At 46.2% G+C, this 60,948-nt stretch overlaps 2 protein-coding genes across 4 annotated transcripts; one reads left to right on the top strand and one right to left on the bottom strand.

Moving 5' to 3' along the window:
• Positions 1 to 2,114: 2,114 nt before the first annotated feature.
• On the bottom strand, positions 2,115 to 45,160 carry FRMD1 (FERM domain containing 1). 3 transcript variants are annotated; one of them, XM_080390525.1, is made up of 14 exons: positions 45,046 to 45,160; positions 34,427 to 34,591; positions 28,757 to 28,847; positions 19,540 to 19,619; positions 17,366 to 17,442; positions 15,540 to 15,726; positions 12,856 to 13,011; positions 10,520 to 10,585; positions 10,241 to 10,309; positions 9,876 to 10,050; positions 7,784 to 8,119; positions 7,518 to 7,646; positions 6,722 to 6,801; positions 2,115 to 5,518 (listed from the first exon to the last, which is right to left on the bottom strand). In XM_080390525.1, exons 2-14 carry the CDS (start codon positions 34,520 to 34,522, stop codon positions 5,231 to 5,233), a joined length of 1,830 nt encoding a protein of 609 aa, XP_080246651.1. In that variant the 5' UTR covers positions 34,523 to 34,591; positions 45,046 to 45,160; the 3' UTR covers positions 2,115 to 5,230. The 3 variants fall into 3 exon arrangements, with proteins under 3 accessions (XP_080246651.1, XP_080246653.1, XP_080246652.1); XM_080390527.1 differs by lacking the exon at positions 7,518 to 7,646; XM_080390526.1 differs by lacking the exon at positions 45,046 to 45,160 and having other exon boundaries at positions 34,427 to 43,290.
• On the top strand, positions 43,430 to 46,362 carry LOC308065053 (uncharacterized protein). The gene is made up of 2 exons (XM_080390528.1): positions 43,430 to 45,462; positions 46,254 to 46,362. Exons 1-2 carry the CDS (start codon positions 43,906 to 43,908, stop codon positions 46,272 to 46,274), a joined length of 1,578 nt encoding a protein of 525 aa, XP_080246654.1. The 5' UTR covers positions 43,430 to 43,905; the 3' UTR covers positions 46,275 to 46,362.
• Positions 46,363 to 60,948: the final 14,586 nt, after the last annotated feature.

The raw sequence follows: 60,948 nt of genomic DNA, 5'->3' as shown, positions 1-60,948 counted from the left end.
TCTTCCATAAACCGGCTTGTCGGAGAGTTTTTTCGACCGACACCAACATTTTCCCCCCAGAGCACCGAGCCGCCCCCGGAGGCTGAGCAGCAGCGGCTCTGTGCCCAGCGGGGCCGGGCGTACCCTCCGCGTCCCGCCGCCCCGGGCCCGGCCGCCCCCGCCTCAGGCACCTTCTGCTGCGGGCTCAGCAGCGCCCGGCGTCCGCGGGCCCCGCTCCCGCAGCTGCGGCGGTCTGGCCCCGCGGGCCTGCCGGGCCCCCCCCGTTCCAGGCCGCATGCCCAGGCCCCGCGGCCGGCCCGAGCGGCCACCCCCGCCCCCGGGGACGCGCCCCCCACCGCGCCTCGGCGTGAGGCCGCTCGGCCCCGCCGGCACCCGCGGCTGGAGCGGGCAGCGCCCGCCCCTCCGCCCGGAGCCCCGGCGCTCCTCGGGCGCCGCCCCGCGGCCCGGCCCGGCACTGCCGCCACACGGCCCGGCCCCCCCACCCGCTGCGGGGACGGGGCCGCGCATCCCCAGTCTGGCCTACGTGGCCCCGTCGTGAATGTAGCGGAGGCGAGCGGCGCCTGCCGGGGCGGCGGGCGGGCAGGCTCCCTCCGGCCGTGCCCAGCTCTGGCACCGTGCGGTGCCTCAGCTCAGCCCGCTGCCGCCGGGCACTCGGGAGCGGCCCCGAGGGGACGCGTCCGCTGCCCTCCTGCCGCCCCAGCGGGGGGCCGCAGGGGAGACACGCGGCAGAGGCCTGCTCGGGGGCTCCCGGGCCGGGGCACAGGACACGGGTCGGGATGAGGAAGGTCCAAGACAAGCGTGGCCAGACCGACCCGGAGCCGGTACCCAGCGGGGGAAGCTGCTGGCAGGCGAGGAGCTGCAGCCGGGAGCGCGCCCGCCGCCGTGGGACTCCCCACCCGCTCCAGGCTCCCGAAACACAGCGGCCTCCAGCGCCTCCAGCCTGGCCGCCCAGAACGCCGGGGGGGAGCTGCTCTCACTTCAGCACACGTACCGCGGGGCTGACCCCTCGGTTTAGCACAGCTCAGGCCTTACCCTGCCTCAGCGCCGGGCCAGTGCTGTGACATTTCCCCTGTCCCACGCCGCGCCACTCCACTGAACCCACGCAGGATCTGCTGGTACCATGAGAAGTCCCATCTTCAGAGACAGACTCATGCTATATATTCTGGTCAGCAGCAGTCCACCCTAGCAGGCAAGGAGGTGCTATTACTTGACAAGCAGAAAAAGAGAAGCCTCAAAGGCCTTCAGATTTAGGGGACTTAATATTTGCCTATGTAATTCTACCTCACAGAAAGCACCGCCTCCTTCCAGTATCCCCAAACCAAAGCTGGATGAGTCTCTGAAGTCCTTCAAAATATATATATACTGGAAACACAGCAGGTGCTGGACAGAAAGATGAAGTACAAGAAGAGAAGTCATAAGAATAGGGGCAACACTATCAAAGTACACTAAAAAATTACTCTTTTTTTTAATGCTAGCTTTAGTGACCCGTAACATATCCAGAGAAAAGAAACACACACCCAAACACTTACAAGGGAACCCACCGGCAAACTTCTTCAAGAAGAGATGTGCAGTTACACCATGGCACTCCTCCACGCATCTGTGTCCCACGAAAAGCAAAACTTCCCTTTATCCATGCCAGACCCCAGGCCAGCAGGCTAGGTGGCTTACGGCAGAACAATCGCCAGTGGCACTTCGCCTCACATGGGCTGGTGTGCCTGTCCTTGGATGCAGCCCCTGGGAGGATGCTGACAAGATCTCTCTGCATCCTCAGAAGTTCACATGCTCAGTTTTCTTGACTGAACGCCATGAGCAGCTTAACTCATCTCTTCAGGTAGATTCAGCTCCCGTTAGTGTTCCCACTGACTCTAACCTGAGCGACTGGGTCCTCAATACCTGACAGAGGCCCCTTTGGCATCGTGCTACTGAGAGCAGCCAGGAGGAAAAGGAGTTGTTCCAGTGACTACAGTGCCTCTGGGTTTGCCATCACAACCCGGGCTCACACGGATTACAGTCTGGCAGCAAATTCATTTCTACAGCCTACCTATCTCAAATGGAAGATGTCACTGACATGCACCTCTTGGAGGAAATAAACCACAATTATAATGATATACGACTACCTTTTTCTATCCATACTTTATTGCAAGTGTACATATAATTATTTATATTTTATTTTAAACATGAAATTCCTTTCATGGAAAGGAGAAACTTTTACCATTAAAATAGTGATTACACCATGAGTATTTTACAAATATGTACAAATATTGGCAGCTAGTTTCTAACATCAACTGTTAAATGCTTACATAACCCTCTACCAAACTAATTAAACCCAAAAATAATAAGACCTTCTAAAGCCAAAGACAAACAAAAAAATAAGTCTATTGCTAGCAGGAACAGGCTTTTTTTCCCCCCATATGAATACAAAAACTTGCATGATAGATATTCACAGTGCTTGTAAGATATTAATTCATTCTTAGTCTATACACGAAAGTGTCCGGTCTCCCCTTCATATGCATATGTAACATAGTACTGGAGGGAGCTGCGCAGACCACTGAGAAAAGACACTCAGACTTGAAGAGTTTGCCTTCCCTGCCAGCCATGAATATATACAAGAAACCCCCAAGTACATACAAGGCAGCCGATGCTCACACAAGAGCCAATTACACTGTTTTCAGGCATTGGTGTATTTTGTAACCAGCAACAGGAAGATTACAGCATTTCACCAAGTCTATCGAATGTTCAGTAACTGCAAAAAGAAAACTCCAAACCGCTTGGTGTCAGTGTCAATAAATACTTCATCCAGTAAGGTGGATTAGGCCAAAGCAGGTACGAATGTGATTGTCTGAGACAAGTGCGCATAGATGTCAGCATTTGGTGCAAACATGTTTATGACACTTACTGCAACTATACGCACTGAATTTTGAGGTTTTTTTCCCCTACTAAAAACCATTGCCAGAACCACAAGTAACCGTACATCTGCATGGGTGGGAAAGCAACAGTTTAGCAGGGCTGTTGCTCCAGACCCCTCCCCTCCCCCCCTTTTCCATGGACAGACATACAGACATGCAATACAAGCCATCTCTCCAGCTCCGTGATGGCTGCAAGAACAAGGCTGCTCCCTGCAGCACAGCAACTGGTCCCCTGGATCCTGGCCATGCCTCTCTCCCACAGCTTACAGCCAAACGGGCCCCAGGTAACGGGGAGCAACCTGATAGTGGGATGCTTGACTGGACTGTTCACGAGCAGCCAGATGTCCTTTATTCATTTAGATCTATTTAGGAGAGTTTATTTTAGATGCAGTAAACATACCTCAAGTACTCTGTAAAGGCATTTGGGCTTTGCTTGGAAGACATGGAAAGAGGCTATGGTGAATACACAGCTCCTCGTCTTTCATCACAAAAACAAAGAACAGCGTGATCGAAGAGGGCACAGTCAATTAAGCTGTGGCTGCAGTGAGCTTGTGCCCATTATTCATTCCTCAAACATCATAGCCAGGGTTTGGTGCTGGATTCATCTCAGAGGATGTACAGCTGCTGATGCTACTTCAGTAAATGCAGATGCACCTGCATGCTCTGCCTACACCACATTCACTTGCATAGAAATAACAAGATGACAGACTTCATAGATGTGCTATTTTAACAATTTACAGGAAGCCAGTTTACCAGACAACTACTAAGCCCACAAAGCCCACCATCAAAGCAGCAGCTCAAACCATTCTCATCGTGGCCTGGCTTGCTTCCTTTCCTGAACTCAGCTATCTTCAGCTTTTGAGTGATCAGCACTGCACAACACGCACGTCCTCAACCAGCAGAATAGCATCAACCTGCTTCTAGAGTTTTCCAACAAGTTATTACTGTCTACCTGCAAGGTTGTCAAAAGCTGGGCGCAAGGTTACACATGCCTTTAAGTACAAGCTTCCCAAATGCTGGGAATTGATGAGGGGAGGAGGTAGTGGGGGAAGACAGGGAAGGAAATCAAACAAACATACATTTATTTGCATGTAACAAGGTAGCAGGATGTTTTCCAAACCAAATGCTTGAATCAAACAGCATAGTTATTATTTTCCTAGTGAGAGCCAGCACAGCAAGGTCCACCACTCAGAATCACCAAATGAGTGAGTACCCCTTGGCACACAAACATCCTACACTTCCACCACTATGAGCCCTGCAGCACTACACACTCCCATTTGCATGACCTATCCATGACTAAGCAGGACACAGTCACTCCGTGTGTCCTTCCAAAGCAACTTTCTCCAGTCCATACTTGCACCCTAAGCAGAGGAAAAATTTCTAAGGAACAGATATATTAAAAAAAAAAACACAACAACAACATAAAAGTACAATTCAGTAAAGGGTGATCATGCCTGGACAAATACTCCAGTCACACTCCTGTCTTCAAGAGCCAGTCGATTTACACTCTCAACTTGTCTGTTGTACTCTCAGAGGCAGCTTACTAATTTGTTTTATCCCTTTCCCCATCTCCCCAAGGACATAAGCATTTATTTACCAATCCGCATCATGGCAGTAGTAGACAGCTGAGAGACAGTTCCATTTGTTGCATTAAAGGGGGAGAAAAAAAAATAATGCATATTGTATTTGACTAGATGCTTAAAAAACAAATGACAAAAAAAAAAAAAAGAGAAGTAAACTCCTGGCAGAGCAGGTCTTGCTCCCCATAAAGCAAATAGGCAACTTGTGTTCATTATAACAGGAACAGGCTAGACACTTCCACATACAGCCTTCCAAATGTGCTCAGAGTATATCCTGGCCTGACAGCTGTTGGCAGTGTTGCAGCAGCACAAATTCAGGACAACCAAGCTACCCGTACACTAGCATTAACAGAAAGGGACCACAAGAGAAAGGCAGAAAGATAACTGACACAGACTTTCAGTTTCTTTCTGATAAATCCATTTAGACACAGTGTTTGCTTTACTAGCTCAGCATCAGTTTTGGTCCACTGTTTTTGGTTTTTATGTCGGTTGTGTCACTGCTAATGGTGCAGGCCACTTCCATTTTCTGCTCAGACAGACGCTTCAAATGCCAATGTTAAGTGCTACACTCCACTTGATTTGCCCTGTAGTCAGGTCTGCAGAAGTGATGCCACTTACTGATTATGGAGCTGAATAACAAAGCTGCTCACAATCTCCTGCAAAACCAGAGTGACATCACATGTGTTAATGAGGTATATATTTCCATGATGAGCTCTTTCCTGGTATGGAAGAGCTCCAATCTCATTACACCACAAACTCCTCTGGGAGCTGGTCCTCTCCCAGAAGATCCAGGGAGAGGCAGTTCATGGATCGCTTCCCATAAAGGGCTGACTTGGTTTTGCAGTCTGCTGTGGAATAAACGCAGCCATAGATAGACAGCTTGTCCTCCAGGCTGCAGCCAAATGTGTAGCTGTGGGACGTGTCTGAAGACAATGTGGCACTTGGTGGCGGGTGCCGGTGCTTGTAAAGGCGGATGTCATCCAAACTCTGGCTGTGCTGGTCCGTGCAGCTCCTGCTTTTGGGTGATCTGACCTGACGGTTCAGTAAGACACACAGGAATAAAAACAATGAGCTCAGACACAGCCTAAGGATGCTGGCTATGCATGCTACAAGTTTTCCAAAATTGTTCTTCCATTCTTTCAAAACAGCCCCACCAGTCTTCTGTATCATATTGGCTTAATGAAGAAGCCGTGACTCATTAAGAAACTACAAGTGAACTGAACTGCCATGTTGAGCCAGATTCTAATCTGTATGCACTGTGTCCTCAGTGTCCAGTACAATGGACAAAACACTTGACAGGTATTGACACCTGAATGACCCTGACACTTCTTGGCAGATCCATGGAGTCATCCTCAAATGGACAAAGTACACATAAAAAAAATACACCAACTACTTTAACACAGTGAAAGAGTTCAAAAGAGAAGAAAAAAAGAAAGTCCTAAGGAGTGATCGAAGTCCTTGTTCAGCAAAGTTCAGGGAATTAAGGGAAAAAACAATGAACAAGCTTTTAAAATTCTTTTAGCAGGTAAAATTAATTTGGATTCAGAGACAGAAGAAATGGTGGAGGGCTGGTTTTTAGTTTTGTTGTTGTTTTTTTAAAAAAAAACAAACCACAGAACTTTTCTACACCAGTGGGTACAGCTATACTTTGAGAAGTAGTATTGTTTGGCCTTAAAAAGACATCTTAACTTTTTCCATGAACAACTTAAAACATGACATTTTACCATATATAGTTGCCTTTTCTCAGGGGTTTGATGAAAACACTGACAACAAAGACTTCAGCACACACATAGTATAATCACACAAATGATAGGAATTAGGGCTCAAACATCTGGTTTTGCTCTGATGTGAGCTCCTTCTGGCTCCATGGAGTAGGAAGATGATCAAGTCTGCAACCCACATCGAAACTGCACGGATGGTCTTGGCTGTATATTGCACTGAAAATTTGGAAGTTATTTATTTTCCATTTCTAGTCTGGAAGCCCAAGACAGACAATAGCTGGCTTGCAAGATTTCCATGCTGATCACTCTAAACCTCTCTATAATATTCTGGACCCAAACACTGCTCTCAGCCTATTCCTGATAGGAGTCGCTGGTCAACAGCTGGTTTTGGTTACACCATTTAAAGAATCAGTCAAATCCAGACCAATGAAGTTCACCTGATTAACAGCTGTCTGCATTACACTGGTTATCTGTTTTCAATGCCCACACAGAGGCCCTCCTGCCAAGCACTTACCTGGTGAAGGGATTCCACACTTTGGCCTCTCATTTTTATTAGTGTGACTTGCACCACAGACAGCGATTCCTGATTTATCGCTGCAAAGGAGAAGGAAGAAGTGAAAAACATAGCAGGTTTGAGGTTTTGTGGGCTGTGGAAAACACAAGTTGTTCTTGCAGGCCACATTCAAGCAGTGCTATCCTATAAATATAAATATACATCAGTACGCACCCTCAACACCCGGAGAGTTTTGCTCACAAGTACTCCTTCTTGCCCTTAAGGATCTATGTTTAAAAACTCTCAAAAACCCAGCTTCTCACCTACCTGTCCCACATTCTCCTATCTTGCTTTGCTATAAAGGCCGTATGTCTTATGGCCAGGCAGCTCCCCCACGATCCCCATTGTCTAGCATTCCCTGTACTGCGAGCCACAAAACTTTACCTTTTCAATCCCTGCAACTAGCTCGTTACTCTGTGGTTGAACTGTTCAGCTGTTTTGTGGTATACAAGATTTTAAAGCAAATTACTTCACCATAAGAAGGTTTACCTCAGTTATCTTTTTGTCATTAACTGATAATAAACTTGGCAAATTTGGAGAAGGGAGACCTTGAGGAGCACAGAGGAGAGCAGCACTGTACAATATAGGGTGCTGGCCTTCAACCTCTAGATGAGCTGACTTAAATCCTGTGGCAGCAGGGCAGTAAGTAGCACTGGCAGTAGACTGGAAGACAACAGAGCTTTCTTAGATCCCTCAGCTTATGCCTGTGGCTAGAGCCTAAAGAAAAGCACTGAGCAGTAGCAGAAAGCCATCTCACCTTGGCAGCTAGCAGCATCTAGAGGAAGAGATTCAATAGATTCTCCCACAGTGGCCTCCTCTAACTGGTCTCCCTCTAAAGGCTCATCTACAGGCACCTCCTCTGGCTCATCTACTGCCAGCTCAAGCTCTAGGAGGAAGAGAGTGGCAGGAGAAGGGTTAGTATTACACTTCTCCAAGCTGCTTCACATTCTCTTACTCCCCATTCTCCTGCAGGAGAAGACACGAGTGGTCTTAGAAGTTGCCCCACATCTCCAAATTCTTTACCATCATCCTGAGAGTCATCTTCAGCTCGCCCTTTGCTGCCACTGTCAATGCCAGAGCTACCGTAGCTGATGGTTGAGCTGCAGGATTTCTCTTTCCGATGCACCCGGTCAATGCTGAAGGGCTCATCCACGGACATTTCCACCGACACCCGGTGCCTGGAGTCAGCCTCAATGCCCGACGTGTGAGAGCTGCCATGGCTCCCTGTGGACTGGCGTGAGAGGCGATTATCCCTCCGGCTGCCCCCACTGCTCCCGCTGCCACGCGAGTTCTTATCGCACGGGTCCAGGTCCATGTCCAGCGTATCACTGATATAGGACTCCCGGTAGCGCTTCTTCTCTGAGGAAGATAGAAGAGAGAAACCAGTGAGAACTGTAACCCAGACCAAAGGAAGGGTAGCAAAAATAATCAGTAAGCTCTGGGACTGGCACAACCCATCAATTAAGAAACAGCTGCTGCAGCTACTAAAAAAAAAAAATACAGGGACAGTTTTATATTTTGTTTGCTCAACAGATACTGGGATGCTCCACTGGTTGTAAAAGAATTAGTCAGTCATACTTGCAGTAAACCCAGCATTCCTTGAATTAGAACAGGCAGGTAGAGGCAGTTATGATACAGAAAACAGTAGCTTCCAGAATGTGCCAAAAACCAAAAAAGGGGGGGGGGGGGGAAGGTGTATTATTTAGCTAACCTAAGTGTTCAGCCTTTAAAAAGCAGAGTACATTGACTGTTTCTTGAAATAGTCATCAATGTGTGGAGACAGCCAAGAACAGGATCCCCATGGTTGGCATTTATTAATGATGTATTAATTATTTCTTCCATGGCTTGAATCTATTACCTAAAGAGAGATGTACTGAGGGTGGTCAAGAAATCCATGAGACACTAGCAGACACAAAACAACCGAAGGCCTTTTGCCCACGCGCACTTGATTAGTGAGGCTTTCATCAGGTGAGCGGCACCTGCCACTGGTCACACTCACACAGCTCAAGGCCACTACAATAAACCCGCTGAAGGCAAAGACACAAATAACCAAGCTAGATGAGACTAAGGGCTGCTTTGCCCTGTACACCGACTCCACGCAACCAGCAGTCACCACTTCAGAGACTGATATAAGCTCCTTAAGAGTTAGATGAGATAGGCAATAACCAGAAACAAGTTTTTCCCAACTTCTGCCTGGGAGGAGTCAGCCTATGCCCTCAGACAAGAGGACCAGCTACTGCTGGCTGACTTCCACCAACATTGAAGGTAACGATACAAGGCTTACAAACCTCAGACAGAAAAAGTGTGGACGGAGAACACAGGGAACAACAGTCAGGAAAAAGATAGGTGGGAAAAGCATTCAGGAGAAGGCTAGATGGAAAGGGACACAATCCTCTGGAAGACCACCAATGCATTAAAAACAGTCACTGGGGAGAAGTAGGCTGAGAAGTTGTAGGAGACACAGCTTGCAGAGTTGGAAAACGGAAAGGGGCAAGTTGAGAGGTGATGAAATGACTAAAGTTTGTCTGGAAGCATACCAGGGACTGTCAGAGTTCAAATCACTGTTCCTAGAGGGGGGACCCCACTATAAAAGACAGATTCTGGGAGTCCTGATAGCTCTCAGCCTGTTTCTGGCACCTGCAACTCCTAGCTCTTAATTGTTGTACACTGTAGACGAAATTGTGTGCAATGTTTAGCAAAGGGTACTGAAAAATTAAGACACAGGCTCACAACCCATACTGCTGCCTGAACACAAGATGATCTTATCCCAAAGGAAAGCTTTTTATTCAGAATTGTTTCCACTTAGAAGCGTGTGTCAAACATGGAGAACTGGGAGCACAGAGAGGGAGGATCTCCTCTTAAAGGCAGATATTCCCCCTCTACTGCTCACGCACACACACTTTCTGATCACAGTCTAGCAATGTGGGAGGCATAAACACTTCCTAGTAATGGACTTGAAATACATCTAGCACCTCTATTTCTCTCACCTTATCAGCTTCCTGATAAGGCAGAAACACCATCAATTCAATGGAGAGCAGCCACTGCGGAACAGCAGCAGAGCCTACCATGCTGTACTCTTCCCCTTACTGAAGTCACCTGTTCTTCCATCACATACCTTCAGCCTCCTCCAGTTTTCGGATTTGCTTCAACACCGGCTGAATATTCAGAAAGAGCCGGTGGCTGTTACTGAGGAGCTGCAGCAAGTGCCGTGACCTGAAGGGGCAACCCGTATAGTAAACCAGTTTCCGTGCAGAGGGTAAACCGTCTGGCTGGATCTCAAATTTTTTCCCCTGCATAAAGAGGAGAGATGCCAGTAAAATGAGCAAGAGCATGCTTTAAGCAACACAGCTACCAGAGATAGCTGCAGTCTTATGCGTGTGAGTGACAGGACTTGACACGGCAGCACAGGCAGGCCAACAGCTTTGCCAGGCCCCAGGATGACAGCCCGCTGCCAGATGGCCTCCGTTCCGTCATACTCACCAGAAATGCCAGCTTCCCAATGTGCGACCAGGGAAAGTCGTAGAGGAGCTGGCGAACGTGATTCACCTCCTGTAACACATCAAACTCAAGAGTGACACAGGGACTGGCAGGTACAGGGTGGAGTCATCGATGTGCAAAGAATTTGCAAACAACCAAGAATTTGAGATATGCAGAGCCTGGCGCTTGCAGGGGAGGCAGAGGAGCCGAAGTGCAGGGGGAGGACAGGGGAGCTGGGCTGAGTTAATGCTACACCAGAAAGCTTTCACGGCAGTCTGTTACCTGATAGATGTGCATTCCTCTCAGGGTCAGGCCCAGGATAACAGTCGGGCGATCCTCCTTCTTATCCTAAAAGAACAGAAGAGCCTGGAGTCAAAGGTTAATCTACAAAGACCACGCTCTTGTTCTGGCACCTACTGCAGGAGAGGTAGCAGGACTCCCCATCACGCAGATGCCATCAGCTCATTCGGTTTTTATTGTGTTTGTAAAGTGCACCTTGCCTTGCTGACCCCTGAAATATCTACACCTAAAATCCCCTCGTACTGGGTATCTCAAACAGTTCACCAGCAAATGCCCCAGCTGCCCTGGACAGGGAATCCTGTAGCTTTAGTGGTCTGAGGGCATGGACAGTTACTGCTCTCATACTGCCACACACTGTCTCTAGTGCCTCCATGAACATGCCCCACTCTTGCTCTCCAGGTTACAGTGACCCCAAACCAGAAGGGATGCTTGTCCCCTTCTCCTTGTCCTGCGGTTTTCATCCAGGGACCTGGTGGACCTTAGGTGCCCCTTGGCCAGGAGGGAGCTAATCAATACCCAGAGGTACAGGGACCTTCCTTCTAACCTTTTGATCTCAGTGTTGGGAGCAGGTGGTTTAAAATCTTTATGGCTGGGTTGAAATACTGCCTTGTTTTTCCTCATGCTGTATCTTGGTATGACATACTCTTGTCTCTAATGAGATTCTTTTGCTTGAAGACCAAAAAATACAAACTAAAACTCTAGTTCTTTCAGTCTCTCCTGGCACGGCAGAGTTAAGGAAGGGAATACATACTTCTCTTGCTAGGAGGAGCAGGAGGAAGAAAATTCGGTGGTAAAAATTTATGGGCTCACAAAGCTCAAACTTTACATCAAAACTTTCTCTCCTTATCTGGCTTGTCAAGATGCAAGTCTTATGCCATCGCATTACCTCACCCTTTATCCCGGTACCATCCATGTCTCTAGTTTAAAGTCAGTAAGAAATGCTTTCTGCCTCCTAAGGGCAAAGAGCTTCGTAAATCAGTATTGGTCCGGAGGAGAAATACAGAGCTCAGTACTTTGTTTTCTTTTGGAGTTCCCAACCTCAGTAGCAGCCATGAGGAGGGTGTAAGACAAAAGTGACTGCTTTTGAAATCTCAGGGCAGCCAGCGTACCAACACCTTCACCTGGCATCTGTGTGCTTGACTGAGACCCAGGTATCACCTAGGAGGAGGACATCTCATCACAAGGCGAGGTAACTGTGTCACATAGCAGGAAGAACAGCACGTTGTGGATCAAACGACACACGAAGGAGTCAGCAATGCATAAAATACAAGTTCAAGTCAGACAGGAATTTGGATATTAAAAGCAACCAATTTCACAGCCTTGGTACTTTCAGATATAAATTGTATCACGTCCTGTCAGCTGGACTTCTTATGGCATTCAAGTGTAATCAGCCCTCTTATGACTGCGTCGTTAACAGCACCAGAATCAAAACGGAGAGGACAGAGGAGAGGTAGGCGCAGCACCGATGGTTTGCAAGGAACTGAAACTAAACCTGGACTACAGACCAAACTGGAACTTCTTTCCTCCAGAAAATGCATGTTTCTCCAGCAACTAGAGCTGGTAGATCTGGTCAAAGGGCACAGACACCTCCCAGACACAATTCCCACTGAGCACAACCAACCCACAAATTTAATTACAAGTCTGAAAGCGGAGTAACACCATTTTGAAAAAAGGTCTAAGCCATTCCCAATTACACAAGCAGGTTTCACTCGTCCAAGTGGAAAATAAAACTGCTCTTTAGTTCTGTTTCTAGACCTAAACTCTCTTAGCATGTGAAAATGAAGCACATTCTGTTTAAGCGGGCTTGGGTAAGTAGTTTAAAACTCAGGGACAAGCAACAATCCAGGAATCCAAAAACTGACATACAGCTGAAAAAATACCAGTCACCGACAGGGTTGGAGTGGTATGAGAAAGCCGAAATGATTCAGTGTCACCTTCAGCTATCACATGGCATTTGTGTGAAAGCTGGCTGACCTCTTGTCACCATTTCAATGGACTGCAACAACAAAAAACAAGACTCCTCAGTGATTTCCCTGGTGCAAGTCTGCTGACAGGCAGGGACAAAAATTAAGTTTTGCCATTCCTGCGGCCAGTTTCTTGGCTGAGGTACAAAACTAGATTCCAGTATATATTATACCTGTACACTGGCAACAGATTTGTTTGTGGGGGACAGGCCTCATTGGCTGAACATTTTAGACTTGTTTGGCCTCTCTGAATCAGAGCCAACCATCCCTTAAATACACAGAAAGCAAAAAATGCAATGGTGCACCCAATTAACGATGGGAGAGAAATTCAAAATAAGTGGCTCTTTGTTTAACCTTCTGCAGCCTGTAGAAGTGGACGGGCACATCTTCCAGCAGGCAGGACTCCTTAATGAACTTCAGCACTGCTTCTTTAGCGCTCAGCCCTTGCTGTTCTTGGTGCATCTCTGGGGCATGTTTCAAGATATAGTCGCTCCCTCTCTTTGCAATTATCTAAACCACAAGAAAAACAAACAGGTCAGCAACTCTTCAGCAATCCCCACAGGAGGCAGCTGTGATCAACAGCAAAGCAGAAACTGGAGGCGGTGCAGGTTCATACGGTCCCTCGAGATGTTAGCCCTCGTTCACCTCCACCTCCCTAGAGGATAAACATTTAAAGCAACCCAGATGATACTGATATCTCTAAACAGATCCTAGATGGCAAATCATAACAGACCAAGACTACAAAGGTCGCGTCAGCTCTTTTCACTTTTAAGCACTGGAATTAGTTTTCCTAACTCTTGGCATCCATAAACGCTTACGGGCAGATAGCAAGTAGTGTTCCTCACGCCAACACAATCAACAGAAACATCTCCAAACACTGCAGAAATGCTAGGTGGTCCTTTCAAGACCAGAAACTACACATTAGGCTTATTTAGCATTTCCATCCTCAAAGGGGTAGATAACACTATCTCAAGGTATTTCTTTTTTTTATCTGTTGGGAGTGCTGGCAGGCACGTGGCTTTGCTAAGCAGTAGAAAAATCCTCGCTGGGCCTTTTGCTTTTGCCCTGTGAGTGCCTAGTTCCCGTGCTTGCCAATGTGCCCTCTCCATACAAGCTTACAGGGCAGCCCGGCTGCCTCCCATGCCAAACTGGGCCCTTCTAGGCTGCAAGTGGCATTGATGGTTAAGAGGGGTGCTGGTTGAATTCACTTCACAAAATCCACCACCACTGGGGGCATTTAGAACTGGATCCCACCACATACCTGAGAACATCCTGCCAGGAACAACGTGCCCAGGCTCAGAACAACCAGAACCCATCACCACTTAGTTCCCACTTCCACTTTATATTAAGTGCCTTGTTCACTGTTCAGTAACACCTCTGCCCTCCTCTGTGTGCCTTGCCAGATTAGTTGCCCTCCCACGAGGAAGGCTGGGCTTGGTGGAGGACAACACCGATGCCATCAGTTGTGCAAAGTCAGCAGAAAGAGGCATGCCAGCTCCACAGTTCAAAGCCGGGTTTATCACCCCAGGGCAGCACCACCTCTCTTCACTAGCACAAGGCTTGGGGCAGCGCTTGGCCAGATGATCTGAAGCACGTGTTGGAGGAAGAGATTGTGTTGGAGGAGGAGATCACTCAGTATCTCCCTGCGGGAGCCTGGGGCCAGGGAGAGAAGCGTCCCCACGCCTGCCAGATTTTGCTCTTTGCAATGATGTAATAAATCACCCACATACTTGCTTGGGGTTGCGGCTCAGCACAGGTGAGCCAGGCTTTGCCTTGGCCTTTGCAATGTTTGCCAGATGAGCAATTGTAACCGATAAGACTTTTAACTGCCCCAGAAAGAGCAGCGTGAGACCCACCTTTTCCAGCCCTTCGTTAGCCACCTCCTGCCAGGTGCCCCGTAACAAGGAATAGCATGGGATGAAGGCCTGTTGCCTGGGAGAAAGGTGCATTTCTGCACAGCAAGGCAGGCAGGCTGGGACTCATACATAAAGGAGACTACCAGCCTTGCCTCCCCAGTGCAACCCTTGTCACTGCTCTGAACCTTCTCCCCAAAGCAAAGGACAGAGCCACCTTTCAGGGGAGACAACTCACCCAGAGAAAAGTGACCAACTACCAGAGGCATCTGGGTTTTTTGACAGCTACCCCAAGACATGATCTGGGCTAAAATCCAATGTCAGAGGAAAAGGGGGCTCCAAAATTAAATCAGTTTGCAGAGGAGGGTCCGTCCAGGTCCCTCCAGCAGACATCAGACATTACAGTGATGTGTCTGTAGCAAAGCTATCTTCCCTTTCTGTTTTTATGGACTCTAGTGTGTTTATCAACAGTTTTCTTGCCATTTTACCACAAGAGGAGTACTCTCTGCAGGTGACAGAGTCTTAGCTGATCTGCCTTCATTTGACAACTAAACCAACTCTTGGCTTTCTAAGCTGTTTGTAAGACTTGAAGGGCACAAGCCCATGTGCACATGCTTATAAACAAACATGCAAATCCATTTCCAGGCCCTTCCCTCTTCTCTTACTGCAGTTAACCCACAGATTAATGACAAAGAAAGCACCAGAGGCACCGCACAGCAGTACTACCCCTTAGGGTTTGGGTCTATCCATCCCAGAGGTAGGCATTAAAGAAATGGGAACAAAGGGCAATGGACTTGGCTTCGCAGCCCTGAGGTTTTCTGTAGAGCTTAGGTTGTGCAGATCTGGCTGATACACCACTGCAAATACACAATCCTTTAAGCCACAGAAGAATTACACAGCCACAGTCAGAGTTATTCATCTGATACCAACACATTCCCTCACCAAGGAAGGGTACACACCACCCGCCTCACTGATGAGTGAGCCCAGGAGGAACAAGCACCTGCATCCAGTGGAAAGAGAGGAGATATCTCCTGAGGGAAATTCAGGGTGATGCTTTACCACTGCCTGATCACTGAATCATTGCAGTGGGAGTTGGGGAAATTGCGTGCCTGCAGTTAGGTACCACCTTGACATAGCTCCTGCTGTGCATGCAATCTGTTGACAGAAAGATCCCCCAAGACTTACCCATTGCGGGAAGTAAGCCTGAGGTTCAAAATATTTGCCAGCATGGACCTTCTCCCTGTAGTTGCCCAAGTCTGCCTGTAAGCTGTAGGCAGCCAGCAAGAAGTAGATTTCTTCTTTGTGGTTGCACCGAGACATAAGTACTTGCTCTTTGAGATGGCAGTAATAGAGCTGCCGTGCCACCTTATCGCTGCAAGACACAAAGGCAAATTTACTTGAAGAAGAAAGTTCAGGCTGAGATAAAGCCCCTCAAACACATCCTCCTTCTAAGAGGAGGGATTAAACTTTGACATCCCTGACATGTGCAAATGCCACCCTGATACAGTTGTGTGTGTGTAGGGAGCATCAAGCCAAGATCAAGGTCTCCTCCCATTAAGTGTTGTACAAACATGGGAAATGGTAGCTTCTGTCCTGAGGAGCGTAAGATCTAAGAAGTTAAGGCAGAAAGCAGATGAAAGAAAAATCATGTCACACCTGTTTTGGAGACTGACTACATCAAGCACTTCTGTTTTTCTGGAAAGCCCGTAGCAGTCGGGAGAGTCAACTCCCTTGAATCCCAGTCCTGTTTCTTGCACACCTGTCCTCCTTTCCCCTCTAAACCTGGCACTGCTTTTCCAATTTCACTTTGCCTTAGGCTCAAGGTACTTTTCAACAGCTTATTCCCTTCAAGGTAGATTAAAAGACACAGGAGCCTTGGGCTTGTTTTTGTCTTCTTCCTCAAGCTGCTAAAACAGAGGTAGTCTGATAAGGCATAACTATCACACAGCGTTGATAACCCGCATACCGCCCCGCTGTAAGAGCTCATGGGAAGCAGGCTGCTGACAGGTACATATAGATGAGGTGCTGGACACTACAGTCTGCTCATAAAAATGTGTGCGTATAGTTTGAAGGGGCCATGTAATTACCTCTGCACGGCTCCACAAACCTCTCAAATTACTAGGGCAAGAGAAAGTTGCTTGTGACACTAAAGGATATGTACATTGGGGGTGGTAGAATGCTATGCAATCTCCCTTTGTACCTACAAGCAAATCTAAATAAAACACACTTAACAGCCAAACAGACTCCAGAAGAAAGACTCTGTATCCAAAATTAAAGAATATGAAGAGAGAAAAACAAAAAAACCCACCAAGCTTTGTTTGAGATGAGAACAAATGCCAAAAATTTGGTAAAGATTTTAATCCACCCAAATGATCCCAGCTCTTGGCTTGCCCAGGGGTCACAGCCACGCCAGAACTGCTGATGCAAATTAACTCTGTCAGTTGTTCATTTTTAACTACCTCATCCTTTGTTCTGTACCATGGGTAAAACTGGTGGTGTTTTAAGTACAGCTCATATTCCATGTGAATGGACTACAAATGCAAAACTCAAAGAGACTTATGAAGTAATGTCTTTTGTCCATTTACAAAAGCCCATTTCCAGGGGCAGATGACAGCAAGCACTGCTCAGATCAGAAAACAGATCCAAAGTTATTAGTATGTGCTCTGGTGTATAAACAGTGCTTTTTTGTATAGCCATCTGATGTTTTTCACACAACCAAAAAACGCAAGCAAAAGAGAGTTAATTTTGACATTTTTGTCATTCAGCCTGCTCTCTAAACACAGATGGAAAAGCAGTCACAATTTTCCTGGGGATAAGGAGTACGATTCAGGGGGAAAACATTCATAGTCGAGTGAGGAAGTCTGTGAAGGTCTTAAACAAAATCAAGTGGATTTTTTTTAAGCTTATTTCTGTGAGATCAAAGATGAGCTTAATGAAACATTATCTTTCTTGCCTTTTGAGAACACAGTGAATAATTCAAAACACAGCAACTACCACAGAAAGGATCTTACCTTATTACTCTTCCATTTTCTACGTAGTATTGTACTCTAAAGAACGCAACAAAAGGAGGGCTGAATTTCTCTGTTCCCTAGAGCAGAGGTGGAAGACAAGTTCAATGAAGTTCAGCATCCAAAATCCTGGTTACCCTGTCTAGTAATGTACTCTTCTCCCAAGCTCACTCCCCATACTGCTTTTAATTTTCTCCTTTTAGCTCTTGGCAAGTTTTAGGAGGGGACGGGGGTGTAAGGAATCTGACTTCTCAGTCTCACAACAACGAGGCACCACGAAACATTTAAGACAGGCTGAATGGCAAAACATCCTAGGGAGGGCAGAAGATTTTAGATGGTGAGTATAAGCATCCCAGTGTAGCCTGGGGATGCCCAGCCTGGCCCAGTTACCTAGCTCAGCACCTGGCAGCACCGCAGACGCATTAGTGCTGAACGCAGCAAGTTTAACACAGCCTCCCTCAAAGCAGCAGGCACGGCGGCAGGGCAGCGTGCCACACTGGCACGGCTGTGGTGCTGCCAGGGCACACCTGGGAGTAACCAGCTCCCTCTGCACCGCACCACATCACTCAGCAGGGACACACGAGCTGCCGCGTTCAGCATTTACTGCCCAAGGCTGAGGTGCACCAGCCTGATATTAACTCCTTGCCTTTTGCTTGGCAGGGCTAATGTTTAGTTATTCACACCTTCCTGCAGCCACAGACCAAACGGAGACATTTATGTCTGCTTCACACCGAAGCTGTCTGTTAGAAGCAAGCCAGCATGAGTTCTGTTGTTGTTTCAACTACAGCCTACCTTTCAGACTTACAGACTTGTTTAAACAGGAGGAAAAAAAAAAAAAAAGAAGAAAGGAAAAAAGGAACATGTTATCTTACTAGCTTATTCTCTCATCTTCCCTACTTTGCCACTTGCTTCTCTAATGTTCATACAGGTAACTTTGCTCACAAAGGCAGTTCCAAGGCTTTGCTGGTCAGACCCATCTCACTGGGACAATGCTGTGCACATCTGATGCAGACAGCAACTTCTTGATCACCATGCAAATATTTACACTTTATTTCTGCAGCTTACTCACAGTCCTATTTTATCAGCTGGACTGGGCTTTCCACCTGAAACCACTTCATAAGAATTAAATCCCTGTCTGCTAAGCCAGTCCAATATCCCAACTCCTCTCAGATTTCAGTACTGCCAATAGCAACTCTTCCAGCCTTTTATGATTCACCTCACACCAGAGGTTTGACACTTACCCTGACTGAAGAAGTCTTACAAGAATCCAGCCTCAAAGCAGCCACAAAGCATACCCCATCCTGCTGTGACCAGAAAGAAACACTTGCCTCGGGAAACCCTTACTGGCTGGACAGACAGCCGCCCCGCACGACTGGCAGCTGTCTTTGAAGTAACCCTCACTTGTCTGGGAGAAGCAGTATGGGATAAGAGATCCTCAAACTTCACTAGTCATCTGCAAACTTCTCTAAGCAGTAGAAATGGAAAGCGTGCCTACTCTGCAAAAGAAAACCCTTAAGGAAGGTGGAAAAAGTCATAATGAGCTAATCAAGATACTTGGATGTAATTGCATACTATACTTTGTTCTAGACTGCAGCTCCTCTAATAATGACACGCACAAACAGGCACTATCATGTCTGAATGACCAGCACTAAACAATTACATAGGCTTGTCTTTATTTCACACAGCTTTTCCTTTTCTCTCCCTTGACAGAGCTGGCTAGCCTTAAAGAACTAAGGATCTTCTAGAACAAAACATCCTTCCTCTTGCCCCACTGTCCTTTCGCACTGAAGAGTCACAGCTCCAGCCCTCTCCCAGGGAAGGTTCAAGTCACAAAAGGTCGTTTTAGGCTGTTCTGCTCAAGGACAACAATGACCTCTCCAGACTGTTCATGGGTTTGGCTAAGTTCAAAAGGAAGACTGACCAACTGACCTTTCCCACTCCTGTAGTGGTTAAACAGCAACCATGTGGCTACAACTGCTCAGGTAAAGTTGTGCAAGGGGCTGGTTTTGCTCTTTTAATTAATTGTGCAGCCATGCACAAGTCACTGCATCTCGCTACTGAACAGCATTCTGCAGACCATCTTCACGAAATGCTTTACAGATCTAGTTTAAGAGCTTTATTTCACTGTGTAGTCCACTACTAAAGTAGCAGCCTCTGGAATTAAACAGTTGTCTTACTTTGGTGGTCTCTTTTTTCCATTCCTTTGAAAAGTATTTGCTAAGCTTCTGTTCCAGGTCTATAAAAACATATTCATTATCTGAAAAACAAGAGGAAAAAGCATTTAATGTTAAAGATTTAGAAATTCTTATTAATTAAATACTTAGATGACTATACAAATTGTTTCCAAACAACACACTTTAACACAAAGCTGACCAGGGATAGACAGAGCAGGGAAAAGAGAGGGCACCGAACCTCTTAAGTATGTGTGCTGCTCCAGACAGTATGGAAGGAAGGTCAGCTATGCCTTGATTCAAGGTATGCTGAACTAAAGCTTCCCAAACACCTTAGCCAGAAATGCAGAATTCTTGCTTTATAAGAAGCCACTAACAGAAGGCAAACATCATCTTACCAAGTTAATTGCACTGTCAGTTTAGTGGATTCAGTTTTTTATTACTATTAAACAAGCAAGCCCTACCTAAACTTCCATTCTGCTGTCACGTAGCACCATTGTCCAGCATGGCATAAGCAAGTGGACAGTCAGGTATCTGACAGGTTTCATCCTCCACATATGAATGGGATCCTCCGAAATGGTGCGAAGGAGGACAAGCAAACCCAAATGCTCTCCCCATAAGGTCTGGCGTCTCCTGCTCACACCCAGATTCTTTCATAGAGCAAAAAGATGAATGAAAAGAAGGGAAACCTGGCCTGCCTCAAAGGACCAGGACTTTCCACCCAGGTGAGGATGAACAAGAGACAGCCTGAACAGCACATCATCTTGAAAGAGCTTTGTGCTGCTTTCAAAGCCATTGTTTTGTAACACTGCTTACCAATTATCAAATCCAAATTTAAGAAGTGAAATATTTTTTTCTGAGCCTTCTCAAGTCTCTTAAAAAAAAAATATCTGATGGGTGTTTCAGACTTCGGCAGCAATGCCAGCTGAGCACATTCACCTGACCAGTCCCTCTACTCTTTGTTCTTGCCGAGGAAAGTGTTTTCACAGGTGACGTAACTGCCAAGTTGAAGAGGTTGTTCCTTAGAAATCAAAGGAGCAGGGGAAAAAAGGGGGGGGGGGGGGGCACACACGACATGACCAACAAAACCCAACACCTTCACAAAACAACCTTCTGCTGCTGAAGACCAGTCCAGACTTCTAAGCTTTGACTTTTACTTTCTGATGTTTGAGGAAAAAAAAAAAAAAGAGAGAAAGGAAAGGGAGAATAGAGGTAAAAATTTCCTAATGGAGGTTTACAACCAAACGAGAGCCTGCACTTGTCTCTATACAACAGGTGAAGGACTGGCTGGGGCCAGTGGTAGACCAGGTATCCAAGGGGGGTCTGAGCTACCTCGCAGCCATCCTCCCAGAATATTCCAGTTCCTTGCAGGGGCAGATACAGCAAATACTTCCTTTACAAGCTTTTAAAAAACAAGCAAGCAAAACACCACCCCCATCACCACCTCCTTCAGCTCCCACCTCAAGCGAAAGAAACCATACCTCAGGCGAGCCAGAATTGGTCCACACACCACGCCAACAGGAAGCCTTGTGTAAAATACCAGTAACACTGAAGACAGTAAAGAGGATCTTTCCTGCACCGTACTGATTGCAGCTGTACTTTTAATGTAATTACAATACTGTGTACCACATTGCTTGAAGTGTCACATACATATACAGCACAGTATTTAACAGCACTGCTGAAAAGTGCAGAAATCCTGAAAATTTTAGTGGTGGAAACTTAAGTGCTGTAGTACACAAGGTGATATAGCAGTTGTTTTGCTATTTTGAGGAGGAGAGGAATATGTTTTAGCATCACAGAGACTGCATCTTGTACCTGCACCTTCACTTATGCCTGTAAGACAGGGTGGCTGGCAGGCTGTGCTGACCCCCTAGTCCTTGCTTCTCTAAGTCCACTAAGATCAGATAACGCTGCCTTGAAAAGGTTGATAGAAATCCTAGTCGGTGAGAGATGGGTTTGGTCCATCTCTTGGACTTTGTCAGCTGCCAAGCTGATAAGCATCTCTAAAGCTCTTCTTAAAAAGTAAGTAAAAGCTTATTTAGGGATCAATTGCCCAGCAAGCGACAGGAGTGGGTAACAGAAGCACAGCACCCAGCCTGGGCTTCGGCAGCCCCAGGGCAGGGCACTCACTCCAGCAGGGGTTCCTGCAGTGGGACTGGGGTGCTCCTGCTGGCACGGCAGTGCCACCATGGCCTGTACGGGTTCTGCCAGCACCACTGTGCTTAGCTGCCACTTGTAAAGACAGCAGGGAACCCGCATGGCTGTAACAAGCTGTGGGGTCAGTTTTCCCTTCTTGTCCAGGAATGATCCCATGCTTAGAAGCGTTTACGGGAACACATGAATTATTCCTCAGCCACGAGGAAAAGATGGCAACAGCAAGCACATACCTTGAGCCATCACATCACACATGGATACTGGGACAGAAAGAGAAAAAGGATGACAGAGCAGTTCCACTGTAGTAAAGCCATTTGTTACCCACACTCCACAGCCCCTATTTATCTGCTGTGTTAATTACCTTAGAGAGATGACTCTGGGAGAGCCCAGATGCCAAGCCTGAGGACTGCAGGTCATTATCATGCCTACTGAGAGGTACACATAAACCTCAAGAATAAATAAGGCTGAAGGAGGAGGACACCCTGATGCATCAACTCTCCCTGGGGGTCCCACTCTTCCCCAGCCCAACATCCTCCCTCCCCTGCAAGAATGCAGCACTGCATTCCTGCCTTAATGAAGTTAATATTGCTGGAATGTCAACCTGAGTGCAAACCTCCATCTACAAAAACAAAGAGGTATTTCCCTCCCCAGCCCTATGTGGGCTGTGTTTTGGGATTTTATTTTCCTTAAACTGGATTAGTGGTGAAACTTGGCAATTTTTTGCCAGATGCTAAAAGCCTCTGGTTTGAAACCAAGCACCTCTAACAGATATGAGAGCACCAAATCACAGCACCGCAGAGCAGTGCTGTAAAGGACAGTATAGAAACGCACAGATGGGCACCTCTCCAGGGAAGAAGTGTCTGATCTGTGGATCCAAACAGGGCTGGATACTCAGCAGGTACAAACTGTCATTGGTTCACTGGCCTCAGCTGAAGGACAACTGAAAGGTACTAAGCTTGCTTAGAAGCATGTATGCACCCATCCACCTGCAGCTACTGACACTGCATTTGTTAATCTCACCTCAGCACTGTCAGTGAGCTTAAAAATATATCATATATATCATATCAGCTTCTCTTAAAAGGTTCCCTCATATGTATGTGGGATCCATCCATCCAGATACCATACCTGGCATGACACCACTGCACTGCATTCCCAAGAAACATACCTGGCCGGCCAGCCAGCCAGCTTGCAATAACACAATTTACACATTTCTCCCAATTACAGCTTTTAAGAACCCTCACGTGAAATGGAAGGTTTATGCTATAAAACCTCACTTCAAATTAGGCAGTCACCAGAAATGCAAATACTCAAGCGCTCCTACTCTTCAAAATTAGCTTAGCACTTTAACGTATTTAAGCAAATACAGGATGTGCATTGTTGCAAAAAAAAAAAAAAAAAATAGTGGGCCAGGTCTCCAGTCAGAAAAAAGTGACACAGTTCCAGTAAGTGATGCAGAATTACAATAGGCATTGTTTACACTGCAGGGAAAATGGGAATAGAAAGTTATGACTGTAATACAGGGTCAAATCAGTTCTGAGTCATTGTTACTCCAAAACCCATTATTTTGTATTAACCAGTGCCTCTCCATTTCATTTTTTATGAAAGGTAAGTAATGGTGAACACCAATAACCTGTTCTCCTGTGCTCGTTTTGGGCTAGGAGCACCGAGAAATTCAACAGAGGTAAGTCCTGTCCTACCAAGAGGCAGAGCTCAGGCCCCGTTGACAGCCAGGAACGTCCCATAAACTACCTTGCTTGAGTCAAGTATATTTTAATATTATAACTATTTAGACAGTCCAGAAGATTAGGATTCAAATAAAATGTGAAGTAAAGCCAAACTTCCAAATAGCAAGCATTTCTGTCTTAAAGAGAAGGGGGCAAAATTATTCTTTGCTATAGTGCTTCTTAGATGCTGCAAGAAGCCTTATGGCAACACCACTGTTTCCCTTGAAAGGCAACAGGAAAGAGACTGGGAACAGAACAGAGAGATGCTGAGGCCAGGGGAGAGCTAAAGTTTAAAAGACAAAAAAGCACTCCAAAATACCTCACGTGCTGTAGACCTCACACAACCTGTTTAGCTTCCCTCAACACCAACACGGATTTTTTTTGTTTATTGAAGAAGAGCTGGCTACACACTCCTCTTGCATGGGGAGCTCCCTAAGCTTCCAAGTGCTGGTGACCTGGGAATGTCACTGGGAACATGGCATCTGCTCCCACCATCTCTACATAACTTCTTGATGCTCTTGGTGTTACCTTTCAAGCCGACAGAAGGAAACCTTGTCCATTTTTCAGTACCTGGTTGATTAGTTTACTAAGGGGTCTAGAACAACCTTGGGTTTTAGCATTAGCTGGAAAGTACACATATCCCAAGCGAAGAAGGGAAGAACCACAACAGAGGCTGGGAGTAAAACAAAGGAGGTCCTGGGACAGACAGAAGGTACATGGAGGGGAAGAATGAAAAGAGGCAATATCAAGAAGCCCAGAGGAGGTGTTGAGGTCTGAAGACCGAGATAAAGGCTGAGTCGTTCCTGATGATGGGTAGGTACTGCAGGAATTTTATGTTGGCACCTTACAGTTAGTAACAAGGCATGCTCAGGCAAAGATCTTTGCACTTCCAACAGTGTTGCAAGTGATTCTTCTGCACAAGAAGAGCTGCAGAACTGTTTCCAGCACTTCTCGCCCAGGAGCGAACAAACTCCTTGGAATTCTCAGGCAGGAAAGCACTTGGCTGGCTGTTGTACTGATGCTGAAGGAGAAACAGCTGACAGCAGGTGCAGGCAAAAAAATGCCTTCCTAGGAAGAGAGCACACAAGAGAGCACCCAAGTACTTCCAAGGAGTATTATATACTTTTTGAACACCTGAACCCGCTGCAATTCTCTCAAGGTGGCATACTGCATGTTCTTCTTACAGTGCATTTAACTCACGCTGAGGTATCAACACCATTATAATTAGAGCTGTATCTTAGGTTAGTACAGAAGAAATTCAGAAGGGAAATGCAACTATCCAAGCAGATTTAGGGAAGGAGAGGCAGAAGCAGGGATAACAGGGAAAGACTGGGATCTAGAAATCAGGGGGTAGTCTGGAGAATTTCTGTTGTCATTTGTCTTCTTAAGAGGCCCTTTGTTACAACAGATATCCACCTAATCTAAATGTAACATGGTAGTGTATTCCATCTATGAACTTCAGAGGACACACAGACGCAGAAGAGTTAACCAGAGGCAGAGTCAGCCACCAAGCCCCTTGCTAAGCCTGTGCTGGGAGGCATGGGTCTGGCCAGGGGAACAGCCATAGCTGTAATAACTGAAGGATGATCCTTGAGAGAGAGAAACTGAAGCAAAGGGATTTGGTTTTGCTAGAAAGCCAGCCTGACAAATTGATAAGAGGATGCAGAGAGACAGAGGCAGGGCGTAGGAGCTGCGAGCCTGCTCCTTCCGAATCGAAGGCTTTCATCTGCTCGGGCCAAGCAAGGTTTGCTCCTAGAAAGAAGGCCAAGATTCAGGATCGAAGGAATCTGAGTTATAACAACAAAGAAGGCCTGGCTGTTCTTTGTCGGCTGGCAATCAGTTTTCTTTCAGAAGACCAAACTGTGCGGCTGCATACACTTTCTGATAACAAGAGGGAAACCTCCTGCAGGGCACTAGATAAGGTTGACCCTGCAGGAGGAGCTGCAATGTAAGACCCAGCTGCTGAAGCCTATGGAGCCACCTTGAACCTGACAGGGTTCCAGGGTCTTTCACTGCACAAACTACAAGGTAAAAACGCACTTCAGCAGCACACAAGGTATAGCTTGCTTGATGATCTGTGACAAAACCAGAAGAGCAACACGTCACAAGCTTTGTGCTGCCATGGCCTCCCATTAACGTACGCTCCTGAACTCAGTTTTCAAAGCTTCTTATAGACACCAGCTTTTCTCCTCCCCCCAAATATAGTTGGTTGAAGTGGCTTTCATCCTGAGAATAAAAAAAGCTTGAGAGCGAAAGGGTTGAAAAATTCTGTCCTGCTGCCATTACTGTTACCTTAAATCCTGAACCTTGCCCTCAGCATCTGTAAGTCAGAAGTAAAGGCAACAAATTTAGGCAACGAATGCTGGGAGACATGCTCCAAGACTACAGCTTAGATCTCACAGCATTCATGGCTGTCAGTTTGTATAGTGCTTTGTGGTGCTGTTTTCATTTTTGCCACACTTAGGGGTTAAATTTCTGTTTATGATTAAGGACCCCAACCTCTCCCCCTCACACACATACTTACTATGAGACCAACTGAGCATTAGTGTATCTGTACAACGTCTGCAGGTCAAATGGGCTCCTAATCCAGATAATCCACCCAGTGTGATTGGTTACAGTTCTGTAGAAATCCTTTCATTTTCATTCTCTTGCCACTGCTGACAGAGTTTTGTTGACAAATTAGCCGCAAGGTAATGGATGCATGAAGATTAGAATACCTTGGTTCGCATGCGGCAACATCAAATCACCAAAAATAAATACACATTAAGAAACCGGAAAATATACCCTTATTAAAACAGGGCAGTGGTTTCTCAAAAAATGACAACTTAGAGCTGCAGCACAGAGGTAAAAGCATGATGCAGAAGAGGAATACTTCGGTCTGAAATGCAAAGGCTTCCTCTCCGGTTTTCAGACATCTAACTCGCCTCTGCCTCGTAGACCCGCCTCATACCTTCCCTTCACAACCTCTGCAGGACATACACCGACCTGCTGCACGGCCAAGGCAGTTTACTTAAGTACCCACAAGACACCGCTGGGCAATGCAAAACTTAGCCAGGCCTCTTGAGATGATAGCTTGCCAGGAAACCAAAAATCCCTGAAAAGAAAGCAATGCCTTAAAGGCTACTTCCAAATGCCAGAGATGCAGAGTGCTACATTTGCAATAGAAGCAAGACCTCACCACTGGCAGCAAGGGAGATGGATCACCAGTCTATTGGCCAAAACAAGGTGGGGGGGAAATTAAGCTGGGGAACAGAAGACAAAAGATCTCCCTTGCTACAGCTCTACAGTAATAGACCTGGATCTATTTTAAAAACAAAATAAAGAAACCCCTAAAATCCACCCCACAAGACTCCAGTCAGCAGGATACTGGACTTTCAGACTAAAGGTAGGGACCAGAAGCAGCAGTAACAAACACACCAGGTTTGCTCCCTCTAAGAGCAGGGCTGCAGCCTTCCTGGTGGCTACTGCCATTCAGGCTGAGAAGCTCACTGCTGACACTTTTCTGTTGTCTGGCCCCAAGAGTTTCTTAAACAGGCACAAACCAAAAAAAAAACCCACCAACCTTCTCATCCAAAATCCTGACACCTACCTGGGTAACATTGGGAGGTGGCTGTCAGGAGGAGCCAGGGTGAGCATGAGGAGCCTTCAATTAAGCAGCTTTACGAACTGAGCTACAGCAAGCAGGAGTGAGAAATAGTCGGGGAAGGGGAAGCAAACAGTTAATTCAGGCTACTGGGCTCCTGCAGCTCTTTTCCTTGACATTTTTCTAAGAGTTTTGGGAAGAATTAGCTGCTCTAAAAAGGAAGAACACTTTTGTGAAGAGAGAAGGCTGCTTATGTTTAAACCTATGGGTAATATACTTTAAGGTCTAGCCAGCACAGCTCTACTATGCCCTTTGGGTTGAGGTAGTTACACTGTGTTTCCAACAGGCTGGAAGGCATCTGGCACAGTAAGAGTATTATGGGGCCAGAGCCCCTGTACTTGACAAGGTGAAGGAAACTGCTCTGCAAAAGATGGGAGAGAAGGAAAAAGCAGGGTTCAGACAAATGAAACAAGATACATATGAAGGGGAAAAAAGTGAAAGAAACAAGGAGAACAGGAGAAGAGCAACTAATTCAAAGAAAATGGGAATGAAATTGCCCATCTTACAGGGGAGGACAGGAGCTCCAGTTTCACCCAAGATGTCCTCTAACTGGAACAGGCAAAAGTTGGTATTAAAATAAAAAGGGGGGGGGGGGGGGAGGGGGAAACTCACAGGAACACAGTTGTAAAAAAAAGTTAAGAGCATTCAGGTCCTCTTCACATTAAAAAAACCTGCACTGGTTTACAGACAGATTTATTTGTTAGCCACCGGTTTAGTTAGATTGATGGAATCTCCTGGAGACTCTACAAACCTTACAGACATAAGTAGCTTACGTTGGTCTTTTGAGTGCTGTGCTCAAAAAAAGCAAAAGTTCCTAGAGAATGAGAACAGAAAGCAAATGAGACAAGTAAACTTAAAGAATATCCCACATACTCATAAGGAGGCCAAAGAAACCTTATTTAGGAGGACTCATAAAAGACTATACTCATTTCAATGAAACAGTATCTAGAGTCACAGTACTAAATAACAACACACTTGAGAAAAATTCAGGAGGCAAGCAAAATCCTTCCCACACTTTTGGAAATGGGGAGAGGCAGAATAAGGAGGACAACAGATCCATATCTGATTACCAAGAGTTGTGGGGAGGGTGCCAACGCACACACCATCCTAGAAACGTAGTATCTTATACAAGTTTGCTCCTTTAAGGCATCATTTTACACCGTTCCCTAGTCAATACTATGCCATAGGACCAAGCAGACTGGACTTCAACACACAAAGAAGTTTTGTATTTCTCGTGCAATATTCCAAACCCCAGTGTCCTCCACTTACACACTTAGTCCCACCATTTGAGTTTCCTGCCTCTCGTGCCACATTCTTTGCTTGTGACTTCAGAAGACAAGTAACACTTTCAGCTCCAAATTCCTTCGAAAACTCACCTCCTGTTCAACTGCTGACAGTTTTGAATTCAGTGACAAGTATGCTGGCTAGCAGTTCAGCTACAGGAGAGAAAGAAAACCCCACAAAGAGGTGGAACAAAGGTGGAGAACAAAAGCCCCCCTCTTCTCCCAATTTGTCTGCCCACATACCGAAGATCAAAAGAGCTCCACAAGAAGACTGTGCATAATCTACATACTTTGTGACCTTATTACAATCAAACTCCCCGCAGGCACGGCCGCTGTGTATATATGCACGCACTGTAAATACACAAGTGGGCCTATGGACGTTTGCCAAGACATTTGTTCCATGCATTGAGTTTGCTTACTTTTAACAATGCTGAGGCCAAAGAAGTGAGGCTCTTTAATCTTCACTAAATCACAAACTTGCTGAAAGAGCTCCTGTCCAGTGGCTTTAACCTGAAAGAAACAACCAATCCAACATTACCGATGGCTCATACCTGGATGGAGCAATTCCCCTTCTTTATATTGGCCAATACGTTCTTCAGTACCATAGCACACATACACAAAAAAAACCCAAGCCAAAACAACTCCAACCAACCCACAGAACAAACTTTGTTTTCAGTATTATTGCTATTATCACAGAATAAAAATCAACATGTCATTCTCCTTCCTTCACAGTGCAAAGTGGCTCAGCTCAGTAAGACACAAATTCAGCTTCCTACCTATTGGCAACTTTGTGTAGGAATTTGGGGCACTGCTGGAGCCCTAGTTTTGTGCAGTACTGACCAGGCTATTTACAGGTGCTCTTACAAAAGGTGTGTTTGTAATTACAGAAATGAAAACACTATTTGCAGATATTTTTTTTTGAGGTTAAGAGAAAAAAACCCCACAAAAACAAAAGAAAACTTTCATTCAGAAGTACTAAAAACAAAAGTACACAAACAAACTCAAGACTGCTTGGTCTGAGCAGAAATAGCTCAGGGTTAGAGATGAGGTTGCCCTGTATCCCACACAGAAGAGCTTGTTCTGTCCCCTGCTGACTTCTGGTCACACAGCAACTAACACCTTCATCTTCTGAAGCTGTCACTACAGCCTGTAAGCTCTTGCCTGTTTCCGTGCCATACTGACACCTCCCAGCACCTTTGCCTCCCATAACACTGTGCACGCACTGAGGAAGCACTGGGAAGGCAGAGCTGCCAGCACATGCTCCTGCAGGGGACCAGAGGCTGGGGAGTAGTTGCAAGCACGGGCAAGAGCACAGGGCAAGAGAGCTGTGGCACAGCAGCACAGCTACCGAGTGCACTTTTCTAGCAGGGCTGCTAAAAGCACAGGCTACCCCAGCAAGAGCGTAATTCTGGCTACCTGCACGTGCAGACCGGGATGTGTACTATGATCAGAAGATTCCCCCATTACATGTCCCACCACCTACAGCTTCATTGCCCCCTGCCCCATTGCACCACCCCAGCAGCACAGACAACTCCAGGCCCAAACAAAAACCTCAACCCTCAGAGGCACCGGGGAAGGAGTTCTGAGCAAGAGCGGATGGGGAGAGCCGAACAACACTGACGGACCACCTCAGCTCAGCTCAGCCCAGGGCGCAGCCAGCTGCAGCGGCAAAATGGGCCAGAACCTCTGGATTTCATGAAGCCACTGCTGGATGGTGTGCCTGCCTGAGGGGGCACAGTGTAGCACGATCTTCACAGCGGCAAAGGGTGATAGGACAGAAGTCGACTACTGAACTCTCCTATAAACTAATCACTGCCATCAAACTAATCGCCACGGTAATTCTTCAAACCCTTTTAGTGCAGGTGTGCCACACTCCCAGAAACTGGCTGTGCTCTGCCCCAGGATGTACCATGTCACTAGACATGGACAATGGGAAACAGGAGTTACTTAAGTACCCATTTTCTTCTGCTTGACAAGGCATTACTAGCCAGCCACTCACTACTGCTTTATGGGGCGCTTTGAAGCCCGCACTACACCAATACATACTCACATGCATATATATGCTTTGGGAGGGGAGGAGGCAGTGCACAGTTCTGGTAAGACCCAATACCGCATCTGGGTCTTATTATAAATGTCTGTGCATGAGACTTCACCCTTGCCTAATGCAGTATTTGCTCAGCTGCCAAGAACAAGCAGCTGGAAGGGGAAGCTGGGCACAGGTCTGTCTCCTTTCTCAAGGAAGCAAACTCTGACCATGTTCTCCTACCTGGGAGGACTCACTAAGGAAAAGGTGACCTACCCCTAGCCAAAATGGTTATGTGCATACAAGAGTCACTGGCAGCACAGGGCTCTATGTAATAAAGCCTTATGATTAGATGAATTTTGTAAGTGACATGCTTTCACACCTAAGGGAACAAAAACCTGCTTTAAGATACATAGTTCTAAGGAACTGAGCACTTCCACGTTTTGTGACACTGAGCTCTAAAGCACTGATTTAATCAGACTTCTTGCACAGCAGGTATGTGTGCTACCACCTTGTCCATTCTCATTTTGGCACTTCCCTTCTTGATCAAGTTTTACTCCCAGCCTTCAAGGCTGTGCAATACCGATTACACTTGCAATCGTTGTTCCCTGCTCCTGCTCAAAGCAATCAGCATTTCCCTTTGCATTTTTCATCTGCGCACTTCTCTTTGGCCTTTCCTCCCTTTGCATACGGCTCCTGTGCCAAGCTCCATCCCAGACACTATGAATCATTCTTTCCACTGATACCCAGATTTGCCCCATGTCAGACTCAGTGCTTCTTGACACATTAAATTCAGTCCAAAATGAAGTCAACCGCAAGTTTACAGAAGGTAACTGCTACTCCAGGGTCTTTCTCTGTGCAGATATTAATGTGTATGAGTTACCTATCTCTATTTTTCTTGGTCCATATGCTTTAAAACATCAGCTCTCTTGCCTCCAGAACAACTGAAAAAGTTCAGACCTATGCTTGCCATTTGCCAACACACAGGACCTCACCAGACTTCCTCCCCTCCAAAAACTTCTGCTCATGCTCCCACTCTTTCTCCAGCAGCTAGACAAGGAGCAACATCTGCTGTGGCTGCTTCTGAACTGCCCAAACGCAGGTAGCGTGGCTGCCTGCCCTGCGGCCCTCGTTGGCAGCCAGACCTTGGCTAGCATCGGGGTCTCTTCTTTATTCAGCTACCACCACCCCAGAAAATCTCCAGAAACTCAGTCATAAAAACCAGTTGATACTGATCAACAGGTTCAAAACTATCAGGGAGATAAGCCACGATGCTGGCAGATTAAAAAACTAAATAAATTAGATACCACTCCAAGATCTTTGGTGCAATTGACACAATTTTTAGTTGCACCATTCTCACTGACATCCTGCTTAAGCTGCCTGGTGCTCACATGCCATCTCCTTCCTGCGGCAGCCTGGAGCACAGCCAACTGCTTTACTCTGTGCTCCAATGTCTATCCTCCCCAGCAGAAACTTTCCACTTCACCTCATCATCCTCAGGGCAGCTAGTGACCTGCAGCACCCACTAGCTCTCCTCACTGTTTTGCTTCTCCTCACATTCACGGTTGGTCCCAGGAAGACAGATTTTCCTCCACACCATCCCCTCGAATTCATCTATATATCCAGACAGGTGGACATCAAAGTTAATTAAGAGATACCCGATTATGAGGAAGAGACTTTAAAATGGCTCCTGCTTTTCTCTCCAGCAGCATTATCTGTGAAGGGCACAAGACAAATCCATTTTAAAGAGCAGGCTTCAATCTACGTGTGACCACATAAAACACATATAGGTAAACTCTTATCTGGAAGGGTGGAATTTATGGGATGGGAGAGAAAGGAATTACCTGCATAAACACTGTGCTTATCATGAGAAGGATCTATAATTTATTCTGCTGAAAGGATAACTATTCCTACCTACCTCACTGAGCTGCCTGCTTGTTTAGTATTTGCATTCCACACTGAAGAGGTAAAAAGGCTTTGGAAATCTTAAGTAGTGGCATTATTATTCTAATAAATGAACAAAGTATCATATGTGGTTGGGCTAATTAAATTTGGGTTCTACCAACATCACTAGAAAATTGCCTTGATGTTCCTTTAAAAAAAAAAGCTCTCTCCAGCTGTGAAATCTTAATTTCTGTTGTTGTTTTGAAGGGGTGTTGTGGTAAAGACTGAAGCCAAATGAAAAGCTGGTTTTGCTGACTTGCCCAGCTGTAACAGGTCATGTTTCACACTCTATGCAATTAGGACACAACTATGCATTGAGGTCTCATGTTTTGGCCCACGCAGCTATTCCCTTTCACACGGAGGCACCTCCACGTACATGTTTTCACAACTTCACACCCATCAAAGCAAGGGGCAGAAGTGAGGAGGGAAAACATCTGGGGTCTTGTAGCAGGGACCCCTCCATGGGGCAAGGTGGTGATGCTCAAGGCTCCCAAATCTGTGGAGGGGCAGCAGGCAGGAATGGGGGGGGGACACAGAGCCTTCCCTCCATCCCTGCAAGCTCTCAGTGCTAAAGACCATTTCTTATGCTTATTAAATAACCTGGAGGTATTTAAAAGGCATGCAGATGTGGCACTTGGCAACACGGTTTTGTGGTGGCCTTGGCAGTGTCAGCTTTATGGTTGAACTTCATGATCTTCAGGGTCTTTTCCTGAATGATTCTATGATTTTAGGATAAACTGCAGGTATCCAAGATTTACCATATGGTTTAAGTGCTGCCTAAACTTAATATGGTGGAGCGTGACCTAGTGGTGTCAGAGCCATGTGCCCCACTCAGGCATGGGCACAGCAGGCAGCAGTAATGGCATCAGCCCTGCCAGCACACTGCCCTCCTGCACACCAGTCTGCACCTTCCCAGTGGCAGGGCAGGCTCTGTTATCTCAGATCTTTAGCTTCCCTGATAAAAACTATAAGAAAGTGATATTTAGGGTCAGCCGCAACAGACCATTACCCAGGCCTGCACACCTGCCGCCAAGTACTTAATTAAATCATCATTTTGTGGCTTGCACAATAGCCAGAAGATTGCAAAAGCCTTCTGGGGCAGTAGATGGGCTGAGTTTGAACAGGTAACCTAGAAGCAGAGCACCCCAGATTTTGCTGTTAAAGCCTTGTTCCATCCAGCCCTGATGGCCGTTTCAGTTAACAATGCCACACTTGGGCACAGCAGGTAGGAAAATTCCTACATGGATTTTGAAGATTAGCATGCATAGTTTCAAAAACCACCGGTTCTATCCAGTGCTTCAAATACCAGTTCACCTCAACTGTCTTTTCCCCATCCCCATCCCAGAGGGGGCAAAAACCCCCACCCAAAACAAAACCAAACCTCCCCAGCCCACAGGAGTGCACCCACATGCTCACAAGAGAGCGCTTATCTTTGAGGGTAGTTTGTCATCTGAACGTGAAGTGCCTCTGTCAGCTCAGTTTCTCACAAGTTCAAGGAGCAGCTGGCGTTGCACAAAGAGGCACCGTGCCATGGTGGACAGCATGCCACAATGGGCTGCCAGCTGACGTGGCTCTGCTGTCACCCGTGCACACACTCTTAGGCATTTGAAGCGAAGATCAAAGAAACGAAACAACTTCTATTTCTTGTGGGTACAAGTACTCAAAAGAGGGAAAAAATGCCACCCTCAATGGCTGTTTACTCTGCCTTAGAGTCTTTGAAGGGATCTGCAGACTATCAAAACCTGAAATAGCTAAAACGCCAGAGCAAACGGTCGTGTGTCGGGCACACTTGCTAAGTCATCAAGGCATTTCAGGATCAATTTAAAAAAAATTTATATATTATCATCAGTGGCAAAAGCACTTAGAGAGAATAAAAAAGGCAACAACAACAGAAAAAGAACAGAGGGGACCCCTGTCCAAAAACACAACTGGGACTTTTAAGGAACTCCGCAAATGAGTTGAAGCTGCCCAATTAGAAAATGGTGCACCAATTACCTTAAGCTGGCTAATAGCCTTTTGGTCAGCAGACCAGCACCAGGCTTTTGGGAGAACAATGGGAGCTAACAAAACTCAACCGAAGCCACGATGCAGCGACCTCCCAGCCTCCCTCCTGGCCACTCACCCCGACAGCTAGGCTGAGCTGCTCCCGGGTGGGCAGAAAGACACAGACGCTCCGGCTCTCCGGCTGCATCCTGCCCGCCAGCAGCGCCCTGCTCATGGTAGGCAGCTCCGCGGGGGCCAGCGTCTCCTCTCTGGGCGGGTATCAGGCTCCCTTCATCCCACGCACCTGTCAAGAAGGTGAAAGCATCAGTGCCACGCTCCTGCCAGCGCTGGGAGCAGCCTGTGGCACACATTTGACAGGATGTTTTCCTCCTTGCTGTTTTAAAAAAAAAAAACAAAACACAACTCATCCATTTCACAGCACCATGGCCAACATTTCCACCAGCATCACAGCACAACCCAGGCAAAGCCAGCCTTTAAACACCTTGTGAGCCCCAGGAGAGTGCCACAGAGTGATGAGGTCTCCCTAGAATAACAAACCAAAGTCAAGGTTTCAAGATACACGTTCAGTGATAAGACAGATGCCACCTTGGACTGCTTCCTGAAAACGCCCACAAGAGGAGAGGGGGGAGCATCCCATCCTTCAGCCAGGTACCGTGCTCTCACCCAAAGCAGAGATTACAATGAGTTGTCAGCAGGCACCTGTCAGTGCAGAGGGCTTCATCTGAGCAGTCTTTCCGCCTCACCCCACCCCCAGACCCTGGGAAACCACTGCCCCAAATCCTCTATACCTCAACTCAGAGAAAGAGGTAGAAGTGCATAAACTCACAAGGCTGAGCTGCTGTATCATACTTTTTGTCAGAAGCACTGCCAGCCTCCTCGCAAGGACTGAGCCCAAGCTGCAGAAGCACCTTAGAGCTGAAGTTATTATCGTAACAGAAACAGAGACAAAAATTCAGTTCACACCCAAAAGCACAGTAGCCAACATCATTCGCACGTTATAGCTGGGTTAGACAGTTTCCTCAGCAACTTGTGACATTTTATTTACAGCCCTCTCAGCTCTGATGCTCTCCAGGACAGGGAAGCATCCTGGGGCACCTAACAAAACTGCCGGGAATGGGAGAGGCTCCTTGAGGATAGGTTAGGGATGAAAGCTGGCAGAGACCTCAACCAGCAAGATACCAAGCAGTTATGGAGTCCACTCCAACCCTGTGCAAGATTTGATGCAAGTCAAACCCTGGCTGCCTCAAACAAAGTCACCCCAGCATGACTCCCTTCCACCAGCAACACCCAGACACCACCAGCACAGTAACAGAGGTGCTGCTGGCTGGCGCCTGCCCACAAAGCCCCCCATGCCCCTGGGGATGGGCACGCACCCAAGCACCGGCAGCCAAACACACTGGCTCTGGCAGCACTACCCTCTCCCACTGCCCACGCCACAGCCCACCGTCAGGGGACAGGCTGTGAAGGGATGCACAGGGTTTACCTTTGCCCTCCAAAATGTATTTGAGGACAAGGGATCATAAGCAACCAGGAAGCAGGTCATGTGAGGTTAACACACGTACATATATATGTATGTACACATGCATATGTGCATTACATGTAAGTTTTAAAAACATTTTGTATTTAAAATCATGTTTTTCCTGTTTTAGGGGAAAACTACAATGGAATCAAACTCTTGTGTGGGAGATGGGAAAAGCAAAGTGTCATGGGAAAAAGTACAGTACAAAGTACTTGGATTTACCCCTCTCCCTTCCACTGTGCTCAAGACTTTTTTTTTTTTTATAAATACAGGAAAAAGATCTGTAAGTGTCCTTTTGCAAGTACAAAAGTTGTTCCATGCACCTCCTTCCCTGCACCAGCATACACCATGATTCTTAATAAAGCATTTTTTTATACAAGTTCTTTATGTAGAGCACCAAAAGAACACAAACATTGCATTTATTGTATTAATGAAAAGAGAGGGTTATTAAAGACTATTATTACGACTTTTTTCCAAAATCATAATTTAATTACACGAGAACTAAGAGTTTTAAAAAGAAGATTGCTCTACATTATAAGCAAGCAGAAAAATCACATTTGACTTCCTTGGACAGGTTAATATTTCATTTAATAGAAGCTTTAAGAGAAACACTCTGGTTTGTCCTCTCTTGTCGATATAATTAGACCGATGAGCTCTCCTAGGCTTCAGGCTACACACTACTACCAGCTGTATATAAATTACAAATGTCTACAGAATGACTCGAGGGCAACAGGTCACCATTATTATTGCCAGCTGATGTCATATGCACCATAAACTTTATCAACAGCATAAAGAGCTCGGAGTATGAGCTCAAGCTTTCCAACACAAGCAGGTTTGTCTTAATTGTCAAACTGCTGCACTGGCTGGTACACATTCCCACTCACCAGGGGAGATCATATCCAGCAAAGACATTAATGCATCTCCTAACAGAACTGAAAATAGGACACAGAAGCAACCATGAAAAACATGTGCACACGATTTTCTGTGGATAACTGAAGAAATTGGTTCCCACTTCCCTACAGCCTCTATAAAACAAAGCTTTGGGAAAGCTTTTCCTCTGGTCTCACACCCGCTTTGACCATTTCAGTTTTTAAGAGAACTGTGGACCCTGAGAGCAAGGAAGGGAGAAAGGAGGGGGAGAAGGTGTTTTTCTTCTTGTTTTACAACAAATAAGCTTATGGACCCTGCCACAGCAGGTAAGAGGTTAAAGAAGCAACATTCTTAATCTGCAGGGGGAGGTCAAACACAAGCACAGCTCAGCCTTCTCTTCTTTAGAAGTACATCAGGATGTGATAAAACATAATGAATCATTAACTTGCTAGACCTGCAAGTGTACACCTTTAAAAAAAAAAAGTTGTGAGCCAAGAGTAACTGCCCAATGAAAACAAGTGGCCAGAAGGAATGCTCTTACTTACACATACACAATTTCAGACTGCCCATATGCCATTCTTTTGTTTACCACAGATTCCAACCTCTTAACCTCAATTAAACCCTAAAAGCTCCAGCAAATGCACCACAGATGAATTAATAAAAGCTGAAGTCAATCATCAGCCTCTGGGACACCCTATAGGTTGGTTGTTTTTGTTGCTTGGGTGTGTGTTTTTTTGTAAATAACATCACTTCATGTTTTAGCTCCTGGAGAAGTGCATTTTGAGATGTAATTGCTTGGTCAAAGGCCCAGCAGTCTATCAATGAAATAGTCAAAGGCGCTGTTTATTTGTATTCTTCTTGTATCAGTCAGGAGGCTTATTAGTGCCCAGAGTGGTGGCACAACTTATTTAGCACTGTTTTACCTAAACACACACGCAGCGGAGCTTTGGAAAACACGCCTGTCATTAATTTCAAGACTCCTCTGATTAAACAACTCAAACATGACCATAAAAACTAATTAAGAAAAACCCTAATCTTCCCCTTCTCTCCCCACAGCTCCTCGAGCTGCTTCCCAGCACCAGACCCAAACCTCAGCACTTGCTCGGTCAAAGTAGGAATTGCTGAGGTTTGCCCCAGGGAGAGGGATGAGTGGCAGAGCCCTGCAAGGGAGGAGGATGAAGAGGAGGAAGGAGATCGTTTGCTTTGGGTATCAGCAGGACAGCTACGTAGACCACCTCACTCAGCCCATATACACAATGGCACAAAGATGGCCAGCCACCGCTGAATTTGGGGCCACACTACAGCCAGCCTGTCTAGAAGCAGGGCTCATCCAGACAGCACGTGAGGAGTTTGCACAGCCTTACGAGTGCCACTGTATTTTACACATCAGTTGGTGGAACCACGGTGAATTGGGTCCTAATCCTGATTTCAGCCTCTAGGTACTGCCACAAGCACATCTCAAGGGGATAAAGCAAGCAGAGGAATGAGCAATTGCTTATAAACTCAAAGCAGCAAAACTGAACAAACTCCTCCCTCTACTGAGAAAAAAGCCCAGGTAAATCTGTGCTTCTCTCAAGAACACCTGGAAACATGCTTTATAAGGTTGAATACCATAAAACATCATAGGAAAGCTGGTTCTGCTAGAGCTGCCAGAAAATGAGCATTGAGCATCTTCCTGATAAGATCTTCCCAGAGTGGCCCTATGAAGTCCCATCAAAAACCGTCTAGAAACAGTAAGACTCTTCTTAACATTTTCCAGACATTATCCAGAGACGTCTTAGTCTAAGACAACTAGACTCTTAGGCTACAGTTTCACAATCAGCTTACACAGCTTTAATCAAGGCAGTCCTGCAGCAAGACAGACAGAAAAACCGCCTGGAAACAAATCTGCCTTCGGCTGCAACCCACACTTGGGCTGCCTCATACCAGCGATGAAATGCAGCCTTAAAACTGTGACCCCCCTTCACCTTCCAGGTATTTTTGTCCTCTCAGAGGCACACTGTAGGGCACCAGTCTTATCTGCAAAACAGAGTAATAAAGACTCTGAGCAAGTAAAAGATGTAACAATGGAATATATTAGCCTTTCATAGCAACCTTAAGACCCTACCCACCTCCTTTGACTACCCCCAGAGATGATGAAAATTTCTCTGGAAAGATGCATCAACCAGGAGAGAGGGCAAAAATAGTTGCTTGTCAGGGCAGAAAACAAGATTGATGCTAAACAGCTTTATGTCACAGCTGCAGATGATGTGAAAAGTGCCACCTGCAACCAACAGCCAGCACAACCAGGTCATGTCCTGAGCGAATTCCCAGCACACTGACTTTTCCAGCATATCTGCCTTGGCATCACTCCAGGACCTGCACAACACATTCAAAGCAAGGATGCCATAAGGAGGCAAGGTACTGAATTTGGTGTCCACACAATGCTTTTGACATAGAATATACACCTGCCTTCAAACACAGCACCACTCTGTAGGAAGCCCCTACTGAAAGCCATCGAATGAGGAATACCAAGACACCTCCCAGACACTTGGGTGCTCTGAAGGACTGGGTCCCAGAAACGATGCAGCTTGGCTACAGGACAGATGCAACACTTGCAGCAAAGGCAACTAATTTTCAGTCCACAAATGTGGGAGATGCAACTGCAGCAGGCCTCCTCCATCTGCTAGCATCACCTGTTAGATTTGAGTGCCATCCTCTCACAGGGGTGGAATGTAGGCCTGGTTCCCACCATTCCTTTAGAATTTTCAAAGGGTACAATGGGAGATGCCTCCAAAAACTCCAGGGCTGCAGAGCCCTAGCAGACTTAGCTGTCACCTGTAGCCTTGAGACAGACAAGGAAGTCTCTGAGCATTGGTCTTTGATACAAAGGAACATCCTTTTTCCTTTCTTCCCGTACAAGCCGCACTCCCTGGTGATGCTGAGTTTTACAATAGAGGAAAACGCTTTCTCGCTAGTCTTCATCGCAGGATTAGACACAGCTCTTACTTAGGCATGACCGCCCACACCACCCCTGTACTGTAAAGGTTTCCTGCCCCACTTCAAGCAGCACGAGTGCTAGAACATGAAACACACTCTTGAGTTTGCAGCTCTTCTGCTCTGCACCCCTCACAATGTGGCCAGTGTGCTCAGGAAGAAGGGATCTCACAAAATTCCCAGGGACAGCCATTCCTAACCTGGGACGATGCTACTATGCTACTCTGTAGGCTGCCCTAGCCCTTAAGCTCAAAGACGGGGGACAACTCTCCTACCTAGGGATGGCAGAGCTCTCTGGTAGCCAAGCAGAAGTGACGCATGTTTTAGGGCATGCATCAGACCTTACTGCTGCTAACTAGTCCCGAGAGGAAAACGGCTTAGCTGAGAACAGGGCACCAAAGGAGGTGCTCCTACTGCACACAGATGCGCAACAGCCCAGTAGTGGCGGCAGGGCCACGCCGGGTGTCTGCCACGCTTCCAATCAGCTTTTCCATGGGATGAAAAAAGCTCCAAACAGCAGTTTGTTCCCTGTGAAGACAGTCCAGTATGAATCATCTGGGCTTAATCTTTCCTGAAACCAAAACTGAATTTAGAAGCTTTTTGAGAGAAGCAGACGAGTATTAAAGGCTCCAGGCAAAATGGGATGAATTAGGATCTCACAGGGACTACACTTTTCCATCACTTCCAAGTGATGGAAAGTGCCTTTGATTTTTTGTACACAAAAACATGCAGTCTTTTAAAATACATTATTTTATCAGAAGCATACGCAAAACTTAGTGGCATACATGCTTTACACAACACCCAAACAGTAAAGTCTGCAGCTAGAGCATGCAATTCCTCTCCAGCATGCCTTTTTCATGGCGAGACAAATATTCTCTTGTCACCATGAGAAAAGCAACAGACCAACTGATCCTGCCTGTTCATTGATTGTGTTGTAGCATGTACCCTATCACATCTGACTACCACTGTGAAGTTTCTCATTACAATTAATTTGGTTACCTCTGAATAATCTATTCATAGACTTGTTGATTGATTACCAAGCTTACAGGGCTTCCTCATACTTCATAAATCAAGCTCACTGAAGTTTGAGTAAGTAGCAACTGAAGGTATCGACTGGCCTAGGTAAATGCAGAAGCGTAAGAAAGGACCAGCAGAACATGGGACAAGGTGTGAGCCAGCCTCGGTGTCCGCCACAGCTGGCATAAAGTGGCTGCAAAGGGAGCCTGCTCAAACTGCAAAGCTCTGTTGCCTCAGCTGGATGACCAAGACAGCACTGCATGAGATCTTGCAAAGATTAAGGGAAGCGAATTGCTTGAATAGCTGTTCAGTAACAGCAAGCTTGCCTCCGCTGAAACACAGGGACACATGTCTTGAGATGGACCCTTACAGAAAGCTTATTCATCGGCACATGTCTGCAGAGCCAGGAGTGCAGGAAAGAAAATGCTACAGTCTTGTACCTCAGGGTGAAGGACAGCAACAGAAGATACTTCAGTGTGGTACTCCAGTGCTCACCCTGCACACTTCTGCCAAGTAGTGCAATCTTTACTAAAGACTGTTCATCTTTTGTATCTATGCAAAGCAGGAGAGGCAAAGTACTGTACTTGGAGACCAGCTGCAGCAAGGTCTTTAAAATAAGGGAGAGCGAGGCTTCCTTCCCAGCCACTGCAAATGTCAGGAAGCTTAGGAAGTGCAGCAAGACCTGGCCTCTCTACTAGCAACTCAGGAGAGAAGCCTCTTCCTGTATCATTCAAATTGCAAATGCACAAGTTCTCATGACCCAAAAACGTATCTGTTAGTTCTCCAACTGGAAACTTACTCCTTTAAGTCTACCAAGGCTCTAAACAGTATTTCTCCCAAGCAGATCTGTTACACTCTTGCCTTAAGCACAACAGCCAATTCTACAAGACTGTCCTTGCAGAAGTTATTCCATGGTGACAGTGGTTTTATATTGGAGCTGAGCTAGACTCAATTGAAAGAAATCACCAAGCCTTCTGGAACACTTTGCAGAGCTGTCCAAAAAAGCGTGAATAAACTCTTCCTTCATTTTCTGTTCTCACCAAGATCTTGTAAAAGTTCTGGAAGTAGGCAGACTATGAAATCTTTATTTAAAAAAAAAAAAAAAAAACAAACAAAAAAACCCACAACAAAAAATCCCACACCAAACCCTGCATCATTATAACTTCACAGGCAATACCTGAAGCTGCAGGACAAATAAGAACAGACATGCTTTTACTAATACATCACATAAAGAATTCTTCTGAGCTGGAATAGCTTTGCTACCAGTAATAACCAGGTAAAAAAAAAGTTGGCTTACTTCACCAGAGGAAGGAGAAAGTCCATGCTGATCTCATGGCATCTGATTCACTGCCTAAATATTCATACCAACTAGACAGCTTCTGCATCAGCTTGCTTCTAACTTTTGCCTCCTAAAGTCTACAGCTAGTCTCGAACATACTCAGAGCAGAGAGAAATACCCATTTATGTGAAGTGGACAGAGTTCCAGAAAGAACAGATAAAATTGTCTGGAACACAGCTTGCCTCTATTACAAGTGTGAAAACGCCAATCAGCCAATAGCTTGACAAAATTAACGCAAACAGCAGGGTCTTTATAATTAGATGCAGCTTCAGAGGCTGCACACAGTACTGCCAAGCCATCACCAGCAAAGTGATGGTGAAATTAGAAGATGCAGCCCCCAAAAAAGAGACAGAGGAAAAAAAACAGCTCTACAAAGCGCTGCATTTTTGAGGGGATGATGAATTTTGCAAAAAGAGGAAACAGAGCAAAAAAAAGAAAAAGCAAGTGTAAGAAATGGTTTTAACAAGAAGCAAATTACTTCCTTCTGCAATTCTCCATGGAGCAGCTCCTCCCTGTCAGAGGACTTCTTTTGGGCCAAGACCGCTGTTCGTCTGTGCTCAGTTACTAACAACGTGTTATGAATTAAGGTACCGCAGCTAAACACCACCAAGATGATCAAGGAGCAGTGCAGTAGCAGCACAGAACTTTGCGCAAGAAAAGGAGCGTAACCCCGGAGCACAGTAAGCATGCAAGTAATTTACATTGTCTTGCATTGGATGAACAGTAGAGCAACAACACTACAAAAGCCAATTGGTACAGAGTTAACCACTGCATGCATACACTTTTTACCTGCAGTGCTGGCAACAGAAAAGTGTGCTGTAGCTTTAAAGCACTACCAGCTTTGGGTTTGTTTTTTTTTTAAAAAAAAAAAAAAAAAAACAAACCCCAAACACAAAAACACCAAAAAAATGAAACGACATAGCCTTTACCTGCTATCAAAAAAAACCCTTCCCCTATCAAAAGAGTTAAATCAGAAAAACACATGTAAACACAAACTTTTTTGTTTGTATTAGGATTTTTTTATTTCAGGAGGAAAGCTGACACAAATTTATTCATCAACAGTATTTATCCCAGTTTATCATGTTTACATAAAAATCTAGTTGAACAACAACAAAAATTCCTAGGAAAAAAACCTGTCCAAAGAGCACAGACAGTATTTTTTGGTAAGTCAGTGAAAAGAATCATTACAACTCATGGTCTTCAATAGCATTTTGTAGACTTTTTTTGTTTATACTTTTCTTACTCTGTGGGTGTGCGTCTCAAAACCACCCCCACCCCCCCCCACCCCGCTTAAGGCAATCTCTGAAAAAAAAAAAAAAAAACAATTTTTTTTCCCTTTTGGATTTCATGTTCTTCTGGTTTGGCATTCCTTATCTGAAGCCAAAACACTGGCTACTACACAGACTCTCAACATCACCCATGCTGAAAACAGAACACTTTGATTAAGAGTGCACAGCAATTAAATGGGAGGAATAAACAGAAGATGAGAGCGAGGCTAAGGCATTCTGTTGTCATTCCAAGTTTTCCAGGAACAAAATAAAGAAAGGGGAAAAAAAAAAAGATAAAAGCTAAACAAATGAATGGGAAACTAACGTCCAAAAATATTGTTTGGGTTTTTTTGGGGGGTTTGTTTTGTTGTTTTTTTTAAAGATTACTCCAGTGCTAGAAATACATCCTCGTTATTTTCTCTGGGAAAGCAACTTATGTTTTTCAAGTATTTATTGTCAGGGCCTGGGCATCACAGCAGCTCTCTGAAGAAGGGACAAGGTTCAGACTGTTAGAGTTTCCTGGTGTGATGGAAAAAAACAGATGTGCATTTTAAATGCCACAGGGGATTTAACCTGAGAGCTCATCGCTGCGGGAGGAACATCTCTCCATGTCGACGGTGACCGGTTCTCAGCACAGGGAACCCAGAACCTTTCCCTGTAAATCGTTACTAGGGAAGAATTCAGGAGGTGGAGAAACAATGAAGTACAGAGACTTTTTGATGTCCACCGCTTCTCCCGCCCACATACACCTGCTGGGACACTCGCCTCCATCCCCGCCCTGTCCCATACCCGTAGATGAGTGTCACCGGGGCCAGTCCTGTCCCTCGAGGTGCATGCAGCCCCTCAGGCTGCTCCGGGAAGGGGGTGGCAGGGCGCCGGAGGGGGCCCAGGTGCGGGGCGCGCTGCCCCGCAGGGCTCACCCTGCCCGGAGTGCCGCAGCCGCGGGCCCCGCCGTGGCGCTCTCCCTCAGCACCTGCGGGCAGGTGGCCGCCAGCCAGGCGCCCCTCGGGGAGCGACCAGACCCGCGCCCCTCACCGCCCGAAGGGGCCGGTACGGTCCCGGGCCGGGAAACGCGCCCCGGCACCGCCCCACCTCCCCGCAGCGGCCGGACCCACGGCGGCGGGGGATGGCAGCGAGCGGCGGAGGAGCTGCCACGACTCCAGGACTCCTCCAGAGCCCATTCCCTGCTGCTCCCGGCCGCCGCCTGCCCACCCTCGCCGCCCCCCGGGAGCCGCGGCTCCGAGCTCGCAGCCACCCGCGGCCTTAGCCCGGCGCTCACCGCTGCTCCGACGACAAAGTTCCCTCGTGTCATAAAGCCACGAGCCGTCACGGCACCGCGGCCGGAGCCCGACCCCCCTCACCGGCCATCTCGTACCCCTGCTCCCGCGGCCGGCCCGACGCAGGCGGGAGCCCCTCGTACCCCGCGGCCGCCAGCGCACCCCGCGGCCGGTGCGCAGGGCTCGTTCACCCGCCCCAGCCGGGCGCAGCGGGCGGTTCGCGGGTCTCGCCCGTTCAAAGCGCCGCCGGCAGCCGCGCCGCCCCCCCGGGGTCCCCGCAGCCGGCCAGGGCAGGTGCCGCTCCCGCCCCGCAGCTGGGACCCGTCCCCCGGCAGCGCAGCGGAGCCGCGCCCGCCCCCCGCTGCCAGAGGAGCCCCGGAGGGACGCGGGAGCCCCGGGAACTCCCCGCGCCGCTGCTCCTACGGCGGAGACCGAGCCCCACCAGCTGCGCGGCGCCGCCCCAGCACTTACCGCGGGGTGGCCCCGGCCGCGGAGCTCTGCGGGGCTCTGCTGTCCTCTCCGGGGCGGCATACAGCGCCCGCCGAGCCGAGCGAGGCAGCGTCCGGGCGGCACGGCACGGCACGGCACGCTGCCGCCCTGGGGGAGGCCGGGCGGCGGGGCGGGGCCGGGCGGGGCGGGGCGTTCCGCCCTTCCCCGGGACCGCACACCGACACCGGCGGCCGCCCCGCGCGGGACTGTCCTGCCCCCCGCCGCACCGCCGGCTCAGCGGATTGGCAGAACGGGCAGGGAGTGGGCGGAGCGGGTGCGCGGTGTGGCCTTGGGTTGGCGAACGCGGCTTGTCAATCGGACCTGAGGCGAGGGGGGCGGGGCGGGAGTGGGACCGGTGGCCGGTGGTTGCGGGTGGGTCGGTGGCTGCGGGCCGGGCCGGTACCTACCGCTGAGGGGAAAGAGGGGGCGGTGGGGCTGGCGGTGCGTGTGTAGGGGGGACCCCGACGGCTGCGGGGGGGGAGCCCGCCTGCGAGCGGGTGGGAGGGGGCTGCCTGCGGGGACCGGCGGGGGTTTTGTCCCCGCTTAGGGCGATTTTATCTCGGCAGGGTGCTCTGCGCGCCGCGCTGGCAGCTGTGAGCTCTGTGCTGTTGAAACTTAAATTCAGAGTGATGACACGACAGCCAGTCAGGAGAATTCAGCCCGGGTCACTGCTGCAGCCGGGGGAAGGGGTGGGAGTTGTGGAGCGACGTGGTGAGGGAGCCGGAGCCGCTGCGCACCCTGCGCCTCTGGCAGCCCCGGGCAGCAGGGCTGTGGTGCTTGCATGCCGTAAACCTCGCCTCCCTCCCTCCCTCCTCTATGTCACAATTTGCCTTTTAACGCAGTAACTTAAGCCTTAACTTAAGTAAAAGAAGGCCGGCACCGTCTCAGGTTCTGCAGGCTTGCTCCCCCTCCCTCAGAGCTAGGCCGGTGCTGAGTTTCCCCACACAGCGGTTGTATTTGAGGGTGCAGCCCACATGGGGATGGGGATGGCGGTGAGCTGTAAGGGCAGCAGGTGGGAAGGCTTTCGTACAGTGTTTGCACTATGCTGCGGGAGAAGAGTTGCAGTTTGCCCAGGGGGGACCACAAGAGCGAGCCTGACTTGCTGGTGTGACCTGACTGCCTGATAGGGTGTGGGAAGCAGGGCATCAGGTCACCGGTCCTTCCTCACAGGGTTTTTTCCTGTGTTTTAGGTTGGACACAAGGATGGATAAAATCTCAGCCTTGCCAGCGTCGCTGACAACCTGTTTCTTCCTCTTCCCAGCTGGATTGTAATAGTGAAGCTGCTCCGTGAGTGCAAAGGACATCTCATCACCAGCTGTTTCTCTTCCCACAACAGTCCTCTCAGAGAAAATACTGGCATCTTACTTACTATGGGAGCAAATCTGTAGTCACCTCGTTTCAGGAATGGTTGCAGGGCTGTGGGACCCAGATGAACAGAGGTGACCTACAGTGGCCAGGGTTGTCCTTCATGGTTTGTCCATTTGTTAAGCCTAGGGTGACTTATTCAGTTCCCTTCTCAGCATGCCAGCTGCTTCTGGTGCTGTTCTGAGGTGCCTAATGCGTGGTTTCGTGGGCACCAAGCTGGCATGACGGCTCTCCTCTGACCATAGAAAGATGTCTCGCTGTACTCTCCTTTTTACTTCTTCCCGTCTTCAAGTCTTCTTTTCTCCTTCACTGCCTTTGCTCATGGCTGTAGCACCTTCCTTGTACCAGAGCTGGAGCACTTCAGACTGCTAAGATGGTTGAACTCACTAAAGGGACAGAAAATTCAAGGGTTTTTTTTGCTGGAAGGGTGGTCTGTCATGTTGGTAAATTAGATTGTCCCATGGAGTGGTCCAGCCAGTGCTGGAGTCAGCATCCTGTAATATCACCTACGTCTCCTCGCTTACTTTCGAGCATGGATTGCAGGACTGAATGCAAGGGCAGGGAATCTGATGCCCAAGTGTAGGCTCTGTTGATGAACTAGTTCTTATTTACCCTGCTCAATACCATGCATGAAGCCTTGAGCGGAGCCAGCACAGTGCTCTGGTTACAGTAGGACTTTCTGTCATGCCCTGACAGCTAGTGGAGATCTTGAAATGTTAGCAAACAGCTCTGAGCAGTTGCTACATGCTTCTGGGTTTTGTTCCTTTGAAGAAGAAAATGCTGCAGTTGCTTATAAACTCATAGCTTGGCTTTCTGTGATGGGATTCTTTAGCTATCACAGGAACAAAGACCGCATCTAGGCTGTTGAGACAGGAGTCTGCTTTATGGCACGCCACATTAACCTGCTGTCCATTTTGTTCCCATGAGAAACCTTAGGGCTCTCTCACCTGTGTTCCCTTCCCACAGAACACCAGTAGAAGAGTAAGAAAAGTGCGGGTCATGTGCAGCTGATGCTCCCAATCTAGCTGCAGTCAGAATGGAATATAATACAGTATGTCAGGTATGATTACCTTAATTAGAATAATTATCCTGCATAGCTTCTAGGATTAGCAGACTTTGCATGTCACCGTAGAGAAAACAAGGTACGTTTGGAGAAACACCAGAACTACAGGACAATTGAGATAGTGTTAGCCTGTTTGTTTTTGAAGGGGACATCAAAGTGGAGAATGAAGATATCTCTGTTCTAAGGAAATACCGCTGCACATTTTCAAAGTGTCAGCTCCAGCTCTACTTCTTGCAGTGCAGATAAGCAATTTCATCCAGCTTGCTCTGTAAAGTGGAAGCTAGAGAGGGGGATTTGCAGGATGGTTCTTGTAAACCAGTGTCTTGATTCAGAAAATTCAGAAAATTGAGCCCCTTTTGTAAGCCCGTCTCATGCAGTTGTGTTGAAGCCAGAGGGACCCCCTGCAAAAGTAAAAGTTTGCATAAGCAGATGTCTTTGCTCATGGTCTTGTCTGCATTGCATGTAGACAAAGTGATATCCCAGTGCAAAAGGGAAAGCTGGGGGTTGCCTTCACAGTCTTGGAAAAGTATCCCTTTCCTTTTCTCACAATAATTCTTGCAATGCATATAGGACATAATTTTGTTGCCACTATTTATTGTCTAGTTCGCAAGCAGCACCTAACCTTGGAGAGAAACGCGTTGTTTCTAGAGTCTAGAAACAAAAGGGGTTTTCACTAATGATCTCGGGGAGCTGAAGCTGGCGTCAAGCTGTTCAAGTCATGAGAGGATGACTCAGAAGTCAGAAATTTGAGGCATTCTTATGTCTAGCGTTTAATCAACAGGCAAGCATTGGGAGGTAAGCAGAGGAAATCAATGGCAAATCAAAGAATGGGTCAGCTATTCATTAGAGAAAGGATTGATCTCGGGGATATTAACAGAAAGAAGGGAATGAAATGAATCCTAAAGAAAGTTTGAACTAGCTGTGGCTGCAGCAAGCTGACAGTCAGGGAACCCTAAAAAAAAAAAAAATAAACTACTTGACTGTCTTTCCTGAAAAGTTATTTGCAGAACTCTGCATTCTCAGTTTAAACTGGTCAGATTTAACCAGCACATGTTACAGAGACTTTCCAACCATAATGCCGCTCTTGCAGCAGTAATAATTATTTGCTTATATTTGTCATTGTGTATACAGTCATCATAGGTATTACACATAAAATGATAATCTGCTTTCTGTTAGCACACATACTGAAGCAAAATCTTGTTTTGTGATGTTTTCAGGGCATGTTAGAGCTTGATTTTGTTGGCTCTTGTCTTATTCCTAGAAAATCATCAATAGCTTCACTGGGACTATTCATCATACTGGGCCTTTCATCATTAGCGTGTTGCTAAATCAGGTTTAATTTTGAGCTCTGGGACAGGGATTTTTTTTTATTTTTTTTTTGCCTGTAAGATATTATATCTATCTACAATAGCATGCAAACAATAAAAAAATACTTACAAAGTTGCAGGGTGTCTTATATGCAAATAACAATATTGGTTACATTATTAGTCAAAATTAGTCATTATTATACCAAAAGCTGCGTACAAGATATAGATATAATCGGAGAGGTTTAAGACACCAATTTACATGAAATAAATATCAAATGCTTTTTGCAATGATCATTAACCACATTATGCTGCAAGTGAGGCCAAAGTACAGTTCTGGAGCCATAAACTGCCTGTGGGCAATTGAGGTATGAGCTCCTGTGCCAGGGATGTGCCATGGAACTGCAAGGACATAGGAAACATTGCATTGTACCCTATTGTGTCTGGTGCCTTTGTGTTATATCTTTCATCCCAGAGGATCCTGATGTGCTTCCTCAGTAAGTTTTCTCCATTTGCCGTTGAAACAGGAACACCTTCAGGTGATAAGGGAACAGCTGTTTAACATTGCTCCATCAACAACCTTTGGAAACCATGTGGGGAATCTGGGTGGGGAGAATGGATTAATAAATCAAATTTGGCCCTAGAGCACAGAGGCTGTAACTCTTACCCTTAGCAGAGTCTCTGTGGGACTGCATTATACTAAAATGGTCATAAGCTTCATTTTACTTCTAAAGCAAAACAGAGAAATAGAATCTTTCAGTAACACTAAATCATTTAACATCATTATAGGCTCATGATTTTATTCTAACTCTGACCAAATTCCCAGGGCCCTTCATTTCAAGATTTCCTAACCCAAGCTCTAATCAAGCCCAAACCTGCATTTGTTACACAGCCTCCTGAGATCACAGCTCACTAGTGGTGGCATGGCTGCTGGCCGTGAGGGGTTTAAACCATATTGTCTCTGATGAGACCCACTTGATGCATATTTGCCTATACAGGTGCCCTGGCAAGTTGGTATCTGTAGCTGAATACAAAGTGTGTGAGCTGCTGGCAGGAGTCCCTTTCTGGGGTCTCAGTAGTGCCACTTCCACATACTTCATCAAATAAAACAGAAAAGATCTATAACATCACTTCCCCAATGGGGTTTGTTAGTGTTTAATACTGTAATGACACAGAAGTTGTCTCCTTATTTAATCATATGCTGCAGTCTGAACTGTGAAGTTTTGGTTCCTTTTAGACAACTTTGAAACAATGCCAGAGCTGTTAAATCTGTGCCCAGGGTTCCTCAGTGCTTATCATGTCTGTGCTAGGCTTCAATCACAACACTAAAATAATTTTATGTCCTCTGTATGGCAAACATATACACACATTGTCAGTCACTGCTTAATAAAAAATTATTTCCTGGTGTTTGTGCCCTGCAAATTTTCCTCTCTCAGCCCCTAAGGACAACAACAATCCTGCCAAAGCCATACCTCCCAAAGGAGTAAATGCCTCTGCTGTCTCTGAAGATGGGCTTTTCTCTTGATTTTGTTTTCTTTAAGGTATATGTTTATTTTCACTTTGATTAGAATTACTTTCTGTAATATTGTTTTCCTATTTTTTTCCTTTTTTCTCTAGCTTACTTTATTTTTAATTCAAAAGGAAGAATAACACCACTAGATGATGGGGAAGCATAGGTTTTGGTTACAAAAACTAATTGACTTTTGAAATATTTGGAACAATATTCCCTGATTAAGGGTTGGGGTTTTTTTAATATCAAATCCAGATTCTGTTTTTCATCTGAATTTCAGTAGTTTACCTTTTTCATATTTTTCATCTGCATTTCTGCATTCTTCCCTACATCAAATAATGGAAACGTCTGCAACTACAAAGCGTTGGAGTATTAATAAAGGGGCTGTAGAACCCAGAAAGGTTCTTGTACAAAATCACTGATTTCATGCCAATGGCATTGCCCTTTTGTGTTTTTTGAAAATGCTGCATGTGCTCCTTCTGATTTACCCCCCAGCAAACTGAGATGTGTAAGAAATGTAGTCTTGGTTGCTGGGAGCACCTTGCACCTTCACACAAAGGAGAGCTGGTGTTTCTGGTGGGGGAATGGGGAGGGGGCCTGGAGCCTGTGGGGAGGGAAACGTGTCTGGGAGCAGCTCCTCAAGCTCCAAAGTCCTACAGCCGGAAACAATTGGCTGCACAGAGGCCACCGCTTGCAAATGCCCGGGCCCTTTCTCTGCCTCCTGCTACCAGGCAGCGTTGCAGATTCCCCCGCCTTGGGAAACCTCGCACCTAGGTGAGAAAACACTGGAGAAAGTGGGGAGAAAGCCAAAAATGAAGGTACAATACTGCAAGTTTAAGGGAAGAGAATAGATACCCTTATGTGCTGTGTCATCCTGCTTCTTAAATGAGAAAAAGGGGATGAAAGGGGGAAAAAAGGCCACATTTAGGCTGAACATTTCCATGAAGTAATGGCACTAAAATGATTTGAAATACCTACAGGATGAATTTAGCCTGATGTGTAAAATCTGTTTCTGCCATTATCGCTGCTAACCTAAGCCTATTCACAGATAATTACAGTCAAGTGCTTACCCTGCTCTTGCTCATCTGTTTTTCCATCCTGCCCATTTAGTAAAAGCATCAGTTATGTATTAACACTGGTATGCTGTGTCAAACAGCAAGAGCTTTGAAATTAGGCAGCAGGAGTGGAATATAACATGGCAGAAAGAACCAGTGAAGTCTGTAAACAAAGGGCTGTAAAAATGATAAAGAGAAGTCAGTTGTGTTCTAGCAAATTAAGATCTTAGAGTGAAATAATTTGAATTTACAACACTGTCAATGCAAATGGAGGTCAAATGTAGTAACAGTGGCTAAAGCATGTTTCTAATTTTTGCATTGCTTGGGGCAAAACAGTTCCAAACACAGTGGAAAGGCATTGCCTGTACCTGGCTTAAAAAGCTATTGAAATTCACAAAAAGTTATTTTCTACTGTACTGTGGCTCCTGCGCAGATGAATTCCATAATTCTCTTCAGCATGTTCTGGATAAAGTTTCTAATGTGTAGGTCCCGTCTGCCTCCTTCCTCATCACTTTACTTGGGCACTGAGCAAGAAATTCGGATGAATTCCCAGCTCCTGTGCAAAGCCAAGAAAGATCACTGGGAAGTGTGCTGTGATACCCATCCATGCAGGAGGTGACAGACACTAGGAAGAGTGCCTGTAATAGGGGGTTTATTCCATGCAAAAAGCATATTTTTAAGTAAATGAATAAAAGACACAACGAGGTCTCCCCTCATTGTTTTCTGAGCGGTCAGGTGGGTGCCCCAGGGTGGAGTTAGTCAGGCTTTGCTCTCACCTCTGAAAATGGGGGCCAGTATTAAAGGTGCTCCATAAACTCCACACACACCCCTCTTACAGATAGCACTCTGCCCCTACCCAGCACCAGCAGCACCGCTCCAGTCCGAGGCTTGGCTGCCTGTAATAATAGCCCCTGCCTATTTGTGGTTTTGCCTTGGCTCTGGAGGGGATGGTGGGTCTTTTAGTCCCTGAACAAAACAATTTGCTCAGAATTGAATGTTTCAACCTGTAATTCTCAAGGAAGAAAAAAGTCACTTGCTCCTGAAAAAAAATCAGAGCTGACTTGAAGCTTGTATCAAGAAATATAATCACATTTCACGAAACTGCAACAGTTTTAGAGGCTGCCTGTAGGTGTTAAATGTCTGCTGTCACTCTCCTCCTTAAAGTATTTCTGAATTGAAAGCTATTTTATCACATTATCATTATAAACATTTCATCAGGTTATAAAAACAACCAAGGTATCTTATAAGTATAAAAAGTCTTGAGCACTGAAACCCCCTTATAAATTAAGAATGTGGCTGTGAAATATAATCCTTGGTGGGATTGGTTTCTGACCTTTAGAAAGGACATTACTTCAAGAGAGGCAAAGACAAAGTAAAAGCTGGAAATGCAGGGTGGGAAGTGGAGAAAAGCCTGAAGTAATAAAAAATGTTCACACAGAGGTTACTAATCTGCAATGACTGCAAGCATGTCTTGCTGACTTCAGTTCTGAATAAATCATACTATCTCTGTACCAAGGTTATCTCCTTTTGTCATCATATATCAAGTAAAGATGAGAAATACAAGTCATCCTGGTTCATTTAAAGTTGCTTCCAAAATATATTTTAAAACTTTAAAAGGTAAGAAGTGTTCTCCAATTCTTTGTATATATCAGTTTTGTTCCATCAAGAGTGTTACCGTTATTGATTATTTTTAATCTAGTTTGAAGTTGAAGGCTGGGTTTTGGTTGTTTTGGGTTTTTTTCCACAGGGAAGATGTCTACAGCTTCTTTGAAATGTTCCCATAAAGAACTGAGTCCTACTTTTTTTTAAAACAGCTGGTTCTACTCCTTCCATTAAAATGACAGAAGAAATACTTGTCTCATAGCAGTGAAAGCGGTTTTTAAGCGTCATCCCTTGCCATCTCCAGTGGTGAAGCTGAGCCGTGGCAGAGGAAACACAGAAGAGAGTTCCTTGGGGGTGGGTCCCGTTCTCAGGGGATGCGCTGGGCTCTGGATGCTGTCCCAAACATAGCACTTGGTCATGTAGACGTGAGCAAGTAAACAAGCTGCTGGAAGAAGTTGTTTCAGCAAAGGTTAAACCACGTTCAACCAGGCATCCTTAGGCTGTAGGATCCCTTTCTCAAGCCACTGAGAAATTTTCTATTAAGGTACACAGCATATTATAATGCCCATCCCATATTTCTTTCAGTTGTTTGGCTTGCTTTTAAATGACAAATACCTTTTGTCATCAGTTTTTGTGTTGAAAAGAATTATAAGAAAAGTAGTCCAGTCGTTATAATTGTACCAGTTGTGTGGCCATCTGTGCTCATCAGTTTTTTTATTGACTGCATTGCGACTCTACAGGGGTAAAAATAAGTAGAGTGAGTACTTTTAAGTAAGTAGAGGTACCTTTGTCAGGCTCTCAATTATATGTCGGGTGTAGAAAACCAGTCCAGAGCCCCTGCACAAACAGGTATAAAGTATTTTCAGACACCTGCAGCACTTTTGCTATTTAGCTCTTCCACCTGCAAGCTTACCTCTCTGAAACAGAAGATAGTATTTCCAAAATAACTGGGACTTGATCACCTCATTTTACTTCATCCATAAATACTTGCGTGCATGCATCCAGACACGTCCTACATTTCAAAGCAAGAGGGGAGCATCACTGACACGGATGTACCGGGGATGCCCATGGTAAAGATTGCTCTTCTGTGTTGCCCACACGTGACCTGAAAGTAGGGATGTCATGACCTGCTGAGGAGGCAAACAGATCGCATGGCTCACTGCTGGCTGTGTCGCTGCCGTGTGGTCTAAGCATTGCTCCTGGGTGGCACGGGGGCAAATTCCTGCTGTGTATCTATGGCATGGTTTCAGGTAACAGCTAGGCTGGTCCCAACAAAAGGAAGGCTCTGCTCCTCTTCCTCTCTCAGCCATACGCTTCTGCTGCTTCTTTGGGGTGCAGCCCAGTGATTGTACAGCTGCAGGGTGAATCAGTCCATTTGGCCAACCCCAGAAGACTAATTTGTGGAAAAACGGAACTATTTTTATTCACTTCGAGCCAGCTGAATTGAAGCACCTTGCTCCAATAGGATATGGGGAGGGATGGCAGCTGGAGATGTTGTAGTGGCAAACGACCTTTTCAACAGAAACCTGTTGTTTAATTGCGGTTCCTAAATGTCAAGTGGCGCCTAACTCATAGAAAGAAAAGGCCTAAGTCTTGGCCTAATTGCCTGCCTGCCAGATCTGATGTGGAGCAGGAGAGTGGGAATGGATAGCCAGGGCAGCTGCAGCTGGGCGATTAATCTATCTGTGTTCCTAACAGAGGCAGAAGAGATGCTACTTAGCAGAGGGGATTCTCAAACTTTTCATACCACACCTCTTCTCTTCTGAAAGAGTTTTGGCACTCCATATATACCTGCCTTTCCCAGCGTGCATTCTCTTTTCCCCTCCCCCGGATGGGGCACATGAGCCAGTTCAAGAAAGAAGCAAAAAAACCTACCTCTGACTGGCCCTGGGAGGCTTCTCTCCCTTATGTCACTATACCTAAAATTAGGCAGCATAAATAGCTGTCAGTAGTCCAGGCCTGCATTACTGTGTAGGCACCCGGCTTCGATGGTTTGAATGAATTTGAGTACGTAAATAGGACTTCAGTGGTTTTAGATCTGGACCTTCAGTATTTGGTCTGCACTGCTAGCAAGGAAAATTTGGATTTTCTTCATTAATTGTAGGTGGAGTGAGAGAGAGGTCAAACCCCGGCCATGACACCTTCAGTCTTGGGGGGTGAGAACCCTGCCTGAGTCTAGGAAGATATGCTACGCCATGCATGCATTTGAGGTTGTGGATGGTACTTGCAAATGATTGCAAGGACTAAGGTTAGGGATCTCAGTACTGAGTCTGAATACTTTGATTTACAGAATTCCCCCTGCATGAAACACAAGACTTCATCAGAGCAGGTAGATGCCCTACTGAAACTGTCAGTAACTGGTTGTTCATCCTAATTTACTAAAGGTAAATATTGCACCGTCACTGTAGGCGCTCAAGCAAAGTGCAACCTCTTCTTTGTTGGGACATCAGTTAAATGGCATCATCCATCCTGTATTAACCTACCCTTAGTCTTCCATGAGGATAAACCAATGAATGAAGCCAAATACGATGAGATAGTGAACAAAAAACAATGTCAAGATTTATTTGCGTTTAGTCAGTAGCCCAGGAATGAGAGCTGTAGTGGTTGTGGTGATGAGCCAGAGGAATGCTGCCGGTATTGAGAGCTCTTTGCTGTGTCACACATTCTTGGATTTTGTAGTCACATTAGGATCTGAAGGAATTAGCCTCAGGAAAGCTCAGAGTTTATTTCAGGTGGGTAAACTCTGTTTTCTGGTCTTTTGGTCAGCACAGGGAAACATTCATAGGGAGAGCAATTGAAGAAAAGATCAACAGGCTAGATAAGGATTTGTTATCTTCCAGATGGCAGGTTATGAAAGCAGAGAAGAGGGCTGCCTCTGTCAGGTGTAGGCTAGGAATGACAAAGAAATTTAACTCCGTTCCAAAAATGTTAACCATATTGTTCACGCTCAGCAGTAAGGAGGCCTGTGGCTGCTGTGAGATTAACCTTGTGACCCCGACAAGAGTTTAGACCAGCCTGTCAAAAGCATTATGCTTGAAGGCAGTAATTGTTCTTTATTAGAGGAACGGTTACTTTGCCTGGTTTCTGCTGCCCACCTATGGATTGCATTTTGACTGCAGCACCACCTTTAGGAAATGATGTATAGTTTAATCATTAACAACAGCAGATGCCTGTGCACAGCCTCTTCAATGTGGTTTAATTCACCCTTAAAAAGCAGGCCAATGTAAAAATGTACTTATCTGGTACAACGATGATTGTCCATAGGGCTGTTACGGGGATGCTGGTAGTCTTTATTTCAGAATACACAGATATTTTTGTTAAAGGAATTTGGGAAAGATTGAGCTTATACGCTTTCAATATAAAAGCTAAGTTTTTAGAATGGCTGTGCTTTTATTTACAGCCAATGAGTTTAGGATCAGACTGTTGATACATCCTTTGAAAGACTGGTCTGAAGAGTTGCAGTGCTGAAATCGTTGCATCCTCGGTGGTCCAGAGAAGTGCTATTAGGAGGCAGTAACAGCTCACATAGCTGCAAAAAGCGAGTGAGCTTTCGGGCCCAGAGGGTCTTTAGCAGGTTTGCAGAGAGCCATCAGCTGCTATGAGTGCTGAGCTCCCATAGCTTGGTGGAACTGTGGCTGCTCTGCCAAGTCTCCCAACAAAAGTTACAATTGTAATCGTTTCCCAGAGTTGTGGGTTTTATTTCACATTCTCTGTTGACAAGTTCTCTGTAAGATAAAGTGTGAAGCCATTTAGTATCTCATTCAGTAGGCCAATTCATTCAGCATCGCTCTGTAGTGGTTCAGATACTCTCTCACAACCGTATCACAGCATCTACTTGTAATAAATATGCACTGAACCCTGTGAACAAGAAAATAGCTAATGTAGGCCACAGGATATATGTGTTGTGGTCATAAAAACTAGTGTCAAACTACATGAAAAACATTTTTTAAACAAGAAACACTCCTTTAATATTATCATTTCATATGGAAACCACTGCAGAGACCTTACAGCCACAGCAGACAGCTTACACAGTCTGCACAGTCTTGCAAACATTTGGATCCTTATGCATCCACTTGTCTAACCTTTAGTCTTTCTGTCCCCACATGCTGTGTGGATGCCGAGTTACATTTGGGCGCATCGTGATGGAGCACATCTCATACTTATTTTTTTTACCTTTATCACATAAAGGAGAAAGACAAAGGATGTAATTTCTGCTTCTCAGGAGCACTGTGGCTGTTCACACTAACTAAAGCAGCCTGGAATTACAAACTCCTACTGTTGCTGACTACTTACACCCTAGGAGAAGCTAAACCAGTGGTATTCCTGTAAGCTCCCCTTTCCCAGTTTGATTTACTCCTGTGTTTATTTTGATGGCAATGCTGTCACCTGCTTTTTGCAATCAATAGATGCTGCCAGCATGATTGTAATCGGGCACGTTCAGCTGCAGCCTCCCTTGGGACTGGCGAGTATTTCACTCCTAGCCTTTCAGGACAAAAAGCTGCAGCAAAGCCGTTCATCTCAGGGCACAGGCATTACACCACAGGGGGAGGTGCGGAGTTTTTAATGCATGAAGTCACTGCCATTCACAGCGAACTAATGAAAACACTGTCTTTAGCTATGTTTTAAATCCCTTGGATGCCTGTGTGTGTGCGTGCGCACTGAGGGACAGATGAATGATACTGTGAGGTCTTTGATACCTTTTTCAATGAGGCTAATTGTCTCTGCATAATTTTTGGACAAGCCTGCAATAATGATGTTTCGTTGCTGCGTGGGATTAGCATGTTTAGCAATAGGAGAAGGAGAAAAAGGGAGAGTTGGCATCCAGTATCTAGGTGATGGGCCTGGCTCAGTGACATGCATCTGAATGAGACATGCCTATTTAACCCTAGAATCATTTTTCTAGCTAATCATGGAATGTGCATGACATTTGTTATTACTGACATTATAATGCATCCATTCACACTACTAGAACTGCTAAGCTGTTCCCACTGGAAGTAATGTGAGCTTTGTATAAGCTGTAGGGAAGCAGAATTGGGTCTCACTAGAGCAGGTCAGGAAGTTTCACTACTCAACTTCATTTTTAGGAAGGTGGATAACCAAAGCAGAAGCCCTCCTGCTGCAGTTTTGGTAGGGACACATAGGCAGATTTAAGGTTATACGCCCTATATTAATCTCTATTTCCACATTATAAAGGTGTTTTAAGAGAACTTTGAATTTCTTTACTTTCTCGCATGTTATTTATTTGATTTTGCTTTATCTTTATTACAAAGAATACTGCAATTCAGTTTTCATTCCCATCAGCAGCACTGTGTGATTATGGAATCACCTTAACACCTGGTGGGTAAGCTAGGAGGCTGAAGCAGCAGCCTTGGCCCTGGTCCTCCTGAAATCAAGAGGAGTTCTTCCATCTGCCTCCGTCAGCTTCTTGTCTCAGTTTTGCCACCAACAGTGACCAAAATGCTAGCCATTTTGCTTACTGACTTTGCACTGGCTAAAAACATCATTTCTGCACTTGACTTGCCTTCCTCTCAGAAGGGCTGCAGGAAATGTTTGAGATCCTCTGACAAGGTCCTGGTACTAAAAGACATTAATGGAAAGAACCATGGCTGGAAAAGTTAGACGCTTAACTTACTTATGCATATGTGCATCTTCTGGCATCCTATGTATCTTTGAAAAACTGGGCCAAAATGTGCTAGGATAAGATGTCAGTATTAAAGCACTCGGCTGTCTGCAAATAGGTGTGGAACTGTGATGTCTTTGGTTCCCAGGCAGGAATTTTCTCAGTCCTAGTTCGAGTTACATATTGGTTTGCTGTTGCACAACCAAAGAGCACTGTAAAGATTGTTTTGAACACTGTATTTTCCACTTGTCTTTTTTTTTTTTATATCCTTTGAAATACCAGTTTCTTGTTGAGAACAGAAACTAGGCTTACGGAACAGGCATATTTCTGTTGCTTCTCAGTCAATCTGGCATGTGAGTGGTCTGATGCTGAGATTTTCATTAAATTCAAGGTGTTGTTAAAGAATTGATTAGTCCTCACAATGCCAATGGTCTATTCCTGCACTTTATGTAACTGATTTTAGATGACCATCTAATAAATGGATTTAAAATATAACAATAACATTGCTGTCTTTTGGAAGCTGGTGGCAAACCGCCAGTTCCCCTCTCAGTAGTCATCACCTGTAGAACACAGCAAAGCTTCAGGGAAAAGAATAATGCTTTTTTGACTGTTACATAGTGTTAAGTCCACAGATCATGATTCCCTGGAGCCTAAGCCTCTAATCAATATGAAACCATATTTCTGGAGGATACAGTGCTGCAGGATTAGATGAATTATTGAAGATGATGGGTAAGAATTCATCTGCGTCCATAGCCAGGATATGGATCTGAGTGGACAATTCTTTCTTACTGTGCAGCACTCTTTTCAGTCCTATACTCAGGCATCAACAAGGAAAATATTCCAGAAGAAGCCTCCCGACTGTATCCCAGAGGTCCAGGTGGGGATGTGTGAGTGAGCAAGTTAGGCTGACACGCTGATAGTGACACCAGAGCCCTGTCCACCGCAGAGCTCCTGCCACGCTTCTGCCAGGGCTATTGCTGCGGGGGAGGGAGAGCAGGTGAAACATGGCACTGAAGGTGCAGGCCTGAGTGATGCAGCCTTAGTGGGAGTCAGGCAGCCCGCTCTTTGAAGTCAGGGAACAGTTTCCAAGTGCCATTTGTGCCCCTGGCTTAGTTTGCATACATGGCATTACATCACCCAACAAAGCAGCCTTCAGCCAAGGCCGGCACAATGGTGGGGGGCTGGCTGTGCTCAGTGGGGGGCTAACAGTTGCCCTGGGAACACCGCATTCCAGCATCAGCTGCTAATGTGCAAAGCATGCTGCTGGGGGCTGGCCCGAGCAGAGCATGGGAACATTCTTGCATACTTTATGAGACAGAAACAAACCGACTTTCAACAGAACAACGGCCAGGCATAATCCTCCCCACCGCCTTTGCCCACCCCTCTGAAACCAAAACACTCTGGACCTTTGTGTGAGGGCTAGGAGGTTCATACTCCAGGGTGTTTTGCCAATAAAATGAACTAAAGGTATTTTCTGATCCAAGTGTGAATTTTCCACATCTCGGGAAATGAATGGCTTTAGTGTTAAATGTCTTAAGTGTAATTTCATACAGTCTTTTAGCCTAGAGCATCCAGGCAGTCCTGGCTGGGCCCTCGTGGAAGGTTAACACCTGAGACAAGAGGAGCACCAGCTGACCTAACATCATGAAACAACTGCCTGTCTTTCTCAAGCCTTCTTTCTCTCTTTTTCTGCCCTGGCAGCTTACCGCTCAGAATAACAGCACCACAACATTACCCTGTTGCCCCCAGAGCCCCTATTCACACTGAAGCAGCCTGCTTATTTACCACGGGGTGGTAGTTCTGGATACCATTACAAGGCTTTTGTGGGAAAAAAGTGAGACCAAGGAAGGCAAAATAGTGCTGAGGACAGCTTCTCACTGCGGGGTTTAGTAAGTGGGAGTGCATCAGTACGTGCATGCATGGGGTTCTCACCGTACTCCCCTCTTATGGGCAGAGTTGGCTTCAGCAGAGGCAAAACTGGTTCATCTTTGATTAACAAGAGACTAAACAATAACTTTATTGAGTAATTCAAGGCCCTCTTTGTAGCATGTTGATGTAGCAGAAGGATCGGTGGTGTGGAGATCCTGTTAGCAAAACACATTACCAAGCCCAGTTTTAATGCTGTTCGTGGTCCTCTAATTATACAAGGTGTCCTTGTGCAGCAGTTATTTGTGGTTTTATCTTCTACATACAGAAAAACATACAGCATCACCTGTGTAAGCCAAGCTGCAGCTGCAGAAGGCAGCTCACATCCTTTTGCAGATGCTTTTGGCCAGGAGCAGAGCACTGAAGTATTCCAAACCCACACCGTGTTTGCTTCAGAAAGCATCTTTAGGAGAAATGATGGGCAGGGTTTGTGTAGCTGC

This window comes from Falco punctatus, assembly GCF_963210335.1.
Source record: "Falco punctatus genome assembly, chromosome: 5".
Lineage (NCBI taxonomy): Eukaryota > Metazoa > Chordata > Aves > Falconiformes > Falconidae > Falco > Falco punctatus.
This window is presented reverse-complemented; position numbering and strand designations above follow the sequence as displayed.

Excerpts from the sequence above, each read along its gene's own strand:
- LOC308065053 (XM_080390528.1), top strand. The coding sequence starts at position 43,906 with ATGTCGACGGTGACCGGTTCTCAGCACAGGGAACCCAGAACCTTTCCC. Across the intron at positions 45,463-46,253 it reads GGTGGCTGCGGGCCGGGCCG|GTTGGACACAAGGATGGATA; the intron begins GTACCTACCGCT and ends CCTGTGTTTTAG.
- FRMD1 (XM_080390525.1), bottom strand. The coding sequence starts at position 34,522 with ATGAGCAGGGCGCTGCTGGCGGGCAGGATGCAGCCGGAGAGCCGGAGC. Across the intron at positions 10,586-12,855 it reads ACTTCTACAGGCTGCAGAAG|GATAAGAAGGAGGATCGCCC; the intron begins GTTAAACAAAGA and ends CTGTTCTTTTAG. Across the intron at positions 10,051-10,240 it reads TTGGGAAGCTGGCATTTCTG|GGGAAAAAATTTGAGATCCA; the intron begins GTGAGTATGACG and ends CTCTTTATGCAG.